This window comes from Phocoena sinus, chromosome 2, assembly GCF_008692025.1.
Source record: "Phocoena sinus isolate mPhoSin1 chromosome 2, mPhoSin1.pri, whole genome shotgun sequence".
NCBI classification, from domain to species: domain Eukaryota; kingdom Metazoa; phylum Chordata; class Mammalia; order Artiodactyla; family Phocoenidae; genus Phocoena; species Phocoena sinus.
The window spans coordinates 41,829,510-41,890,457 of record NC_045764.1 but is presented as its reverse complement, the minus strand read 5'-3'; the positions used below and the strand labels follow the sequence as shown (position 1 = coordinate 41,890,457).

The following is a 60,948-nucleotide window of genomic DNA, read 5'->3' as shown; positions in this document are numbered from 1 at the left end:
GGGTGACCGTGCTCCTGTCAGGAGATGGGGTCATTGCTGCCTCTTGGGCTGGGCGAGGGGAGGTGATGGGGCATCCCCTGGTCTCCACATGCGTCTGCACCTGGGCACAGTATCCTGTGGCACAGCTGGCCTGACCAGGAGGTGGTGAGGTCACTGGGGGCAAGGCCTGACTCTGGGGAGGGGCCTATTAACCCTGGGGGTCTGGGTGTCTCCCCTGCCCTGGGAGACTGGTGGGCATCGCTGAAGGGTTCCCTCCCCTAACATGCTGACTTTCTCCACAGCACATTCTGCTCTCAGCCCTGATGCACCTGTTTCCCAAAGGCCTGGGACATTATCTGTGGGGAGACATTACAACACCAATAGGGAAGCCCTGAGCCAAAGACCATGCTGTCAGTGCTGCCAACCCCAACCCCACCCCTTCAGGGACACCCTCCCACCCACCCAACCCCCCCATCCCAGCCCAGAACTTGCTGAAATAGGCGACCTCAAAGCTCTGCAAACATGTCCTTCTCCCTGAGGCTGAGGGAGTCCTGGCGTCCGTCCACGCCCCGCCTTGAAAGGTCCTCTCCCCTGCAAACCACTGCAAAGCAGGAAAGGCCTCAGCCAGACACACGGGGCGCTGGAGATGGATTTTCTTCTCTGAAGCTCAGAACAGCCCCCGAAGCCACCCAGAGCTGGTGGGGCCGACTTCCAGCTGCTCAGAGTACTGGCCTGGGGGCGGGCTGAGCTTCCCGCCGTGGCAGACAGGGTCAGGGCCACCGTGCAACAGTGAGGGCTGCAGCCATGGGGTGGGGAGAAACACACAGCGTCTGTGGAGGAACGAGAGAGAGAGAATGTGAATCATGCCGACAATGTTCTGTCCTAACCTGGAACCAGATGATCAAGAGGCCACAGGGAAGGGCTGGAGCTCAGGCCCCGAGTGGAAGGCCTGAGTGTGAGAATGGAGCTCTCTCATTTACCAGCAGCGCAGCCCCGAATGGTTCCGTAACCTTCCTGAGGCATGCTTTCCTCACCTAGAATATGGGAACTACTCATGGGTCCATTCAGCCCCTCCAGCCATGTGCACCTGAGCACCTGAAACCGGCAGGCACCGACCATTCCAGGCCTGGGGAAACAGGAAGGGCAGACACAGCTACTGCTGTCTCCATGGATCATCCTTCAGTGGGAGAAACTTCAGGCTTGTACGAGTAAATGTATACAGCCATCACACACTAACAAAAGAGCTATATGTTTGTTAAAAATAAGAAGTTAGTTAGAGATGAGAGAGCCATTTCACACTAGGAATGCTTGTCTTAAGTCCTGGGTGAGAGGCCTCTGTACTGGCAACCTATGAACAAGTGAAACTGAACTAAGCGCAAAGGAAAAAAAGGAGCCAATAAAACATGGAAGAAAGTAGTGTATAAAACAGTGATTAGAGGAGATGGAGACAAGATGGCAGAGCAGAAGGATGTGAGCTCACCTCTTCTTATAAAATCACTAAAATCACAACTGCTTAACAACCACTGATAAAAAAAATGCTGGAACCTACCAAAAAACATATCCTACATCCAAAGACAAAGAAGAAGCCACAAAGAGATGGTAGGAGAGGCACAACTGTGATAAAATCAAATACCACGCCCACCAGTGGGCAACCCACAAACTGGAAAATAATTATACCACAGAAGTTCTCCCACAGGAGTGAAGTTCTGAGTCCCACGTTGGGATCCCCAGCCTTGGGGTCTGGCAACGGGAAAAGCCCCCAGAGAATCTGGCTCTGAAGGTTAGCAGGGTTTGTTCACAGGAATTCCACAGGAATGGGAGAAACAGAAACTAAACTCTTGGAGAGTGTAGACAAGGTCTCATGCAAAGCAGGATACAGAAAAAAAAGCAGTAACCTCATAAGAGCCTGGGCCAAACCTACCTGCTGATACCAGAGGGTCTCCTGTGGAGGCGGGGGGCTGTGGCTCACTGTGGGGACAAAGACACTGGCAGTGATAGTTCTGAGGAGTGCTCATTGGCATGAGCCCTCCCAGAGGCCACCATTTCCTCACTAGGACCTGGCCCCACCCAACAGCCTGTGGGATCTAGTGCTGGGACGCCTCACACCAAACGGCCAACGAGGTGGGAACACAGCCTCACCTGTAAGTAGGTGGGCTGCTTAGAGTCTTCCTGAGCACATAGTTGTCCGCTAAACATACCGCTTGACTTGGCCCTGCTCACCAGAGGGACAAGACCCAGCTCCACCCACCAGTGGGCAGGATCCAGTCCCTCTCACCAGGAAGCCTTCACAGGCCTCTTAGACAGCCTCATCTACCAGGGGGCAGAGAGCAGAAGCAAGAAGAACTACAACCTATGAAACAGAAACTGCAGTCACAGAAAGCTAGACAAAATGAGATGGCAGAGGAGTATGTCCCAGATGAAAGAATAAGATTAAACCCCAGAAGAAAAAGTAAGTGAAGTGGAGACAGGCAGTCTACCCCCACAAAAATTCAGAGTAATGATAGTTAAGATGATCCAAGATCTCAGAAAAAGGAGGTACAGATCGAGAAGATACAAGAAATGTTTAACAAAAACCTAAAAGAACTAAAGAACAAACAGAGATGAACAATATAATAACTGAAATGAAAAATACATTGGAAGGAATCAATAGAATAACTGAGACAGAGGAACAGGTAAGTAAGCTGGAAGACAGAATGGTGGAAATCAATGCCACAGATGAGAATAAAGAAAAAAGAATGAAAAGAAATGAGGACAGTCTAAGAGACCTCTGGAACAACATGAAACGCACCAACATTTGCATTTTTAGCAGTCGCAGAGGGAGAAGAGGGAGAGAAAGTACCTGAGAAAATATTTAAAGAGATAATAGCTGAAAATTTGCCTAACATGGGAAAGAAACAGTCACCCAAGTCCAGGAAGCACAGAGAGTCCCAGGCAGGATAAATCCAAGGAGGAACACACCGAGAAAGATAGTAATCAAATTGACAAAAATTAAAGACAAAGAAAAAATATTAAAAACAAGGGGAAAATGACACATAACATACAAGGTACCTCCCATAAGGTTACCAGCTGATTGTTCGTCAGAAACTCTGCAGGCCAGAAGGGAGTAGCACCGTATATTTAAAGTGATGAAAGGGAAGAGCCTACAACCAAGAATACTCTACCCAGCAAGGCTCTCAGTCAGATTCGACAGAGAAATCAAAAGCTTTACAGACAAGCAGAAGCTAAGAGAATTCAGCACCACCAGACCAGCTTTGCAACAAATGCTAAAGGAACTTCTCTAGGTGGAAAAGAAAAGGCCACAACTAGAAATAAGAAAATTACAAATGGAAAAGGTCACCGATAAAGGCAAACATACAGTAAAGGCAGGAAGTCATCTACACACAAATATGATATCAAAGCCAGCAACTGTGAGAAGGGGAGAGCACAAATGCAGAATATTGGAAATGCATTTGAAATTAAAAGAACAGGAACTTAAAACAATCTTGTTTATATATAGACTGCTATTTCAAAACCTCACGATAACTGCAAACCAAAATCTACAATACACAAACAAGAAAAAGGAATCCAACACAACACTAACGTTAGTCATCAAATCACAAGAGAACAATAGAGGGAGATAAAAGAACTAGGAAAACAAATCCAAAACAATCAACAAAATGGCAATAAGAACACACATTGATAATTACCTTAAACGTAAATTGATTAAATGCTCCAACCAAAAGACAAAGACTGGCTGGATACAAAAACAATACCCATATATATGTTACCAAAGACCCACTTCAGATCTAGGGACACATACAAACTGAAAGTGAGGGGAGGAGAAAAGGCAAATATTAACAGCCATAAAAGAAGAAATCAACAGTAACAATAATAGTGTGGGACTTTAACACCCGACTTTCATCATTGGAGAGATCATCCAGACAGAAAATCAATACGGAAACACAGGCCTTAAATGACACATTAGACAAGATGGACTTAATTTATAGAGTGTTCTGTTCAAAAGCAACAGAATACACAGTCTTCTCAAGTGCACATGGAACATTCTCCAGGATTGATCACACGCTAGGCCACAAAGTGAGCCTTGGTAAATTTAAGATAATTGAAATCATATCAAGCATCTTTTCCAACCACAATGCTATGAGATTAGAAATTACAGGAAAAAAAACTGTAAAAAACACAAACATGTGGAGGCTGAAACAATATGCCACTAAACAACCAATGGATCACAGAAGAAATCCAAGGGGAAATCAAAACATACCTAGAGACAAATGACACCAAAACTACGACGATCCAAAACCAATGGGATGCAGTAAAAGCAGTTCTAAGAGGGAAGTTTATAGCAATACAATCTTACCTCAGGAAACAAGAAAAATCTCAAACAACCTAACCTTACACCTAAAGCAACTAGAGAAAGAAGAACAAACAAAACCTGAAGTTAGTATAAGGAAAGAAATCATAAAGATCAGAGAAGAAATAAATGAAATAGAGATGAAGAAAACAATAGAAAAGATCAATGAAACTAAAAGCTGGTTCTTTGAAAAGATAAACAAAATTGATAAACCTTTAGCCAGACTCATCAAGAAAAAAAGGAATAGGGCTCAAATCAATAAAATTAGAAATGCAAAAGGAGAAGTTACAACCAACACCACAGAAATACAAAGGATCATAAGAGACTACTACAAGCAACTATATGCCAGTAAAATGGGCGACCTAGAAGAAATGGACAAATTCTTAGAAAGGTACAATCTCCCAGACTGAACCAGGAAGAAATAGAAAATATGAACAGACCAATCACAAGTACTGAAATTGAAACTGTGATTTAAAAACTCCAAAGTCCAGGACCAGATGGCTTCATAAGCAAATTCTATCAAACATTTAGAGAAGAGTTAACACCTATCCTTCTGAAACTAATCCAAAAAACTGCAGAAAAAGGAACACTCCCAAACTCATTCTATGAGGCCACCATCACCCTGATACCAAAACCAAAGATACCACAAAAAAGAAAATTACAGGCCAATATTACTGATGAACATAGATGCAGAAATACTCAACAAAATACAAACAAACCAAATCCAACAATACATGAAAAGGATCATACACCACGATCAAGTGGGATTTACCCCAGGGATGCCCAGATTCTTCAATATCTGCTAATCAATCAGTGTGATACACCACATTAAAAAAACTGAAGAATAAAAATCATATGATCATCCCAATAGATTCAGAAAAGGCTTTGACAAAGTTCAACACCCATTTATGATTAAAAAAAAAAACTCTCCAGAAAGTGGGAATAGAGGGAACATACCTCAACATAATTAAGACCATATACAACAAACCCACAGCTAACATTCTCAACAGTGAACTGAACACATTTCCTCTAAGATCAGGAACAAGACAAGGATGTCCACCCTGGCCACTATGATTCAACACAGTTTTGGAAGTCCTAGCCACGGCAATCAGAGAAGAAAAAGAAATAAAAGGAATCCAAGTTGGAAAAGAACTGTCACTGTTTGCAGATGACATGATACTATACAGAGAAATTCCTAAAGATGCTACCAGAATACTACTAGAGCTCATCAATGAATCTGGTATAGTTGCAGGATAGAAAATCGATACGCAGAAAACTGTTGCATTTCTATACACTAACAACAAAAGATCCAGAAAGAGAAATTAAGGAATCAATCCCATTTACCATCACATCAAAAAGAATAAAACACCTAGGAATAAGCCTATCTAAGGAGACAAAAGACCTGTACTCTGAAAACTATAAGATGCTGATGAAAGAAATCAAAGCTGACACAAACACATGGAGAGATACACCATGTTCTTGCATTGGAAGAATCAATACCATCAAAATGAGTATACTACCCAAGGCAATCTACAGATTCAATGCAATCCCTATTAAATTACCAATGGCATTTTTCACAGAACTAGCACAAAATTTTTTTTTAATTTGTATGGAGACACAAAAGACCCCAAATAGCCAAAGCAATCCTGAGAAAGAAAAATGGAGCTGGAGGAATCAGGCTCCCTGACTTCAGACTATACTACAAAGCTACAGTCATCAAAACAGTATGGTACTGACACAAAAACAGAAATATAGCTCAATGGAATGGGATAGAAAGCCCAGAAATAAACCCATGCACCTATGGTCAATTAATCTATGATTAAGGAGGCAAGAATATACAATGGAGAAAAGACAGCCTCTTCAATAAGTGGTTCTGAGAAAACTGGACAGCTACATGTAAACGAATGAAGTTAGAACACTCCCTAACACCATACACAAAAAGAAACTCAAAATGGATTAAAGACCTAAATGTAAGTCCGGATACTATAAAACTCTTAGAGGAAAACATAGGCAGAGCACTCTTTGACATAAATCACAGCAGTATCTTTTTCAATCCATCTCTCAGAGTAATGGAAATTAAAACAAAAATAAACAAGTGGGACCTAATCAAATTTAAAAGCTTTCGCACAGCAAAGGAAACCATAAACGTAAAGACAACCCACAGAATGGGAGAAAATACTTGCAAAGGATGCAACGAAGAAGGACTTAATCTCCAAAATTTACGAACAGCTCATGCAGCTCAATATCAAAAAAACAAGCCAATCAAAAAATGGGCGGGGCTTCCCTGGTGGCACAGTGGTTGAAAGTCTGCCTGCCAATGCAGGGGACACAGGTTCGTGTCCTGCTCCGGGAAGATCCCACATGCCGCGGAACGGCTAGGCCTGTGAGCCATGGCTGCTGAGCCTGCGTGTCCGGAGCCTGTGCTCCGCAATGGGAGAGGCCACAACAGTGAGAGGCCTGTGTACCGCAAAACAAAAAAGGGCGGAAGACCTAAATAGACATTTCTCCAAAGAAGACATACAGGTGGTCAAAAAGCACATGGAAAGATGGTCAACATCACTAATTATTATATAAATCCAAATCAAAACTACAATATCACCTCACACCAGTCAAAATGGCCATCATCAAAGTCTACAAATAATAAATGCTGGAGAGGGTGTGGAGAAAAGGGAACCCTCCTACACTGTTGGTGGGAATGTAAATTGGTACAGCCGCTATGAAGAACAATATGAAGGTTCCTTAAGAAACTAAAAATAGAACTACCGTATGATCCAGTAATCCCACTCTTGGGCATATGGTTGGAGAAAAACACGGTTCAAAAGGATACATGCACCCCAATGTTCATTGCAACGCTGTTTACAATAGCCAGAACATGGAAGCAACCTAAATATCCATGGACAAATGAATGAGTTAAGATGTGGTACGTATATATAATGGAATATTACTCAGTCATTAAAAAGAATAAAATAATGCCATTTAAGCAACATGGATGGACCTGCAGATTATCATACTAAGTGAAGTAAGTCAGATAGAGAAAGACAAACATATGATATCGCTAATATGCAGAATCTAAAAAAATGATACAAATAAAACTTATTTACAAAACAGAGCCACAGACTTAGAGAACAAACTTATGGTTACTGGGAGCGGGGAAAGGGCTGGGGGAGGGATAGATTGGGAGTTTCGGGTTGACATGTACTCACGACTATATTTGAAATAGATAACCAACAAGGACCTACTGTACAGCACAGGGAACTCTGCTCAATATTCTGTAATAATCTAAATGGGAAATGCATTTGAAAAAGAATAGATCCAAGTGTATGTATAACTGAATCACTTTGCTGTACACCTGAAACTAATACAACATTGGTAATCAACTATACTCCAATATAAAATAAAAATTTTTTAAATAATAAAAAAAGAAAAAAAATTAGAGATTAGAAGGAGGACTTTCTTTTACTTTGGTGGAGGGTATGGGAAGGAGGTAATATTTAACCTAAGACCTGCAGGACAGACAGGAGTTTTCTAGAAAGGCAAAAAGCACTCCAGGCAGAAGGAATGGCATGTGCAAAGGCCTGGGGGAAGGAATCTGGTATTGATATTTTTGAGAACCTGAATGTAGGCCAGTGAGGTTGGAAATGGTGAGAGAGGGAGGGCAGACATGGTCAGAGAGCAGGGGGAGCAGACATGGTCACGGCCAGTCAGGTCACCAGGAACAACAGTACAGCTGTGGGCAGCAGCCAACACATTCATTCCTGCACTTGACAGATATTTACTGCACAGCCTATCAACCCAGACCCTGCAGGACAGATGCAGTGGTGAATGAGGTCAGACGGTCCCCATGGTCATGAAGCTCACACTCCAGTGCTGGGTCCTCAATCAGTGTGGCATCTGCTCTGAGCTTCGCATTTTCCTGTGGAAAATAAGGAGATACCTGCCTTCTCCCAGAGAAGGATGGAGCCATCTAATGCACACAAAAGGCTTAGCATAGAATGTCCTGGAAGCAACGAAGAAAACGCAGGTGGCCAGTGTGATCATTTCTAAAGACCAACCCACAGCGACAGCTTGGCATAACCTAGCCCAACTCCAAGCAGAGACGTGGCCGTGGACGTGTGTCCAGGAGGTGATGCCCTTGGCTGGGGTAGCAGCTCCTGAGTTGATCACCTAGTGGAGAAAGGATACAGCAGGCCCAGGAAGGACCTAGAGGGGTGGGGAGCGGGGAACACTCAGGACAGCGATGGGCAGACTGCCCACTCAGCCTCCACAGGCAGACACACCCCTGTGGGATTCTATTTTAAAAACAGGTTCTCTGGAGTACCAGGGGAGGGAGCTGGGGGTTCTTGCCAAGGGTGTTCCCCACTCCCCACCCATCCACAATGCCAGACAGCACACTTACTCTGGCCAGCTCTCTGAGTGCCATGGGCTCAGAGGCAGCCCTAGACCAAGGAGGCAGGTTTGTGCCAGGGGACACAGATGATGTGCCCCCGCCTCCACCCACACCGAGCTGCCCAAAGGGGTCTCACGGCGGCTCCAAAAAAGAAAAGAGAAGGAGCCCCCTGCACAGGTGGGCTGAGCTCTCCATAAACCTGCACATCCAGCCATCCAAGAGGCAGAGGGAGGCAACACAACTTCCACAAAGCATCAGTTAGCAGAGACCACATTCTCCGTCTTGCGTCTTTGGGTGTATTTCACCTGTACAATTGTTAGCGCTGCAGCTGTGAAAGAGCTACAAACACAGGGAGCTTACAGCTAGTTGTAAGTCTGTACGTATTTAAGTAACATTATAATGAAAAAAATTCAAGCCAGCACTGGGACCTGTGGACCTGTTTCCTTCACGTAGGATGCGCCCCTCATTCCCAAGGCTTCTGGAGGGCAGACTCAAGCTCTGCTGGAAGCTGGTCGAGCCCAGGGGGTCAGCAAGCTCCCAGATGCGTGGGCTGGGCAAGGCGACCACTGTGCTCTCAGTGGGGCTGGTGAAGGGCCCCCAAACCCCTCCAAGCTCCTCACAGGCCCCTAAACGTCCTGAGAAGCTCTAAGGCGGTGAACCCAAAGCTTGGGGGCCTGCCCGCCCTACCCACCCCCCACCAGAACACCAAGCAGACATGGGGTTCCCCTCGGGGCAGGCCCCAAGCCAAGCCTCAGAGCCCCCTGTGCTGGGGGTGAGGGACTGTGGGATCCTGACCTGGGGGGTGGCCCTTCTGGGCTGTCCCGAGTTGCTGAGGAAGAGGTGGCACCCTGAAGGCAGAGGAGCTGGGAAGCCGCACTGCCTGGATCACTCAGGCGCGTCCCATGGCCGTCCTGGTCTGCGCCACCCTGATTTCTGGCAGTTCCTTCTCTGAGGCCTGGTTTCCTCATCTGTGAAATGGGACCATGCATCAATGCAAAAATGGTGCCCGCCGCGTCAGTAAACAAAGGATGTTGCAGCCGCCCCCGACGGTGCACCCTGAGGAGACTCAGGATGGGAAAGCACAGGATACTGGACCCCTGACAGCTGAAGTGCATTGTAAAGGAATGACTTCAGTGAGCCCACTCTTGCACCTTCCCATACACAGAAAAGCGCTACATGCCTTAACTGGCGATGTCTGGTTTCTTTAACAGTATTCTTTTGATGTTCTGACTACCTGGTCTTCGTTGCAAGAACTCCTATATGTGCTGGTTCCCCCCATGACCTCTTGGGAGCAGTCCCTCAAAGCTATCTGAGAAGCTGCGTCCCAGGCTTAAGTCTTCAGTTTTGTCCGCCAAATAAAACATAATTCTCAACCTTTAGGTTGTGTGTTTTTTTTTTTTTTTCAGTCAACAGGACACTTGTCTAGCCCACCGCCCATGCACAGTGGCCCCGGCCAGCCCCGTGACTGCCCTCACTGCCCCGTGGCGTGCTGGTGGGGGCCTGCCATGCGGACCACAGCCACTAACGCCGTCCCCATTGCGGGCCTGGCATGGGGCGGCCCTGGTTAACACGGACAGAACGGGAGGCCGTGGGTGTGCAGGCGGATGGGTGGACGCGGGGTGTTGCAAAAGGCCTGCCCTCCTGCCCCGGGCACCCCCCGCCACCGGCCACACCAGCCCAGCCCTGAATCCTGTGCTCCGGGGTTGCCTCTCGGGCGCAATCTCTCTTAAGGCAGGGCAGGATGTGCTGAATCAGCCCTCCTCTGGTGGCAACTGAGTTCCCTGTAGGGCCCCCAGGGGACTGACGGGCTGAGCCCTTCCCAGAGAGGGGCTGGAGCCCGTGCCCCGGCACCCCAAGTGTCTGGGTTCCAACAATGCCCGTGAGGAGAAGACGGCTCCCGGCAACCTGGACCCTTGCCCCGATGTTCTGAAGCCCTCAGGCCAGAGGCAGGCTGGGGGAGGTGGGAGCTCAGCGGGAGAGAACAAGAGAAAAGAACGTTTACAGCTAGTCTACACTTGGCGGGTAACCCGGGGAGATGGGCGCCCACCCCGGCTCCAGGGGCCTCCTGCCACCGCTGGCCACTGTCACCTAGGGACAAGGATCGGATGTGACACGGGAGCTAAGGGCTGGCCCTGGAGGTCCTGCCGGCATTCAGCTTCCAGCACAGCACTCCACCCCCACTGCCGGGCAGCACCCGTGTGGCCCGCCCTCGGGCCAGGGTGCAGATGTGGGGTGCCCAGTGCCCAGGTCTCCAGAGACGCCTGCAGGCCTGAGGCAGCTCCAGGGCTCAGATGCCACTCCAACCCTCACCAGCTGTTTGTGTGATGCCAGCCACCTACGCTGAGACTCAGGTGCCAGGTCCATAACAGCAGCCCCAATGACAAATGCTTCTGAGAGGGTTAAATAAGCTCACGACTGGGGCACCTGGCGTGGATGCAGGCACCACCCAGAGCTCACAAGTGGTGTCCTAGATGGGGGAACAAAGCACTTGGGGACGAATGGGGGAAGTCACTCAGGGTGATGGGGAGGGGCTGCAGAACGCAGGGCTCTGGCTGGTGGTTCCTGAAGCTAAGTGAAGTCTTAAGAGATGGACGTGGGGTTCGGGGACCAGAGAGGCACTGCAGATAGGACCCCAGGCTGGTCCTATGCCCGCAGGAGGGACTGGGACAGTAGAGCAGGGAGGGGCACTCGGCGGACGCACTGGGTATAGACCCCATTCTCTGGCCCCGGCACTGGGTGGAGAGTGGGGGGCCCATGCCAGAGGGGCAGCAGGCGTGCTAATCTCTGCTCGTCACGACCTGCAGCCTTGTCGAGGGTGCGTGGGCCCAGCCCCTTAGCCACCACTGCTGTCACAGGCCCCTCCTATCCCCCCACCTGCCGTAGCCCCCCGGCTCAGGACCACCTGGTCTGCGGCCTTCCGAGTAGAGCTGCTCCTCCAGCGGGTCCTGGCAGCACTGTGGTGACTGCCCCAGCAGCAGAGCGAGGGAGCCTTCCTGCCACAAAGCCCCGCTTCCCAGGAGCTGAGGGAGGCCCGGACGGGCCCAGGCATCAGCTTCCTACCCCAGTGCCCACCACATCCTCATTCCTGAGACCACAGCACCCACGCCGTGGGCTGGGGAGCACGGAAGGAACAAGGCCCGCGTGGCACTCAGCCAGGCAATGGCAAGTGGGATCCCAACCGTGAGGGATGGACCCTTCCAGAAGGAGGGGCTGGCCCAGGGACATCCAGAGGTCCCTGCGCCCAAAGCATCCCGAAACCATTATCAGCACCGTCCCCTCCTCCTCGCAACCTCATATAAAAGCGGACTCTGAACCCAGCCCCTCACTCGGTCTCTCCTCCTCAACTACTGTGAGTAATAGTTTTCATTCCCGTTTTCCAGATGAGAAAGCTGAAGCTCAGAGAAGTTAAGCAACCAGGGTCAAGCAGCCAGCAAGAGGCAGAGCCGACCCTTCCACGGTCCCTGAAATGGGGGGAAGTCCTGGAAGAGTAAAGGGCTCCCTGGGTCCGGCTGACCTACCCCCCACCCTCTCCCGCTTGGGGAAGAACTGCCCTCCAGGGTCCCAGGGATGGGCAAACACCAGACAGGATCAGAGCCACCTGGCCTGGGCTGGGTGGCCCAAGATGGAAGGAGCCTTTGGGCCCCACAGGTGACCAGCCTAAGTTCCCAGAGTGTGGGAACAGGGACTCAACAAGGAAACGCCAGTGTTCTCTTTGAAGTCTATTCCCCAGGACCAAGATATTTTGCTGGTCAGATTTTTCTCCCAAAGAGGAAGAGAGCACATTAAAACAAAACAAAGCAGAGAAACCTTAAAAGAGAACAAAGCCTATTCTCATCCAGGCTGGCCTTTATGAGGCCAAACACCCTGTTTGGCACATCTGATGCCTTCGCTGGGTCCTGCCCTGCCTGCCTTGCCTGCCAGAGGACATACCTCTTTAAGGGCCTCGAAGGCACGGCTGGATTTGATTTAATAGCTGAAACATCAGATTCCATTCAGAAGCAATCCCAGCTAAGTATGATTGCTTTCGCCGTGCAGAGCTTTCAGCGTTCTTGTCAGCAGCCGCCAGGTCATTGAGGAAATTAATTTCTCCGCTCTGGCCAGCTCCTGACGGGGTTCCTGTGACCTGAACGGCACGGGGCTGGCTCCTCAGAGCTGCAGGAGCACAAGGCAGGTGTGGGCAGGGAGGGGCTGGGCCAGCCGGGCAGAGTGCCCAGTGCCCAGGTCTAGCACCTCGGTGGACAGGACAGCCCAGGGCCAGGTGGGAAGGCTCCCCCTGCGTGACCCTGGGATCTCCCACCGACCCCGCTTCTTAGAGCACCCAGGACCTATGCTTCCTGACTCCCATCCACTGGGGGTCCCCAGACCTCACCACCCCAAGGGCCAAGGACCCGAGGAGGGCTAAGAGTTGGGACCTGACCATGGATGACCTTCTCCAGTGCCCATGAGTCCACCACTCCATTCCAGCCCCTGCCCCTGCGTTCCTGCCAGGCTGGCTCAGGACACCCTAATCCAACCTCAGTGCCTGCTGTGGATCCTGCCCCAGCGGAGCTGCAGGAAAGGTCCCGCCCACCCCTCAGAAGAGGTCCTCCAGGACATGCTGGTCCTTCCTTCCGCCCTCTCCCTTCCCCTGACTGTCCTGAGTGTCCCAACCCGTCCTGGGACCTGGGCAAGTCCCTCTTCCTGTCTCCCTGTTCCTCTGTCACCCACAAAGAGTGTCTGAATGAGTCTCTTTGCCCCGGCATCCACTGTCACCTTCCCTTTGCAGGCAATGATTTCGTATAATGATGGCGCTAAGAACAGAGCAAGATAACTTGGGGTAACTGGGGCAGCACTGCAGCAAGCCCTGCTGGGGGCTATTCCCTCACGTAATCGTGACGCCCGCTCTGAGGAAGGCCTTCTCTCCATCTTGCGGAGGGATGGGAGACAAGAGGTTCCTTCGCACACCAGTGAGCACACAGCTGCCCCCAGGAGAGGCAGGACCCAATCCCAGGGCCGTCTGGTCCCAGAGCCCTGGAACCACCAGATGTCCACAGTGGCACCCGACCCCAGGGCGCCAGCTCCCACCTCCCTTTGAGCCCTCCATCCACTCCCCTCCTGTTGCCTCTCAAGGGCCCCCCATGGTGGGGCTCTCACCTTGGCTGCACACTGGACTCACCTGGAGCTGTAACGACTACTGAGGCCTGGGCCCCAGAGGCCCCGAATGGCCTAGGGAGAGGCCTGGGCTTAGCATTCGAGTAGGACAGAATTTGTGGCCTTTGCCCCAGCAGAGATCTGGCCTTTGCCCTTGGCTTCTGGGAGGTGATCTGGGTCACACCTGATAGGAGTGTCTGTTTAGGGTGGGGGCTTTGGGTCACGCCGGACCAGCTGACTTGAGAGTAACCACGGGGACATGAGCAATCGGTCATGCCCACGTGATGGGGCCCTGCTAAAAATTCTGGACACCGCAGCTTCTGTGAGCTCCCCTGGCGGGCAGCATTCCGTGCGTGCTGTCACTCACTGATGCTACAAGAGTAACAGTGTCCCAACTCCATGGGGAGTGGACAAGGGATGCTTTGCATTTGGACCCCCGTCCAGGACTCTGACCCATGCATCTCTGCCCTCTGATCTTAATCTGTATCCTTTGCCCATAATAAACCATAACCGTGCACATATGCCTTCAGCACATTCATGAGTCCTTCCAGTGAGTGCTGGATCTGAGACGGTTCTGGGGAACACTGACCTCGCAGCTGGTGTCACAGGGAGGGTGCCCTTGTGTGGAGACTGTGCCCTTAGACTTCACAGGTTGGCCTAGACTCCACATAGGATTGTCAAAAGGCCCCCCGGGGACTCTGACCTGCAGCCATGCCTGGGAACCACCGCCCCAGTCTAAGATTGTCACCCCCACTTGGCAGAGGGGTTATGTGTTTTGCTCAAGATCAACTGCAAGTAAGGGGCAGAGCCAGGCTCCGGCTCCAGAGTTGAAAAAGGGTCCCAGAGCCCCCCAGTCACCTGCTGTCCTGCCTCGCCCGGCCTTCTGCGGAAGATGCAGCCTTTACCTGGGGTGGGATCAGGCCTGGGGTGCGGGGGCTCACCTGGTTGGGCTCTACAGGTGCGCCTCATGCGGGCAGGTGTTTCCAGGTGCTGACGAAGGCCGTGGGGATGAGCGAGTAGGGCACGGTGGTGATGCAGTTCCACGTGTCCGAGGTGGGGTCATAGCAGTCCAGGGTCTTACACCGCTGGGTCCCGAAGTAGCCCCCCACCACGTAGAGCTTGTTGCCTGAGGCCAGGGCGTGGCAGGACATGCGCTTGGCAGTCATGTCCCCGATCCGCGTCCACTGGTTGGTCTCGCAGTCGAAGCGGTAGGCCGAGGCAGCTGTGAACTCCGTGTCGCCTCCCATGATGAATATCTGGCTGCCCAGGACGGCAGCAGCGGTGTACCGCCAAGGCTGGGGACACTCGGCCTTGATCGTCCACCGGTTCTCTGCAGGGTCGTAGCACTGGACTTTGGACACCATGTCCCGGTGGATGCTGGTCCCCCCGAAGACAAAGAGCTTCAGCTTGGCGCTCACGACCGCGGCATTGCTGACGCCATCCCTCAGCGGGGCCACCATCGTCCACTTGTTAGCCCCGGGGTCGTACTTCTCCACCTGCTTCAGGGAGACAGACGGCGAGGCCGGGAAGACGCCAGCCAGGGACGTGTGCCCTCCGACCACGTAGAGGCAGTTCTCCAGCTCGGCCGAGCCGTGGCCGAAGCGGGCGATGAGCATGGGCGCCGCCTTGGACCACTCCTCGTGGACGGTGTTGTATACCCACACGTCCTTAGAGACCCCGTTCTCGGAGCCCCGGCCCCCGGTCACATAGACCTTGCAGCCGATGGCCGAGGCGCTGAACTCCTTGCGGGGGCTGGGCAGGTCCGCCTTGGGGATGATCTCCTTGGCCTTGTGGTCCACCTGGTAGATCTTGTCACACATGAAGGTCTGGCCCCCGAGGATGAGCAGCGTGTGTCCGGCCCTGCGCGGCCGGGCACAGGGGCTGGTGACCACGCCGTCGTTCTGCAGGATGCGGGCCTTGCAGCGCAGCGCCTCGTCCACGATGAGCCGGGTGCGCTCGTCGGCCATGAGCAGGGCCTCACCCGACACGGCCTCCTTCAGGCAGTCAGACGGCAGCAGGGCCAGCCGCACGCCGCGCAGCAGCTCGGGCAGGTGGGCCTTGCGCCGCTCCAGGTCATGCCTGACCCACTGCAGGATGGCCTCAAAGACCACACGCTCGTCCTCCGCCTCCAGCTCGTCACTCGAGATGAGGTCCAGCAGGGTGTCCTTGGACAGGCTGTTGAAGTCCTCGCTCTGCCGCACGGCCTCGAAGTGCACCAGGCACATGCGCCACGAGAACTCGTAGAGCCGGCGGCACTGGTGGGCGTCCGACAGCAGCATCATGCCCAGGCAGTTGGACGGGAACAGGTTCTTCTCCAGGAACTCAGCAGCCGCATCACGCACGTCATGGAACTGCAGCATGTCACCCGCCTCGAGCAGCGACTCTGCGTTCTCCTCGTTGATGACGATGCGGGACGAGTAGGCGAAGTCCAGCAGCAGCTCCAGCACCTCGGGGTGCAGGTTGTCCTGGAAGTTGACGGTGTCGTCGCGGCTCTCCCGCAGGCCGTGGCTGAACATGGCCTCGAAGTAGCGGCTGGAGGCGGCCAGCACGGCGCGGTGGCAGGGGAAGGCGCGGTCGCCGGCCCAGAGCGTGACGTCCGTGAACATGCGGTGCTTGCGCAGCGTGTTGAGGTGCGCCAGCACGCAGTCGGGGTGCGAGGCCTTGTGGAACAGCGTGATGTTCATGGAGCCCGTGCTGCTCCGCGACTTGCGGGTCTCGTGGACGCTGACCGACATGCTGAGCCAACCTGCCGGTGGGGGACAAGGCCACAGGTGAGAGGGGCCAGGGCCTGGCACCCCCGCAGCTCCCCGCTCAGCCCCCAAGCATGGCCGGCCCACCCCCTCCACCCCTGCTCTCTGCTCAGCTCTGCCAAACCCGGCCCAAGCCCCACCCCTCAATCTGCCAGCCAAGGACGACTCAGATGGTAGAGGCTGGGGTTCAGACCAACCGCTTTCGCACCAGCTCTGGATACGAGCCTCCTTGGGTGACCTCGAGCTGCAGTTGCCTCCCGTGGTTGCTAGAACGTGCAATAGTGTCCCCAGCCTGGCTAAGAAGCCAGCAGGGCAGTGCTAAGGAGCATGTGCTCTGGACGCATTCCACCGTCCGGGGCTGCTACTGCGTGGCCCCATTCTTCAGCCGGGGAAGCCAAGGCTCAGAGATGCAAAGTGGCTGCCTCACGTGCTGCAGCCAGAATTCCCTCGTGGGCTGTCTGGTTCCAGCCCAATCTCTACCCCCTCATTGGCCCAAGGAGACTGGGATTCCTGCAGGGGGACTTTTTTTTTTTTTTTTTTGAATATTCATAGCAGCTTTATTTGTAATCACCCCAAACTGGAAACACCTCAGGTATCTATCAACAGATAAATGAATAAAAATGTTGCAACACACAATATGGAGGAATCTCAAAATAGAAGCCAGACAAAAAAAATACGTAGCGTATAATTCCGTTTGTATAAAATTCTAGGACGTGCAAATGAATCTATAGTGAAAGGAGGCAGATGAGCCGGTGGGTTGCCTGGAGTGTGGACGTGGGGAGGGGAAGGAGGGATCACAAAAGGCCAAGAGGAAATGTGGGGAGGGAATGGATGTGTTCACTATCTTTTTTTTTTTTTTTTTTTAAACATCTTTATTGGGGTATAATTGCTTTACAATGGTGTGTTAGTTTCTGCTTTACAACAAAGTGAATCAGCTATACATATACATATGTTCCCATATGTCTTCCTGCAGGGGGACTTTTGAAAGCCGTTCCCAAGGAGCCACAGACCCCAAGCAGAGCCTTACGCCCCCCTCTGCTCCCAGCACGCCCTGTCCTGAGCTGGGCTCCAAGCAGCCCTGGCCACGCCCCTCACACCCCTTGCCCTTGGAAAGTTCCCCAAGAACTGCTGTCACAGCCCAAGCGCTCAGCATAGACACATTTTGCAAATCCAGGGCTCTCCAGAGGCCTCCGGACCCAGCTGCGATAAGCAAGGTGTGGAGGTGAGGCCAGCTAGCCTGTGGCTCACCCTCTAGACACCTGCTCGATTCCGATGGTCCCAAGGGGAAGCAAGACAAAGTCCTGGGTGACAGCGGGACGCTAAAGCAATCCAGATTTGCCTCAACCAAAGCAGCAGGAAAACCTGTAGCCATCGGAGCCTCCCTGGTCCCGACAGGCGACTCCAGGCTCCCGGGCCACAGTGAACGCTCCACCTGCCCCCTCGTCTGGCGTCCTCTGCCGGGCCCGGGACTTGGGGCTCAGAGTGTGGGTCCCCAGAGCAGACAGACACAGGCTCATCGCCAGCTGGAACATGGGGATTCCAAAGCACTTGAATTAAAATCTGGCCGATGGCATGACCCAAGACCCCACTGTGGTACTATGGGAAAGAGGCTCAGCCAGACGGCAGGCAAAGATCCTAGGCCTCAAGAGAAAGTGGCCAAAAAGTAAAATGCATTCAGCGTCCTGACCCCAGGAGCCTGGGCTTCCTCCTTCCCGCTGGTAAGGAGGCCAGAAAAACCCCCTTCTTTTTCATTTTTATTTTCAGAAGTGTAAACTCCCCCCACTCCCCAGTCCAAGTCAATTTTGTACTTAAGTAATAATCCGGTAAAGGAAGGCTGCGATCTCATGCTTCACTGGATTGTAAATTATTGTCCAAGTGCACTGCTCTCTCCCCTGCTCACTCCTCTCCTGGCAAAGAGCCAGGGAAGCCACCGAGTGACGTGATCAGAGCTGCCCGGGCAAGGCCCCTGCTCCCGGGCTGGGGCAGGGAAGACACCGGGGCTGGGCCTGGCCTTGCTGCTCTGGCCCCCGAGCTCCAGGCGGACTGCGGGCCGATGACCCGTCAGTGTCCCTCAGTGCAAACCTGCCACCGCGGAGCACTGAGCTCCAGGTTAGAGGTTCGCCTGAGGGGGTCCGTGTGCAGCCCACAGGGGCGGGAGAGTGCTGGACCCGACATCCAGGCTGTACACGGGGGTCCCCACTCTACCACCTGCCCCAGGGCACCTCTCTCCTCTGCAACTTAGTTTTCTCTATTGTGAGACGAAGTCCCTGCTCTGCTCAGGCCTCTGAGAGCCCCTCACTTGTTGGCAATTGTTTACAGAGCTTGACCCCCGAGCCTGGCCTTGGGAGCCAGGCACTGCAGAGATGAGAGACTGCGCTGACCTGGCCGCAGAGGCTTCCTGGGAAGCGCCCCCCGCCCCAGGTCTGAATTGCCCAACCTGAATCCCAGCCTTGCAGCACAGCTCCCCAAATCTCACGTGACTGCTAAATCCTCGTTCCGGCTTCTGCCTCCTTGATCACCAGGCACTTTCCCAAATGTGGCCATCCACCTGGTGACTGTCCATCCGGCTCCCGTGTGTCTGGGCTGTTGGAGGGACATGGCCTTTGATCTCTGTGCCACCTGAGGGACTGGCTCCGAGGTCTCCAGTTCAGGGCCCTGATGCTGAGGCTTGACCTCGGTTCCTGCTGTTCCACAGGCCCCACCTGCTCTGGGCCCCTGAGCACCTCACTGCCCTCGCCCTGTGCCCCACCCCAGCCAGGAAACCAGGCTGCTTCTGAGCTCCACGTGGACGTAGCCTTGAATGCTGGGGCTTGCACACCCACGCATGGTGCCCAGCTCCTCCTGGACTCACTTTACAGACAGCCCCGGGCTGGAATGCCAGCTCTCTGCTGTGCAAACAGGACGTCACTAGTAGCTGCTCCTGGGGGGCAGTAGGCTCAGAGGCTGCCCACAGGGCCTGGCCCTGGGGCTAGCCAGAGAGCGGACGGCCCTGCTTTCCTCCCAGAGTCACACGTGGACACACACTCTCAGCCCGTCAGGCGAAGGCCCTCTTGGGTTTTCTGGCCCCGCGTGGCACGCTTCCCTCCCTTCCAGGCCCAGGTCCACGCTGAAGCAGCTGGCACTGAGGCTGTGGGAATGGGCTGGGCCCCCCTCCACTCTGGTGGGCTGCTAACAGGGCCACCCTAGGAGGGATCCAGGTGGAGATTCCCTTTGGAGGGCGTTAAGGGCAGGACGAAGCAGGACTCAAAGACAGAGAAGGTGCCAAAAAGCAGGGCAAACCCCAGCAGAGCAGCCACATTTGCCCTGAGAATGAGGTCAAGTGGTGACCTCTCCAAGGGCAACGCTAAGTGGGCAGCCCGGGGCCCCTGAGCTGACTCTGTCTCGCTCAGCACCAGGACGCCTGCCCGCTGACACCAACTCCCGCCCCGGCCGAGAGCCCGCGACGCACGGACACACCCAAGTGGGTTCCCACCCCCAGACGGCTGCTGGCCCAGGCTCCTCTGAGCAGAGCCGAGAGCAGCAGCACCTGCCAGGAGGGCCGCCTCCCCGTCTGTCCCGCCTCCTCCCAGGAGGCGCCCAGACCTGAGCCAGTCTTCCAGGGACAGCCCCGAAGCACCAGGATTCTGCGGGGGTTGGAGAGTCTCACTGGCCCCAGTTTACAGACAAGGAGGCTGAGGCCCAGACACAGGGAGGGGGTTGCAGAGACTGTGAATCGAGTCTCCACCCAGGCCCACGGGTGCCCAGGGCTGCCCTTCAGCTCCAGCCCAGCAGTGTGGGAGGATAGGCCTGAAAGCCAGGGGCCCTGGATGCTGTGTGCCCCACCTCAGGCTACTCACCTCCACCAGAAATATACCCGGAAGCCGAAGCGTTACCTCAGCCGTAACATGTCTAGCATTTCCCCCAAACCTGCTCCTCCCCGATCTGGGAAATGCCACCAACACGCTCCTTGGTGCTCACATCCCATCATCCCAACAACCAGGCTACCACATGTCCTGTGGCCGCGCCTCCTACACGAGCCCTGGGCCTGACCCTCCCCCCAACCCCTGTCTCTCCCCTGGACTAACAGAAATGCCCCTCACCAGCCTCTGCTTCTGCTCGTGCCCCCCCCCCAGGGTCTGAATTCATCCAGAGACCAGAACCTTTTAAACAGCATCACCTGGATCACACCACGCCCAGCTCAAAACTCTCCAGGGCCGTCCCAGCACCCTCAGTAAAATCCCAGGTCCCTACTGTGGCCTCCAGGTCTCCACTGGCTACCCCTGTGTCCTCACATCCTGCCACGTCCCAAAGAGCTGCCCCTCAGGCTGCGCCGGACTTGTCACTGGCCTCAGGACCTTTTCACGTGCTGTTCTTCTGCCTGGAATGTGCCCCTGCCCACCCCATTTTTCCTGAGTGGCTCACTCTCGTGCCTCCTGAGAGCGGCCACCTTGTTGAGGTCACCCCCTCCCACACCTCCCCTACTTCTGCCTTCGCAGCACCCGTCACAACTTAGCATCACGCGCTTATCTGCCTCCTGCATCTCTGGCCCCTGAAGGCAGGGACCGTGTGTGGTGCTGATGGGACCCGGCACAGAGTGACCACTTGACTGGACTAAATGACGAAGCTAAGACGCATATGGTGCATAAAGCTCACCTCCCTAACATCCACTGCGGTGCTCACCCAGCTGCCCTCCTCCAGGCCCAGAGAAGATGCAGGCTGAGACGGCTGTGAATGCTGCCGAGGTAGGTGTGACGATGGGCGGGCGTGGTGGACATGCAAGCCAGCACAGCCCCCTCCTGCTTGCCCCAACATCCAGCTGTTCTCAGGAACCACCCTCCTCCACTCCAGACTGTTTAGACACGGGATCCGAGGCAGGGCACCGGGCTGGCCAACGTGGTGCATCCCTGGGCTCTAGCATCCTCCCAGCCATTGTGACAGGCCCACACCCAGGATGGGCCCAGGAGACTGATGGGCCCCACACCCAGGATGGGCCCAGGAGACTCTGACGGGCCCCACACCCAGGATGGGCCCAGGAGACTCTGACGGGCCCCACACCCAGGATGGGCCCAGGAGACTCTGACGGGCCCCACACCCAGGATGGGCCCAGGAGCCTCTGATGGGCCCCACAGCCAGGATGGGCCCAGGAGACTCTAGTCAACGATGTTTACTCAGCTGCAGGGGGTGAGGCCAGCTCTGTTCCTGGGGCTGCTGACAGACTGAACTGAGGCTGCGAGCGGAAGTGCTGCCTGAGGTGGGAGCTGCACAGAGGAGGAGAGCTGGGCCCTCATGCCTGCTGACCCGAACCAGTCTGCCCCCTTCCTTTCTGTCACTTGCCACCAGGAGTCCCAACTAGTAAAAGGATCACTGGGACGTCAGTTCCTGAATCAGGGATCAGGACTGCTGGCCTTAGTAAGGGGTCTTAGCTATGCGAGTCCTGCCACCCTTTCCACCTCCAGGGGAGGCCACCCTAGACACCAAGAACGGGTTTCATGAGGTGATTTCCAGTGTTCAGTACCAGTTACACACCCAGCCCTATGCAGGGGCTGGGGGATCCAAAGGGAGTATATAAGACAAAAGGTTCCCAGGGGCAGGAAGGGTGAGCACCAGAAGTGTGTGTGCAGTCAGGTCTGTCCAGACTCTTGGAAGCCTGTCTCCATGGCCCCCTGCCTTTGGGGGCCCCCAAAAATCAGACACTCTCAAGCTGTACGTATCTCAGGACTATTTTGATGACCTAAGCGTCATCCCGGGTTTTGATGGATTTAAGGCACATAAATTAACTGACGAGCAATTTATTATCCTGCTAAGAGGTACTGATCCACCTCCGACAACAGCTCCGCTTCCCCGACTGTGATCCTTACCTACAGGAAAGAGGTTAAAACGCACCAGATAGAAGGGATGGGATCAAGACGGCAGAGGAACAGGCTGGGGAGCTCACCTGCTCCCACAAAAACATTAAAAATACACCTACAGGGCTTCCCTGGTGGCGCAGTGGTTGAGAGTCCGCCTGCCGATGCAGGGGACGCGGGTTCGTGCCCCGGTCCGGGAAGATCCCACATGCCACGGAGCGGCTGGGCCCGTGAGCCATAGCCGCTGAGCCTGCGCGTCCGGCGCCCTGTGCTCCGCAACGGGAGAGGCCACAACAGTGAGAGGGCCCGCGTACCGCAAAAACAGAAAAAAAATACACCTACAAGTGGAACGATGCACACAGAACACCTACTGAACGCCAGCAGAAGGCCTCAGACTTCAGAAAGGGCAAGAAAACCTCCATGTAACTGCATAGGACGAAAGGAAAAAGAAAAAGAAAGAAATCGGGATGGGGCTTGCGCCCCAAGGAGGGAGCTGTGAAGGAGGAAAGATTTCCGCACCTTGAGAAGTCTCCTCGCTGGCAGGGAGATGAGCCTGGACGGAGGCGGAGCTTCAGAGCCTCGGAGGGGAGTGCAGCAACTGGTCTGCGGAAGGCAAAACGGAGAGTCACCTGCAGAGAAGGTCGGCAACGGCCACCCTGCGCTCCCCAGCCTGAGACTCTCATCTTTCGGTGCAGGTGGGGCTGGGTGCTAAAGCTCAGGCTTCAGAGGTCAGACCAGGGAGAGGACCGGGGATGGCTGTATGGAGACAGCCCGAAGAGGCTGGGGTGTGGACACTGAGGGGGTACTTGGAAGAAGCCTGGGCCTGCCAGAGAGGCAAGGTGCCATTATGGGGAGGGGGCATGAGGAGAGGAGTTGGACCACCAAAAGAGCTTCTTTCCCTGTGAGCGCTCCCAGGCAACAGGACACCGCCTACCAGAGTTCCAGGGGTGGGTGTGAGTCGCTGCTATGAGACACACGAGTGGGTGCCAAGCGCTGAGCCCAGTCTCCCAGGAATACACGGAGAGCAGCTACTACTACGGGACCTGCGAACAGGCATCAAGCACTGCCCCCGCCATCCCGGGAGTGCACAAGGGCCACTGCACCTGCACACCCCATATCAAGGGGATAACAGCCAGCACACGCTGAAGAAAGAGACAACAAACATCCAAACTAAAGGAAGCCCCTCTCTTCTGGAAAACATGGTGGAGTAGAAGGACTTGAGCCTACCTCCTCTCATGAAAACACCAAAATCACAACTAACGGCTGAACAGCCATCAACATAAAAGACAGGGACCTACCAAAAAGAACGATATTTTAGATTCAAAGACAAAGAAGGAGCCACAACAAGATGGTAGGAGGGAGGCTTCCACGACATAATCAAATCGCATACCCACCACGTGGGTGACCCACAAATTGGAAAATAATTATATCACAGAGGCTCTCCCACAGGAGTGAGAGTCCTGAGCCCCATGTCAGGTTCCCCAGCCTGAGGGTCTGACATCAGGAGGAGGAACCCCCAGAGCATTTGGCTTTGCAAGCCAGTGGGGCTTGAGTGCAGGAACTCCACAGGACTGCGGCAAACAGGGACTCCACTCTTAGAGGGCGCACACAAGATTTCACGTACACTGGGACCCAGCCCAAAGCAGTAACTCCATAGAAGCCAAGGCTCGACCTACCTATGAGTCTTGGAGGGTGTCCTGGGGAGGCAGGGGGAGGCTGTGGCTGACTGACGAGGGAGCAAGGACACTGGTGGCAGAGGCCCCAGAGAATATTGATCAGCATTACCTCTCCTGGAGGTCACTATTTTGGCATCAAGACCTGGCCCTACCAAACAGCCTGCAGGCTCCAGTGCTAGAATGCCTCAGGCCAAACAAACAGCAGGATAGGAACAGCCCCACCCATCAGCAGACAGGCTGCCTAAAGCCGTACGGAGCTCACAGCCACCTCTAACCACACCACTTGACACGGCCCTGCCGACTACAGGGACAAGACCCAGCTGAACCCACCAGTGGGCAGGCACCAGTCCCTCCCACCAGGAAGCCTGCACAAACACCAGGACCAACTTCACCCACCAAGGGGCAGACACCAAAAGCAAGAGGAGCTATGATCCTGCAGCCAGCAGAAAGGAAACCACAAACACAGAAAGTCAGACAAAATGAGATGGTAGATAAATACGTTCCAGACGAAGGAACAAGACAAAAACCCACAAGAACAACTAAATGAAGTGGAGATAGGTAACCTACCCGAAAGAGAATTTAGAGTAATGATAGTAAGGATGATCCAAGATCTTGGAAAAAGAATGGAGGCACAGATTGAGACAATACAAGAGATGATTAACAAAAAGCTAGAAGACTTAAAGAACAAACAAACAGAGATGAACAATACAATAACTGGAATGAAAAATACACTAGAGGAATCACTAGCAGAATAATGAGGCAGAAGAGTGAATAGCTAACGAAAGACAGAGCGGTGGAAATCACAGCTGTGGAACAGAATAAGAAAAAAATGAAAAGGAATATGGTCAGTCTCAGAGACCTCTGGAACACTATTAAACACACAAACATTGCATTAAGGAGTCCCAGAAGGAAAAGAGAGAAAGGACGTGAGAAAATATTTGAAGAGATAATAGCTGAAAACTTCCCTAACGTGAGAAAGGAAACACTCAAATCCAGGAAGCACAGAGTCCCATACAAGATAAACCCAATGAGGAACATGATGAGACACATATTAATCAAACCGACAAAAATGAAAGACAAAGGAAGAATATTAAAAGCCACAAGGGAAAAGAAACAAGTAACATACAAGGTAATCCCCATAAGGTTTTCAGCTGATTTTTCAGCAGAAATTCTGCAAGCCTGAAGGGGGTGGCACTATATATTTAAACTGATGAAAGGGAAAAATCTACAACCAAGAATACTCTATCCAGCAAGGCTCTCATTCATATTTGATGGAGAAATCAAAAGCTTTACAGACAACCAAAAGCTAAGAGAGCTCAGCACCACCAAACCAGCTTCAAACAAATCCTAAAGAAACTTCTCTAAGTGGAAAATAAATGGCCAACAACTACAATAGAATCAAGAAATTGTGAATGGGAAAGCTCACCAGTAAAGGCAAACATAAAGTAAACTATCTACACACAAATATAACATCAAAGCCAGCAATCGTGAGAAGATAAGAATACAAATGCAGGATACTGGAAATGCACTGGAAATTAAGAGACCAGCAATTTAAACAATCTGGTATACATATAGACTGCTATACAAAACCTCATGGGAACCACAAACCAAAAATCTACAATAGAAACACACACAAAAAAGAAAAAGCAATCCAAATACAACACTAAAGATAGACATCAAATCATAAGAGAACAAAAGAGGAAGGGAAGAAAAAAGACCTTCAAAAACAAACCCAAAACAATTAACAAAATGGCAATAAGAACATACATATTGATAATTACCCTTAAATGTAAATGGATTAAATGCTTCCAACCAAAAGACATAGACTGGCGAATGGATACAAAAACAATATCCATATTTCTGCTGTCTACAAGAGGACACACTTCAGATCTAGGGACATGTACAAACAAAGTGAGGGGATGGAAAAAGGTATTCCATGCAAGTAGAAATCAAAAGAAAGCTGGAGTAGCAATACTCATATCAGACAAAATAGAGTTTAAAATAAAGACTGTTACAAGAGACAAGGAAGGTCACTACATAATGATCAAGGGATCAATCCAAGAAGAAGATATAACAATTGTAAATATATATGCACAACAACACAGGAGCACCTCAATATATAAGACAAATACTAACAGCCATAAAAAGAGAAACTGACAGTAACACAATAATAGTGGGAGACTTTAACACCCCACTTTCATCATTGGACAGATCATCCAGACAGAAAATCAATATGGAAACACAGGCCTTAATGACACATTAGACCAGATGGACTTAACTGATATTTATAGAACATTGCATCCAAAAGCAAACAGAATACACTTTTTCTCAAGTGCACATGGTACATTCTCCAGGAGAGATCACATCTTGGGTCACAAATCAAGCCTTGGTAAATTTAAGAAAATCGAAATCACATCAAGCATCTTTTCCGACCACAACACTATGAGATTAGAAGTCAATCACAGGAAAAAAGAAAACTGTAAAAAACACAAACACGTGGAGGTTAAACAATATCTTACTCATCAATCAATGGATCACTGAAGAAATCAAAGAGGAAATCAAAAATACCTAGAGACAAACGAAAATGAAAGCATGATGATCCAAAACCTATGGATGCGGCTAACAGTTCTAAGAGGGAAGTTTATAGCAATACAATCTTAACTCAGGAAACAAAAAAAATCTCAAATACACAACCTAAACTTACAGCCAAAGCAACTAGAGAAGATGAAACAAAACCCAAAGTTGGAAAAAAGAAATGACAAAGATCAGAGCAAAAATACACTTGATCTTAGCCAAAAGGCCAAGAAGCAATAGAGACCAGAAATAAATGAAATAGAGAAGAAAACAATAGAAAAGATCAATGAAAAAAAAAGCTGATTCCTTTAAAAGATAAACAAAACTGATAAACCTTTAGCCAGACTCTTTGAGAAAAAAAGGGAGAGGGCTCAAATCAATAAAATTAGAAATGAAAACGGAGACTTACAATGGACACCACAGAAATACAAAAAGATCATGAGACTACTACAAACAACCACATGCTACTAAAATGGACAACCTAGAAGAAATGGACAAATTCTTAGAAAGGTACAATCTTCAAAAAACTGAACCAGGAAGAAATTGAAAATTATGACCATACCACAAGTAATGAAATTGAAACAGTGATTTTAAAACTACCAACAAACAAAAGTCCAGGACCAGACGGCTTCACAGGTGAATTCTATCAAACATTTAGAGAAGAGCTAACACCCATACTTCCCAAACTCTTCCAAAAAATTGCAGAGGAACACTCCCAAACTCATTCTACAAGGACACCCATCACTCTGGTATCAAAACCAGACAGAGATACTACAAAAAAAGAAAATTACAGACAAAAATCACTGATGAAAAATAGATGCAAAAAATCCTCAACAAAATACTAGCAAACAGAATCCAACAACACAATTAAAAGGATCATACACCATGATCAAATGGATTTATCCCTGGGATGCAAGGATTCTTCGATATCCACAAATCAATCAGTACGATATACCACATTAACAAACTGAAGAATAAACACCATGTGATCATCTCAATAGATGCAGAAAAAGCTTCTGACAAAATTTAACACCCATTTATGATAAAAGTCTCCAGAAAGTGGGCACAGAGGAACTTACCTCAACATAATAAAGGCCATATATGGCAAAACCCACAGCTAACATCATTCTCAATAGTGAAAAGATGAAAGCATTCCCTCTAAGATCAGGAAATAGACAAGATGTCCACGCTCGCCACTTTTATTCAATGTAGTTTTGGAAGTTCCTAACCACAGCAATCAGAGAAGAAAAAGAAAAGGAATCCAAAGTGGAAAAGAAGAAATAAAACTTGTCACGTTTGCAGATGACATGATACTATACATAGAAAATCCTAAAGATGCTATGAGAACACTACTAGAGCTTATCAATGAATTCGTAAAGTTGCAGGATAGAAAGTTAATACAGGACTTCCCTGGTGGGCAGTGGGTGAGAATCCACCTGCCAATGCAGGGAACACGAGTTCGATCCCTGGTCCACGAAAATCCCACATGCCGTGGAGGAACTAAGTCTGTGGGCACAAACTACTGAGCCTGCACTCTACAGCCTGCTGAGCCACAACTACTGAGCCCTCGTGCCACAATGACTGAAGCCCACGTGCCTACAGCCCATGCTCCACAAGAAGAAGCCATCACAATGAGAAGCACGTGCGCTACAACGAAGAGTAGCCCTCACTCGCCGCAACTAGAGGAAAGCCCACATGCAGCAACCCAATAATAAATAAATAAATTTATTTAAAAAAAGAAAGAAAATTAATACATAGAAATCTGTTGCATTTCTATATGCTAATGACAAAAGATCCAAAAAGAGAAATTAAGGAAACAATCCCATTTACCATCACATCAAAAAGAATAAAACACCTAGGAATAAACCTACCTAAGGAGACAAGACGTGCCCATACTCTGAAAACAATAAGACACTAATGAAAGAAATCGAAGATGACACAAACACATGGAAAGATACACCATGTTCTTGCATTGGAAGAATCAATATTGTCAAAATGACTATACTACCCAAGGCAATCTATAGACTCAACGCAATCCCTATCAAATTACCAATGGCATTTTTCACAGAACTAGAACAAATTTTTTTTTAATTTCTATGGAGACACAAAAGACCCCCAATAGCCAAAGCAATCCTGAGAAAGAAAAATGGAACTGGAGGAATCAGGCTCCCTGACTTCAGACTATACTACAAAGCTACAGTCATCAAAACAGTATGATACTGGCACAAAAACAGAAATATAGCTCAATGGAACAGGATACAAAGCCCAGAAATAAACCCATGCACCTATGGTCAACTAATCTATGACTAAGGAGGCAAGAATATACAATGGAGAGAAGACAGCCTCTTCAATAAGCGATGCTGGGAACACCGGACAGCTACGTGTAAAAGAATGAAATTAGAACATTCTCTAATACCATACACAAAAATAAACTCAAAATGGATCAAAGACCTAAATGTAAGGCTGGACACTATAAAACTCTTAGAGGAAAACAAAGGCAGAACACTCTTTGACATAAATCACAGCAATACTTTTTGGATCCACCTCCTAATGAAAATAAATAAATAAATAAATGGGATCTAATTAAACGTAAAAGCTTCTGCACAGCAAAGGAAACCATAAACAAAATGAAAAGACAGGGGACAAGGGGAAGATGGTGGAGGAGTGAGACGCAGAGATCACCTTCCTCCCCACAGATACACCAGAAATACACCTACACGTGGAACAACTCCTACAGAACACCTACTGAACGCTGGCAGAAGACCTCAGACCTCCCAAAAGGCAAGAAACTTCCCACGTACCTGGGTAGGGCAAAGAAAAAAGAATAAACAGAGACAAAAGGATAGGGATGGGACCTGCACCAGTGGAAGGGAGCTGTGAAGGAGGAAAGGTTTCCACACACTAGGAAGCCCCTTAGCGGGCAGAGACTGCGGGTGGCGGAGCGGGAAGCTTCAGAGCTGCGGGGGAGAGCACAGCAACAGGGGTGCGGAGGGCATAGCAGAGAGATTCCGCACAGAGGATCAGTGCCGACCAGCACTAAACCAGCCCGAGAGGCTTGTCTGCTCACCCGCCGGGGCGGGTGGGGCTGGGAGTTGAGGCTCGGGCTTAGGTCGGAGCCCTGGGAGAGGACTGGGTTTGGCGGCGTGAACACAGCCTACAGAGGGTTAGTGCACCACGTTTAGCCGGGAGGGAGTCCGGGGAAAAGTCTGGACCTGCCGAAGAGGCAAGAGACTTTTTCTTCCCTCTTTGGTTCCTGGTGCGTGAGGAGAGGGGGTTAAGAGCTCTGCTTAAAGGAGGTCCGGCTAAAAGTGCGGACCCCAGAGACGGGCATGAGACGCTAAGTCAGCTGCTGCCGCCACCAAGAAGCCTGTGTGCGAGCACAGATCACTATCCACACCCGCCTTCCGGGAAGCCTGTGCAGCCCGCCCCTGCCAGGGTCCCGGGATCCAGGGACAACTTCCCCGGGAGAACGCACGGCGTGCCTCAGGCTGGTGCAGCGTCATGCTGGCCTCTGCCGCTGCAGGCTCGCCCACACTCCGTGCCCCTCCCTCCCCCGGCCTGAGTGAACCAGACTCCCCGAAGCAGCTGCTCCTTTAACCTCGTCCTATCTGACCGAAGAACAGACGCCCTCCGGCAACCTACACGCAGAAGCGGGGCCAAATCCAAAGCTGAACCCTGGGAGCTGTGCAAACAAAGAAGAGAAAGGGAAATCTCTCCCAGTAGCCTCAGAAGCAGCGGATTAAAGCTCCACATCAACTTGATGTACCCTGCATCTATGGAACACATGAATAGACAATGAATCATCCCAAATTGAGGAGGTGGACTTTGAGAGCAAGATTTATTATTTTTTCCCATTTTCCTCTTTTTGTGAGTGTGTATGTGTATGCTTATGTGTGAGATTTTGTCTGTATAGCTTTGCTTCCACCATTTGTCCTAGGGTTCTACCCGTCTGTTTTGTATTTCTTAATAATTATTTTTTATTTTAATAACTTTATTATATTTTATTTTATTTTACGTTATCTTCTTTCTTTTTTTCCTTCCTCCCTCCCTCCCTCCTTCCCTCCCTCCTTTCTTTCTTTCTTCTACTAATTCTTTCTTTCTACTTTTTCTCCCTTTTATTCAGAGCCGTGTGGATGAAAGGCTCTTGGTGCTGCAGCCAGGAGTCAGTGCTGTGCCTCTGAGGTGGGAGAGCCAACTTCAGGACACTGGTCCACAAGAGACCTCCCAGCTCCACGTAATATCAAACGGCGAAAATCTCCCAGAGATCTCCATCTCAAAACCAGTACCCAGCTTCACTCAACGACTAGCAAGTATAGTGCTGGACACCCTATGCCAAACAACTAGCAAGACAGGAACACAACCCCACCCATTAGCAGAGAGGCTGCCTAAAATAATAATAAGTCCACAGACACCGTAAAAGACAGCACCAGACGTGGACCTGCCACCAGAAAAACAAGATCCAGCCTCATCCACCAGAACACAGGCACTAGTCCCCTCCACCAAGAGCCTACACAACCCACTGAACCAACCTTAGCCACTGGGGACAGACACAAAAGCAACGGGAACTATGAACCTGCAGCCTGCAAAAAGAGACCCCAAACACAGTAAGATAAGCAAACTGGGAAGACAGAAAAAACACACAGCAGATGAAGGAGTAGATAAAAACCCACCAGACCTAACAAATGAAGAGGAAAGAGAAGTCTACCTGAAAAAGAATTCAGAATAAATGATAGTAGAGATGATCCAAATCTTGGAAACAGAATAGAGAAAATGCAAGAAACATTTAACAAGGACCTAGAAGAACTAAGATGAAACAACAATGATAACAACACAATAATGAAATTTAAAAATACTCTAAATGGGATCAATAGCAGAATAACTGAGGCAGAAGAACGGATAAGTGACCTGGAAGATAAATAGTGGAAATAACTACTAGAGAGCAGAATTAAAAAAAGAGAATGAAAAGAACTGAGGACAGTCTCAGAGACCTCTGGGACAACATTAAACACACCAACATTCGGAATTACTAGGGGTTCCAGAAGAAGAAGAGAAAAAGAAAGGGACTGAGAAAATATTTGAAGAGATTATAGTTGAAAACTTCCCTAAATATGGGAATGGAAAGAGTTAATCAAGTCCCAGGAAGCACAGAGAGTCCCACACAGGATAAATCCAGGAGAAATACACTAAGAAACATACTAATCAAACTGTCAAAAATTAAATACAGAAGAAAACATATTAAAAGCAGCAGGGAAAAACAACAAAAATAACATACAAGGGAATCCCCATAAGGTTAACAGCTGATCTCTCAGCAGAAACCCTACAAGCCAGAAGGGAGTGGCAAACATATTTTAAAGTGATGAAGGAGAAAAACCTGCAACCAAGATTACTCTACCCAGCAAGGATCTCATTCAGATTGATGGAGAAATTAAAACCTTTACAGACAAGCAAAAGCTGAGAGAGCTTCAGCACCACCAAAGCCCTTTACAACAAATGCTAAAAGGAACTTCTCTAGGCAAGAAACACAGAGAAGGAAAAGACCTACAATAATTGAACCCCAAACAATTAAGAAAATGGGAATAGGAACATACATATTGATAATAACCTTAAATGTAAATGGCCCAAAGGCTCCCACCAAAAGACACAGATTGGCTGAATGGGTACAAAATCCAGACCCATAATATGCTGTCTACAACAGACCCACTTCAAACCTAGAGACCACATACAGACTGAAAGTAAGAGTATGGGAAAAGATATTCCACGCAAATGGAAACCAAAAGAAAGCTGGAGTAGCAATTCTCATATCAGACAAAATAGACTTTAAAACAAAGACTTATTAGAAGAGACAAAGAAGGACACTACATAATGATCAAGGATCAATTCCAAGCAGAAGATATAACACTTGTATAATATTTATGCACCCAACATAGGAGCACCTCAATACATAAGGAAAATACTAACAGCCATAAAAGGGGAAATCGACATAACACATTCATAGTTGGGGACTTTTAACACCCGACTTTCACCAATGGACAGATCATCCAAAATGAAAATATAGTAAGGAAACACAAGCTTTAAATGATACATACACAAGATGGACTTATTGATATTTATAGGACATTCCATCCAAAAACAACAGAATACACATTTTTCTCAAGTGCTCATGGAACATTCTCCAGGATAGATGATATCTTGGGTCACAAATCAAGCCTTGGTAAATTTAAGAAAATTGAAATTATATCAAGTATCTTTTCCGAACACAACACTATGAGACTAGATATCAATTACAGGAAAGATCTGTAAGAAATACAAACACATGGAGGCTAAACAATACACTACTTAATAACGAAGTGATCACTGAAGAGATCAAAGAAGAACTCAAAAAATACCTAGAAACAGATGACAATGGAGACCACAACAACCCAAAACCTATGGGATGCAGCAAAAGCATTTCTAAGACGAAAGTTTATAGCAATACAATCCTACCTTAAGAAACAGGAAACATCTCGAATAAACAACCTAACCTATGCACCTAAAGCAATTAGAGAAAGAAAAACAAAAAAAAAACCCAAAGTTAGCAGAAGGAAAGAAATCATAAAGGTCACATCAGAAATAAATGAAAAAAAATGAAGGAAATGATAGCAAAGATCAATAAAACTAAAAGCTGGTTCTTTGAGAAGATAAACAAAGTTGATAAACCATTAGCCAGACTCATCAAGAAAAAAGAGGAAGAGGACTCAACTCAATAGAACTAGAAATGAAAAAGTAGAAGTTAACAAACTGACACTGTAGAAATACAAAAGATCATGAGAGATTACTACAAGCAACTCTATGCAATAAAATGGACAACCTGGACGAAATGGACCAAATTCTTTAGAAATGAAAACCTGCCACAGACTGAATCAGGAAGAAATAGAAAATATGAACAGACCAATCACAAGCACTGAAATTGAAACTGTGATTAAAAATCTTCCAACAAACAAAAGCCCAGGACCAGTATGGCTTCACAGGCCGAATTTCTATCAAACATTTAGAGAAGAGCTAACACCTATCCTTCTCAAACTCTTCAAAATATAGCAGAGGGAGGAACACTCCCAAACTCCTTCTACGTAGGCCACCATCACCTGATACCAAAACCAGACAAGGATTGTCACAAAGGAAGAAAACTACAGGCCAATATCCACTGATGGACATAGATGCAAAAATCCTTCAACAAAATACTAGCAAACAGAATCCAACAGCACATTAAAAGGATCATACACCATGATAAAGTGGGGTTTATTCCAGGAATGCAAGGATTCTTCAATATACGCAAATCAATCACGTGATACACCATATTAACAAATTGAAGGAGGAAAAAACCAATGATCATCTCAATAGATGCAGAGAAAGCTTTTGACAAAATTCAACACCCACTTTATGATAAAAACCCTCAGAAAGTAGGCATCCGAGGGAACTTTTCCTCAACATAATAAAGCCATATATGACAAGCCCACCAGCCAACATCATCCTCAATGGTGAAAAACTGAAAGCATTTCCACTAAGATCAGGAACAAGACAAGGTTGCCCACTCTCACTACTCTTATTCAACATAGTTTTGGAAGTTTAGCCACAGCAAGTCAGAGAAGAAAAGGAAATAAAAGGAATCCAAATCGGAAAAGAAGAAGTAAAGCTGTCACTGGTTTGCAGATGACATGATACTATACATAGAGAATCCTAAAGATGCTACCAGAAAACTACTAGAGTTAATCAATGAATCTTGGTAAAGTAGCCGGATACAAAATTAATGCACAGAAATCTCCTGGCATTCCTATATCACTAATGATGAAAAAATCTGAAAGTGAAATCAAGAAAACACTCCTCATTTACCCATTGCAACAAAAAGAATAAAATATCTAGGAATAAACCTACCTAAGGAGACAAAAGACCTGTATGCAGAAAATTATAAGACACTGATGAAAGAAATTAAAGATGATACAAATAGATGGAGAGAATATACCATGTTCTTGGATGGGAAGAATCAACATTGTGAAAATGACTCTACTACCCAAAGCAATCTACAGATTCAATGCAATCCCCTATCAAACTACCACTGGCATTTTTTCACAGAACTAGAACAAAAAATTTCACAATTTGTATGGAAACACAAAAGACCCCGAATAGCCAAAGCAATCTTGAGAACAAAAAATGGAGCTGGATGAATCAGGCTCCCTGACTTCAGACTATACTACAAAGCTACAGTAATCAAGGACAGTATGGTACTGGCACAAAAACAGAAAATAGATCAATGGAACAGGATAGAAAGCCCAGAGATAAACCCACGCACATATGGCCACCTTATCTTGATAAAGGAGGCAGGAATGTACAGTGGAGAAAGGGACAGCCTCTTCAATAAGTGGTGCTGGGAAAACTGGACAGCTACATGTAAAAGTATGAGATTAGATCACTCCCTAACACCATACACAAAAATTAAGCTCAAAATGGATTAAACAACTAAATGTAAGCCAGAAACTATCAAACTCTTAGTGGAAAACATAGCAGAACACTCTATGATATAAATCACAGCAAGATCCTTTTTGACCCACCTCCTAGAGAAATGGAAATAAAAACAAAAATAAACAAATGGGACCTAATGAAACTTCAAGTCTTTTGCACAGCAAAGGAAACCATAAACAAGGACCAAAAGACAACCCTCAGAATGGGAGAAAACATTTGCAAATGAAGCAACTGACAAAGGATTAATCTCCAAAATTTATAAGCAGCTCATGCAGCTCAATAACAAAAAAACAAACAACCCAATCCAAAAATGGGCAGAAGACCTAAATAGACATTTCTCCTAAGAAAATATACAGGCTGCCAACAAACACATGAAAGAATGCTCAACATCATTTCATTAGAGAAATGCAAATCAAAACTACAATCGAGATATCATCTCACACCAGTCAGAATGGCCATCATCAAAAAAATCTAGAAACAATAAATGCTGGAGAGGGTGTGGAGAAAAGGGAAACACTCTTGCACTGCTGGTGGGAATGTGAATTGGTACAAGCCACTATGGAGAACAGTATGGAGGTTTCTTAAAAAACTACAAATGGAACTACATATGACCCAGCAATCCCACTACTGGGCACATACCCTGAGGAAAACCATAATTCAAAAAGAATTCATGTACCAAAATGTTCATTGCAGCTCTATTTACAATAGCCCGGAGATGGAAACACCTAAGTGTCTGTCATCGGATGAATGGATAAAGAAGATGTGGCACATATATACAATGGAATATTACTCAGCCATAAAAGAACGAAATTGAGTTATTTGTAGTGAGGTGGATGGCCCTAGAGTCTGTCATACAGAGTGAATTAAGTCAGAAAGAGAAAAACAAACATCGTATGCTAAACACATATATATGGAATCTAAAAAACAAACAAAAAGATGGTCATGAAGGACCTAGGGCAAGGACCGGAATAAAGACGCAGACCTACTAGAGAATGGACTTGAGGATATGGGGAGGGGGAAGGGTAAGCTGTGACCAAAGCGAAGGAGAGAGGCATCGGACATATATACACTACCAGACGGAAGGTAGATAGCTAGTGGGAAGCAGCCGCATAGCACAGGGAGATCAGCTCGGTGCTTTATGACCACCTGGAGGGGTGTGGATAGGGAGGGTGGGAGGGAGGGAGACGCAAGAGGGAAGAGATATGGGAAGATATGTATATGTATAACGGATTCACTTTGTTATAAAGCAGAAACTAACACACCATTGCTAAAGCAATTATACTCCAATAAAGATGCAAAAAGAAATAATGAATAAAATAAAATAAAATTACAAGCAAAAAATAAAATAAAAACGAAAAAAACACACGAAAAGACAACCCACAGAATGGGAGAAAATACTTACAAATGATGCAACTGACAGGGATTAATCTCCAAAATATACAAACAGCATATGCTGTTCTGTATCCAAAAACAAACAGCCCAATAAAAAAGATGGGCAGAAGATCTAAATAGACGTTTCTCCAAAGAAGACATATGGATGGCCAAAAAGCACATGGAAAGATGCCAACATCGCTAATTATTAGAGAAATGCAAAATCAAAACTGCAAGTGATGTATTACATCACACCAGTCAGGATGGCCATCCTCAAAAAGTCTACAAACAATAAATGCTGGAGAGGGTGTGGAGAAAAGGGAACCCTCCTACATGTTAGTGGGAATGTAAATTGATACAGCCACTATGGAGAACAGTATGGAGGTTCCTTAAAAAACTAAGAATAGAACTACCAAATGATCCTGCAATCCCACTACTGGGCATATATAAGGAGAAAACCATAATTCAAAAAGATACATGCACCCCAATGTTCACTGCAGCACTATTTACAACAGCCAAGATACAGAAGCAAACTAACTGTCCATCAACAGAGGAACAGATTAATAAGATGTGGTACATACCTACAATGGAATATTACTCAGCCATAAAAAAGAAGGAAATAATGCCATTTGCAGCAACATGGATGGACCTAGTGATTATCATACTAAGTGAAGTCAGACAAAGACAAATATATGATATCACTTATTATGTAGAATCTAAAAAAAAATGATACAAATGAACTTATTTACAAAACAGAAACAGACTTACAGATATCGAAAACAAACTCATGGTTATCAAAAGGGAAACGTGGTGGGGGGGTAATGGTAAATTAGGAGCTTGGGATGAACATATACACACTACATATAAGGCAAATAACCAACGAGGACCTACTGTACAGCACAGGGAAGTCTACTCAATATTCTGTGATAAGCTATATGAGAAAAGAATCTGAAGAAGAATGAATATATGTATACGTCTAATTGAATCACTTTGCTATACACCTGAAACTAACACAACATTGTAAATCAACTATACTCCAATATAATATATATATAGTTTTAAAATTGCAAAAAGGGACTTCCCTGGTGGCACAGTGGTTAAGAATCTGCCTGCCAATGAAGGGGACATGGGTTCGAGCCCTGGTCCGGGAAGATCCCACATGCTGCAGAGCAACCAAGCCCATGCGCCACAAGTACTGAAGCCCACGCTCCTAGAGCCCGTGTTCCACAAGAGAAGCCACCGCAATGAGAAGCCCGCGCACTGCAACGAAGACCCAACACAGCCAAAAATAATTTATTTAAAAAACATAAGTAATAAAATAAAATTGCAAAAAAAAAAGCACCAAATAGCAAGGTGCCCAGCTCACTTTTCATCCTCCTTGGAAAGTCAGCCATAATACATAAGTAAACAAACTAGCCAAGAGGCAAGACCTTCAGAAGAAAACTTGCCAAGCTCTCTGAAGATTCCAGTGACTAGATCTAAAGACCTCCACTCTCAGAGAAAAAGGCACCAGAGGCAATCAAAGTTGCATTTTGGGGGTCACTCTCTGGGAGGCCCCAGCTCTGTCCTGCAGCGCTAACGCCCTCCCCCACTTCCACCCCCAGCCAGGAGTTAGCAACTTTCTAAATGAGTGTGTCAACTCCATCACTCTTCGCTGGTGGCCAGAGGGAGCCAGAAAATCCCAGGGCCCAGCTGAGGGGTTGCAGGTAATGTGTTTCTGACTCGCTCATCCACCAGTAGCTTCCCGAACAATTCCCACGTGCCAGGCAGGGAGACAGTGATGCACAGAGACAGAGTTCCTGCCCCCATGGACCTGCACTCTGTGGTTGGCGGTTTGGAAGCGGGCAGACAGACCAGCGATAAGCAACCAAACCAGTGAACAGGACACCTTCCCTTCCTGGGAGTTCTATGAAGAAAATAAAATGGCAATGGGCCACAGAGGGACAAGACGACGGTGGGCTCATTTAGGCCCCTGTGAAGAGGGGACACGTGGGATGAAACTTAAGTGATGAGCGGAGCCCAGATGTGATGGTGGGGAAAGGAGGGTTCAGGCAGAGAAGCAGCAGGTGCAAAGGCTGGGTGGAAACCATCGGCCCTTCAGGGAAGAGAAAGGCCAGGGACAGGCAGGGGCGCTATCACACAGGGCCACTGGCATGTGAACCCTGGGGCCAATCGTGTAAGTGAAGAATTCGCCTTGGACATTCCAGCTGCAGCAGGTGGACCCCCAGCCCGCAGAGGGGAGGGGCAGCAAGTATTTTAAATCTGTATCTCCCAGGGGGTTCTGCCCCAGCTGCACTGACACACCTGTGACAAGGCAGCCCGGGGAAACTCACAGCTCCTCAACGCCAGTGCACAGGAACAGGGCCCTGAAGACAGCTCAGCCCTTACTGGTGACCCTGAGAAAGTTAATTCACCTCTCTGGGCTATTTTCTCAATCATAAAGTGATGACGAAAACAGCCGCTATTTTATAGGTTTGTTTGAGACTTAAATGAGGACCGTCGATGACAAGCATTTGGACGGCCTGGCCCTCTCCTGCTTACTTGGTCAGCTGTTTTATTATTGTTGCTGTTGTCATTACCACCGTCACTGAATAAAGGACACAGCAGACATTACCCCAACCTCCACTTTGAATAAGGGGATTTTCATTGTCTACTCTAATCATTTTTAAGTTATTTGATTTTTTTTTAATGAGTATGTAATATTTTTATGGTCAGGAGAAACACTAAAGGTTTTCTTCAAGCCTGCTGGATCTGGGTTACTCCAGAACTGTGATAATGAAGGATTCCAACACTATCAGATATCAGGGCTATGCAGGGCGGCGTGCTGCAACAAGGTTCCCAGGAGCAGGGTTCCAAGAGGACGCCCCGTGATACTGCAGCTCAAATCCCCACCCTGCCCAAGTCTGGGGGACACACACACCTCGGGGAGCCCACGGGGTGCAGGGGCAGCCATCCGTCCAATCTTCAAGTGGAAAACAAACTAAGCACCGTATGAAGCAGACAAATCTAATTGTTAAGTGGAAGTAAAATCAGTATGACCACTGTAACTGAACCAGAGCCACAGATCATTCTAGATACAAGTGAATTATCAGACAATGGGTCCTTTTCCTAGATGCTTCCTACCTTCCAATGGCCCTTTCTTTTAAAAAGAAAACAAAAAACAACTTCATATATATTTATTCAGAAGTCGTATTACCTGAATTTTTATTGAAAATCCAACAGGTTAAAACTGTTTATATTTTTTTACTATGTATTTATTTATTTTGATCTTGTTTTTCAGCTTTTGATTTTGAAAGACTTCAAATCCGCAGTAAAGTCACGGGAATCGTGTAACGCACGCCTCCTGCTCTCCCGTGGTTAGCCTGCTGGATGCTACTCCACCCTATCCAGCCCCCAGCCTCACCCCATCCCTGCCTCACTGCAAGCCCGGGACCTCCTGCAGGCAAATGCGCTGGCCATGAGGGTGGTGGTTCTAGAATGGAGTGAGGCTCAGGGAAGGGGTGACAGTGTCTGCTTCATACCCTGCCTGGTAATAAATGGGGTTCTCTTCAGGCAGTGCCAGAATGTCCCACGAAGGGTGGAGCCCGCCCCTGAGCTCGCCCCCTCTGGACAGAAGCCCAAGCCTTCCACACCCTCTGACAAGGCACAGTGTGAGACAGCCCGGTTGCCACCTGCTGTCCTGAGGGCGTGAGCAACAGTGCAACTGTACCCTCTCAAAAGGGTCACGCACGCTCACACACACAGTCCCAGGTGGGCACTGAATCCTACACATGGCCCAACTTCCTGCACCCAAAGCCAGGAAGGGGAACGTGGCCCCAGCAGACCCCGAGGGGCAGGCAAATGCCCCGGTGCCTTCTCCATGTGCTCCAGCCTTTTTACTCAACGCACACGAATGTTAGGCACACTTGAGGAAGGGCAGCCACTTTAGCTCCTGTGAGTGATAGCCAGGTCTCAGGCTGCCAGCAGCCTCTGGTCAACGGGGAGCCAGAGCTGTTATTCCGAGTTGATAGATGCTATGGGGATGGATGCCAGCTCTGCCGGAGTGGGCGGGCCACTTCTGGTGGAAGGGTCTGGGTGGTGCACTGCCCTGGCCTTTCCCAGGCAACAGGCTCTGCCTTCCCAGAAAAGGCAGAGGACAGGGCTAAGGGCTCAAGGCCTGTGAAACTCTGCTGTAGGAAGAAGCAACACCTGCTGCAAAGAATCAACAGGGAATTCTGGTTGGGAAGGGAGCCCCACGGAGCACATGACTACCATGTATCCATACTGTGCTGGGCATCTTACATGGAAGATTTCATCCTCACAACCAAGCCTGACAAGGTTATGACTCTAATGTTTTAATCAAGATGGGCTAGGCTGTGCTGCAGCAACAAACACCCCCGAATCTCGGTGGCTTTGGGGACAGAGACATTTCGCGCTTATGCTACACGCGCCGTGGGTTAGTTGGTGGTTGAGGGGGCAGGGGAGGAGAGAGTACTCTTCTCATCACTGTCACTCCCAGGGAACCCAGATGACAGAGTAGTCGCCATGTCACCAGTCACCATGCCGATGGGAAAATAGAGAACGCTCTGGAAAGCGGCACTGCCAATTCGGTGCTTGGCCTTAGAAAGACGCACCATCACTTCTGTCCCCATCTCATTAGCTTAAACGAGTCACGTAGCTTCGTTCACCGGGACAGCACCAGAGGTGCAATCCTGCCATATGCCCTATTAGTTTTGTAATTTACAGATAAGAAAACAGCAGCTCAGAGATGAATGGTAATGACAACAGTACTACTACCAATAAGTCATAGTGACTGAGCACTTACTATGTACTAGGCACTGGTCCTGAGTGCTTTTTTCAGGCTGGGACACCGGGCAGGGATATGTGGGAATGACTCCCTGTAATGACTGCCCAGCCATAGGCCCAGCCCAGCAGATGCAGCCACGGATGGTTGGCGCCCCCTTTTCTGCCCAGGACCACCCCTTCTGAGTGTGAGCTCCATGAACCAAGTGAGATAGGCCAACAGGCACACCCAGGAGCTCAGTCATTTTTACTGAGAAGAGAACACAAAGGTGAGGGCAAGACACAAAAGACGACAAATCCCCAGGAATCACAGCCCCGACACAGACATCCTCATGGGGGCTGAGGGGGTCAGGAGGTGGTGGGCAGAAACACTGTCCTAAGAAGGCAAAAACTGGTTCTTGGAAGACAGAAAAAAATCTTACTTGTTTTAGGTACAAAGCACAGACATACATACAGACAGACTTATAGCGTATCTGGTATTAAAATTTATGGCGGGGAAGGGGGTTGAGTGCAATTAGGAATAAAAGGTCCAAAAAAGTTTGTGGGGGGAAGTGATAAGGTTGAGAGGCACTGCAAACACAATGACTATTTTCACTTTGGCTTATTATTTTCTGCTTTTATCCCAAAACAAACATTTTACATTGTTGCAACTACAGAACACACTTTCACATTGTTTTTACCATTCACAGAGTTTGCATGCTCCTATCCTTCATTCACCACTGAACACAGATTGATCAGGGGTCTCCTGCATGCAGACACTGGGAGGAACCGGCTGGTTTATCCCAGCGTCTCTGGGGTTGTCAGCTGTAATTTTTAATGTCTGTGAAGTATATAAGCACCATGACTTACTAATTCATTCATCCACAGTTTTGCATTTGTGTCCAACGAACAAATAACATCTTTGCTGTGGTGTATTATGAATCACCGTATTCTCTTGAGATAAAAATCTTTGGAGAAGAATTACAGATGTGTGACGTCATACTGTCATAGAAGCTCTGGTTACCATGCTTAACGAAACCACCGCTGCAACAAGAGGCTTCTTTCAGCTAAGGGAGGAGTGGCTCAGATGCCTCCAAATTCGGCAGGGAAGGGCCGAGAGAAGGTGCCACCTGGCTTCCATTGCCGCATCCTGCTGCCCCTCAGCTCAGTGGGGCTGCCTGGACTGTCTCTGGCCCCCGAGGCTGGGGGGTCTGCAAGCCCAGCTATTGCTGCAGAGGGGAGCGGGGCCAATGAAATGGACATCATCCCTGGTCTAACCACAGAGGGGACAAAGCACTTGGTGCTCAGGTTCGCCCATCTGTTGAAATCACTTGTTTCCTTTCATTTATCCAGAGCGAGACAGAGAGAAACAAGCAGGGGCAGAGAACAGCCCCCCATACAAAGCAAACACCCGCCTCCTGGTCCTGGGTTCCTCCCTCTTCAGCAGGACTGGCCGGGCCCTTGGCAAACAGAGGGAGGCTGGGGGCCTGGAGGGAGGCTGTCTCTCTTCCTGTCTGGTCCCCTGAAAGAGTCACAGAGCCCCACAGATGGAGTCATTAAAAGCACTGTGGCCTAGATATCACTTTCAGTGAGCCACCTGGAGTGACAGCCTGGGAGGAAAATGCACACGCAGAACTGGACAGAAGGAAAAAAAAAAAAAAAAAGTCAAGCACCAGCTACTTGTTCGTGGATTTCTTTCTCCCTGTGCTCTAGAAGCTTCGTTCTACTCCAGGCTGCCAGGGCTGCTGTCGAACCAGAATGGGAATGTGCCTCAATTGCTAAAGCCCAAGGACACAGCTCTGTTTCTCTTCTCCCATGGAGAGGGAGGAGGGCAGGGGAGTGTAGCTGGAGAGCACTTTGGTAAGATCTTTCAAAATGACAAAAGCCCTCTGCCCCAGCCTCTCCAGCCCAGGAATCCTGCCCTCCATCACACTTGCACACTCTTGGCTGCAAGCAAAAGGCTGGAAACAGGCTCAATGTTCACAGGCAAGAGGCCCAGTTAAAGAAATGGTGGGTGGTTCATTCATACAATGGAGTACTACAGAACTATATATATAAAAAAATAAGCAACTGGCTTTCTCTGCTAAAACGAGAAGTGCTATGAACAGGATGCCATCTCTTACATCTGTTAAAAACCGACTACCTAGTCATACACATAGACACGTAATACACACACACACGCACCTGCTGGGTTGCAGACTGTCTCTGGTAGGTTGGGTGAGAAATGGGTTGATAGGAGGGTGGGGAGGCTGTCCCCACCGCACACACCCCTGAACCTGCCGGACACTGTGCCAGATGCAGGGTCACTTTTTTGTTTTTTTTTTTTTGGGGGGGGGGGTCGTGCCACACAGCATGTGGGATCTTAGTTCCCTAGCCAGGGGTCGAACCTGTGCCCCGTGCAGTGCTGGGTCCTAACCACTGGACCGCCAGGGAAGTCCCGGAGTCACTTTTTTTCGAACCTGGCTGTGAACGAGCTTTTGCATCAGGCCCCGTACATGCCTTCTTTCATTTCATCCTTACGGCACCTCTTTGAGGCATCACGGTCCCTATTGTACAGGTGGGCAAACTGAGGCTCAGAGAAGGTAAGAAACGTGCACACATCCTCAGTATTCAAAGCTGTTTTGCTCCAAAGTCCCTGCTCAAAAGGCATAACATGGGCTGTTTAGAAAGAACCACCTTCCTGGCTGCAAACGCCGTGTGTGCCTGAACAGGAGGTGCTGTTTTTAATGAAAAACACTTGATTTCCCAAGTGCCTCGCTGCCACTTAGCAAACCTGAGTCTGCCTTCCTGGGCCTCAAGAAAGGAGGAAGGGTGTGGAAGTGGTGTGCCTTCCCCGTCTGCCAGGCCCCATGCCGCCCTGAAGAGCTCGCACTACGTCCAACAGCTCGTAACTTGAGGACACAGACCAGGCCTGCATTACAAGCTCTCTCTCAGGCGCCTGGCTTCCTCCCTGCCTGGGGAACAGGGACGTCGGTCTGGCACCTCTCTGCTTGCTGGCACTGCCACCTCTATACTGCGAGGCCTGGGCTGGGTATTCAAATGCTCAGTGCCTCGGTTTCCACATTTGTAAAATGGACGTGAAAATAATCACACCAACCTCGCAGGGTTGCCAAGGGACTAAAAGGGGAAAACAGATGAACAGAGCTGGGTGCAGGGCCCACACCCAGGCCCCAGCTTGCAAGGGCTTTGCCTAGCACACCTGTTCTCAAATGGTTTGGTCTCAGGATCTTTTTACAATTTAAAAATGATTGAGGACCCTAAGGGGCTTCTGTTACATGGTTTAACCTATTGATATTTATCACAGACAAAATTAAAACTGAGACAAAATTGAAATGTACACTAGTTACCTGAAGAACAATAATAAACTCATTATACGTTAGCGTAAATAACAGTTGTTTTTCATAAATCTAGTTTCCAAAAAAAAATTATTTTATTGACAATAGTGGCCAGACTCTCTAGCTGCTTCTGCATTCAAGTTGTTGTAAAATGTTGTGGTTTTTTTTTTTAATGGAAGTATAGCTGATTTACAGTATTGTGTTAGTTTCAGGTGTACAGCAAAGTGATTGTTATATATATATTTTTAGATTACTTTCCATCACAGGTTATTACAAGATCCTGAATACAGTTCCCAGTGCTATACAGTAAATCCTTAATGCATACCTATTTTATATATAGTAGTGTGTAAGTGTTAATCCCATACTCCTAAACATTGTAAAATGCTTTCATTGTGAAGACTAGAAGAAAATCCAGCCTCATACAGACAGGGAGTTGGAAAAGGGAACAGATTTTTAAGAGCCTTACAGATCATTTTGGATATTCCTCTTTGAAAAAACACTAAGACTTGTCAAGCACTAGTTTCTTAAAGATTAGCTGCAGTGTGGGACCTGAGCCCGTGTGGTGCCCTTGTGTACTCCATGACCTTCCCGTCTCCTGGTCTGTCTTGCACTCTGGCTCACTTACACACGCAAGATTTAGTAACTTCATTCAATGGTCATCTGGAAAACATTGGGTCACGGGGTTATGCACTGGGAGGGAATGGGTGAAAAAGGCAAATAATATCTGGGTGTTACTATGAAAACAGTTTTGACCCCCGTGGACCACGAAAATATCCCAGGGACCGTCCGGGACCACATTGTGAGAACAGTGGGTTAGCAAAATTTCCTCATCCACCACACATTAACCATGTTTTTTTTTTAAAGTACTCGAAAAAGAAACTGCCATGGAAAGTGAAGGGCAGTGAGAGTGGAATCACCTGCCCGGAGGGTCTCGGCCCCTCCCCAGCTTGCATGGACATGTGGGCACAGGAGCTGGCGCCCTCTGATCCCCGCTGGCCGGCCTCCCCTCGAAGAACCCAGCCTGCTCTGCGCCTCCCTCCATCACCAGATGCTTTCTTCTCGCCACAGGACCCCTCCTCATTTTCCCCCAAATAACAGACCTCGGTGGTTTGCAGAGGGCAGCGCCTGAGACGGCAAACTACAGGGGCCACGCATGGGCTGCTGCCCTTGGGCTTTGCAGTTGATTGATTTTTGGTCTCTTGAAATTACATATGTAACGTGTATTTATAGCCAAATACATGGGTGCCCAGAAACTGCAACTCATTCATACATACATTTTTAGCATATCATTCGGCCACCAAGTTCCATTAAATCTTCCTTCCTGGGTCCCTTGTGTGGCTAGTCCTGCGTCGGAAACAAGGTGAGGACTTCACAGTTGCGGAATGGGCTATGAACAGGCCCTGTCCCCAGTCTCTCCCACTCCAGGCAATCCGGTCTTCACTTTTGACCACCATTCTCTCCTGCTCAAAAGCTTCAAGGAGGCTTGGACATCCAAGCCTTGTGCAATCTGGTCCCCAGCCCCTCTCCCCCACCACTCGCTGGGGCACATGCTGGACTTTGCAGCTCTCCCATCCCCACTCCCTCTCTCCATAAGCCCTCTCTTTTCACACTCACACCCTCCCCTGGACTTGACATCTGTCTGGCATGTACAGGGCCTCGTACATAGTAGATACTGAAAAAATTAACCTGACAAGGAATTTCTGAGCACCTACCATGTGCTGGGTCCTGTGCTATGCACCAGGAACATGGCAGAGAGTAAAGAGAACATTTTTGTCTTGTCTCCTACAATTAACATTCTAATACCCGTTGGCCCTTTGCTGCGGAGCTGTGAGGGTTCTTCTCTAGTCCAGCATTATTTATTCCTTCAGGGCATTGGGTACTCTGCCTTTATTTTTATTTTCAACTCATCGAGGACACTATTCTGTGTCATCTTTGCTGCCTGGAATACATTAGATCGATAATATTGCTGAATGGGAAGTAGATTAACCACAAATACCCACTGGAATAAGAATCAAAAAGATCCACGTAAGAGGTCCTCAGTGTCTGCTGTGTTAACCTGCAATATGATTGGTATGTTTCATATTTAAGTATTTTAAATGCTGGATGGGAAAGAGCAACCCTCATCCCTGTCCTACACGGTGTTCTGCATATCACAGTAATCAAACTGGAGATGCTGGCCTCGAGCACCCTGAGGGGGTGGTCAGGCGCTAAGGTCCTGGTCTCAAATCCCAGCACTGCTGTTTCTACCTGTATGACTGGCCCAAGGTACTTATATTCTCCGAGCCTCAGTTTTACTCATCTGGAAAATGGGGCGGGTGGAATAAGTGTCAATGTGCTATCCTGAGAATTAAATGAGAAGGTCCATGTACAGAGCCCAGTACAGTGGGACACACAAAATTCACTCTATTCATGAGACCTGCTGTTATCAATACTGTTGCTGTTGTAGCCCCTGTTGGCACAAGCTCTTGGCAGGAAAATTCAAGGATGGCACCCTGATCTCCACCCTGGTCTTACTCCTGTGACCATGTTACCTACATAGCAAGGGATTTGCAGATATAATTAATGATGTTACTAACTAATCAGGTGGCCTTAAAATAGGGAGATGCTCTGAGTGGGCCTGACTTAATCACATGAGCTCTTTAAAGCAGAGTTTTCTTCAGCTGATTGCAGAAGTTGATGTCAGAGATCTGAAGCAGGAAAGGATCTGACACTCCACTGCTGCTTAGAGATGGGGTATCTGGCATGGAATGCAGCAGCCTGTAGGAGCCAAGATCAGCACCTAGCTGACAGCCAGGGAGGAGAGAGGGAGCTCAGTCCTACAACCACCAAGAACTTGATTCTCCCCACAACCTGAATGAGTCTGGAAGCAGATTCTCCCCCAGAGCCTCAGGATAAGAGTCCAGTCCAGCTGGTACTTGACCTTGGACTTGTGACAGCCTAGGCAGAGAACCCAGTTGAGCCAGTCCAGGTTTCTGACCTACAGAACTGTGAGCTAATAAATAGGTATTGTTTAAGCCACTGAGTTAGTGGTGACCCGTTAGGCCACAACAGAAGCTAACGTAAGCCCTGCTTGGCCTCTGGCCATAACGCATATAAATTAAAAACATACCAGGTGTTTGTCCAAAGGGTTCAGGGATGGCACTTCCTGCATCCTTAATGCTGCATGGGTGATGCTCTAGGGCGGGGTCTGTCTGATCCACCTCTACCTCTAGCACTTAGCAGTGTGGCTATCACACCGTAGGGTCTCAATAATTTCATTTAACAAAATTTCAGCTTCCTGAGCAGTCCGGAACAGAATGGCTTACAGCTCCCCAGATTGGCTTCATAATCTCATGACCAGCCAATCATAACGTGTTCAGGTGCACTAACCTGGACAAATCCCAGCAAAGTCCTCTTTTCTGCCTAGAGGAAAACTATATAGACACTGCAAGCAGTTCACAGGAAGCCACCCAGTACCCAGGGTAGGGATGTGTCCACGTGCAAATGAGTCTTGCTTTACACACCCACCGACACCACCATCGTCCCTGCCTTGGCCTGTGGCAGCCTCCCAGGGATCAGCTGGCCAGCCAAACCCTGACATTTTGCTTGTAATTGTACCTTCCTGTAAAAAGTCCTAGTTGGAGCAGTAAAAATAGCAGCTGCAACTTCCTGCAACACGGACAGACCAGTCGATCCTGGTGCCTGAAACAAAACCTGGCGACTCGACTTCACTCTGACTCCACAAACCCCTGCAGGCTGGGCTGGGGGTGGCAGTGGGGTGGGACCCAGTCTGCCCCTGCCCTCACGGACTGCCCTCGAGCCAGCTCCTGAGTGAGATGCTCCCCTCACTCCCTTCATGAAAAACCCAGCCCTCAGAACCATGGGATGCCTAACAAATGCAAAGATGTGCCTGCATCCAAGGTCTCAGCCTTCTCTCCTCCTGCCCACTGGCTGCAGAGGTACAAAGGCAGGATGCCTCCCGACCAAAGCCCTCTGGCCACCTGCTTGTTCGTTCACTGCTACCACCGCCCCCCCCCCCATGTCTGTCCACCTTCCTGTCTGTGGCCTAGTCCCCCCCAGCTCCCCACAGCTGTCCCAACCAGGTCAGGCTGGTGGGGATAACAGAAGCCTCCACCAGGGCTTAGGTCCCAGGCGGCAGCAGGGCAATCGCAGCCAAGTCTGGATGCTGCTCCCCAAGGTGTGGACCCGCTCGCTGTGTTAGAGCCCACTTGGGGAAGGACAGGACAGCCTAGCTATATATACCCCAGGCACCTGAATCCCAGCAGTGATGAATTCCTCCAGGGGCCCAGCCCGCTCCCTGGCTCCTGCATCATGGGGCCTGAGGCCGCCCAGGGACCACATGGGCCTGGTTTTCCTTGGCCCTGATCCCACCTTTCCTTTATCAATCCCCACAGCTTCCCCTCCTTCTGTCTCCAAATCAAGTACAAGGGCCCTTTTGTCAATCTTTTGCTTATTTTAAAGCCTCCTGTTACAAGAAAACAGACAAGGACCCCCAAAGTAACAAACATGGAAATGCACAAAGTTCTAGGAGCCCCAGCCTTTGGTCTCTACCAACAGATAAATGGGGGATCAAGTCTGTGGTGACCAATGCCCCTTTCTGAGCCTGGCCCTAGACCAGCTAGAGAACCAGCTAGAGAACTTTCTCTGCCCTCCTGGCTCATTTATTTGACTCGGCTGGGTGAGGTCCTCCCCATCTCAGGGATGCAAGGCAGACGTCCCACCTAAAGCCAGCCCAGTCCCTCCCCTGGACACACTGGCTGTTTAGAAACACTCACATCCATTCAAATGTTCCAGGCTCCAGACATCTGCCTTTCACTAGTAAAACCCATGATGTCTGCAGAGCTTTTCAGCATAAAATGAACTTTCAGGAATGTTTTCCCATGCCCAAAACGCAGCAGCCTGGCAGGGGGCAGGGCGGGGATTAAAAGGACCTCATTTCACAGATGAGTACACAGGGCAAAGGCTTCGCTGAGTCCCCAGCCGCGGTCAGACCTGCGAGAGGCAGCACTCGCTAAACCTTGATCCTCTGGGAAAAACAACGATGGATTACAATAAAAAGAGAAAGCCTGAATAAACTGGATCACTTTTTTTTTTTTTAAAGGAATAATGAGATCCTTTTCCCCCATCACAGTAGCTAAAAGGGAAAATGTGGATAATAATAAGCGTGGTGAGGACGTGGGGAAGTGGGCTCCCAGACACCATCAATGGGAGAGAAAACTGGCTTATTAGTCTTCGCAAACGGCACTTGGTTTTGACAATGAAAATTTAAAGACCAGAAAGACGTACGATCAAGGATGTGCGTGACTTCATGGATTGTATAGGGGGGAAGAAAAATCAGACACACCTAAAACGTCTTCTGTTAGGAGACTGTGAGCTGAAAGATGGTGGTCTGGCCGCACCATGGAATACTACACTGCTGTGAAAAGAGAAAGAGATTCACCACACAGTAAGTGATAGACACTGTGGAGTACTGAGTGTGATCCAAATTACATAAGCACAAAATCTGTATATGAAAAGGGGGATGAGAACAGTATGCCCCAAACTGCTGACAGATACCAAGGATGGGGCCACTTTCATACCATGCTCCATTTCTTCTTATATTGCTTGTTTATAAAGGGAACCTACTGATGTATGATTGAAATTAAAGACAATAAAACAACTTAAAAGGAACATGTTTTCCTTAGGCTCCCTACGCATCAGAAGATTCCAGGATGGAATGGCTGCAGCCTCTCTCTGGGTCTCATCTCAACCCCCTCCCCAGCCCACAATGCTCCCAGCCTGTGCACTTGCTGGGCACCCCCTTCCTCAGAACTTCCCACAGCTGCCTCTTGCCGTCTTGGAGGTCTCGGCTAAAATGTCACCAGCCCAGAGCCCCCTCGTCTAAGCAGATGCCCCACCTTGATCCTTTTCCTCACACCTCCCCGTCCACTTTCTGCAGCCCAACTGCAGCTCTATTTATTTTATCCATCTGTGGTCTGCCTCCCCCAGTTGAATGGGGGCCCCAGGATGGTGGGGACCTTGCCTTGTTCTCTGCTGCATCGCAGATCCTGGCAGAAAAACAGATGGCAAAAAACATTCGTTGGCCACGTTAGGAATTGAGACACAAACGACAGTCCATTTCCTCACGTGTCCAATGGCTCTGGCCACGCCACTCACAGCCTAGCGCTGACCCATAACCACCTGACTACTTGTCTGTCTCCCAGGCCAGAGGCCGAGCTTGCAAGTACAGACCCTCTTTGAACCTGACTTTCCCTTCCCAGTTTCTTGTCCAGGGTGAGCCATTCAGAAGGTGCTGAATAAATGTCTGTTGCCTGAATGGAGCTGTACGTCTCGCTCCCTCGGATTTCCAAAGCCGCAAATAATACAGGTGCTCACGGGTTAAGGGACTTGCTGCCCAGGGTCTCGCAAGCCCAGCTGGGATGCAGCAGAACTTGAACTCTGGATGCAGGATGCAATCGCCATGGCTTTCTAGAAAAAGAGCTCCTCCGTCTCTTGGCCCTCACTCCTGACCAGACAGATCTGACCTGGCCAACTGCAAATCTGGCAGGTAGCTCATCCTGGGGTATGAATGAGCCAAGCCTTTCTTATCTTAATTAGGAAATTAATTCCTTTCAGCCTAGATTGATCTGTGCTCAGCCTCTCCCTGGGGGCCCAACAGGAGCAGGCAGAAAATAAGCAAGTCTGAGTCTGAGTTTCCATCCTATCCCCACTACCTACTCTGACGGGAGGGCGGCTGACAGTCCAAGGTGACTTCCTGGCAGACAGAGGTGGGTGGGGAGCGACAAAGGGGTCCTCCCTTCGGCAGCCGCCGACACAGTTCTCCCACGGCCCTGCTCAGCCCCCGCCTACCGCCTCCTCGCAGGAGGAGCCATCAGACTGGTCTTGCAGGCGCCTCCTTGGCAAAGTGCTGCGTGCAGAAGGCAGGGAGCCTGGCGTCCTCCTCTGTCCCCCTGGGCTCCCTCAAGGTCCCTCTTGCCCCCTAGGAAGTCTTTGTCCGTCTCTCCTTTCAGAGGTGGCCCTAGGCTCTATGCCCAGGGGACACTCCTCAGGCGAGGTCTCACCCCATCTGTCCCGGGCTGGGTGGGGGGTGTCAATTTAAGTGCTCCCACACCTGCTGCCCTTCACACCTGGGCCCTAAACTCCAAGGCAGTGGACAGAGGCAGGGGAGTTACTGGGGAGTTACTGGGAAAGTCTGACTCAGTTTCCACTTACCAAGAAAGGAAAGGAAATGGGGCGCCTGCCTACTACACCACTTTCATTCTACAGGTGGAAAAATGAGGGCCCAGAGGGAAGGTGACCTGCCCAAAGGCCAACAGCACCCATCAGAGGCGGAGCTGGAGCTAGGACGCCAGATTCCTGCCTTCTAATTCAGCCCCTCTGCACTCTACCGGCCACCTCTCCCTCTTCCTGCCCAAGAGAGCTATGCAAGTAACTCAAGCCTTATAAAACTACTTAATACCAGAGGACACAAGACCTTTTGAGATTTTACAGCAAGACATTTAGTAGAAGCATTGTACTGAAGAACATCCACCCATTTTACAGAAGAGCAAATCGAGGCCCATGGAGGTAAGGGGACCTACAGGAAGTTGTACAGTCAGGTAGGGGCAGAGCAGGACTCCCAGACCCCCACTTAAGTGCTCTTTCTGCTGACACGGTCCAGGTGTGAGGGTTCCATCTGTGGGATAGCTGGTGAAGAGGTGCAGCTGGCCTTGGGCCTCAGTCACGCTGAAACAAGGTGGGGCCCAGAGAGCCTCATCTAAACTCTGTCCCAGAGGTGCAGGAGACCATCGTTGGGGGAGGGAATGGCTTGGGAGATTTTTATGTATTTGCAGAAAATACAGTGAAATTTCTCAACTAAGCTGATTTCTGAGACCACAGAGCTGGCACTTTTAAAAACAGGTTAGTGAGCCACACACGCCTACCATTTTTCATCCAAAAGGTCACTGACAGGGCTGGGAAGGAAAGGTTTAGCAGTAAGAAAGAACAGCGTCTACTGGCACCAGAGGGAGGGGGCAGGGTGGGTGCAGGTGGCTGGGACCCCAGGAGAGGGCTGACCACAGACACATAAGCAACATCTGAACCCGAGTCCAGTTCAAAGAGCCCATGCTCCTCCCCCCATCCCCCAACCTGGTGCTGAAGAGACTTAATAACAGGGAACCCTCCCATTCCTGAGCCCTCTCTCTGCCCTCCATCCCACAATCCCCCCTCCATGCTCCTAACAGCTAAGGGAACTGGAGTAAGTCTGGCAAGGTGAGTGCCTGAAGGTGACAGGTATCAGCTTTAGCTACATATTAGATTGGGGTGGGAGCAGTGCTGCTCAGGGGCCAGATGGTCTAGGAAAGGGGGTGGAACCTACAGGGGATGCTGGGCTGACTTCCATCACCTGGGGACAGACCCAGATTGCTAAGGGAAAAGGCCTGCTGGGATGCTGTGAGTAAAAGCTGTGGATGCATACACTCTCCCCACCCCCGCCCCTAGCTGTCCCAACTAAGTGTTTTCTGGCTGGGAAAATGCTTCAATAGCCCTGGTTGCCTAAGGCAATTCAATTATGAAATTTACCACATCAGATGAAAAGGAGCATCTCAACCAGCCAATTCATTTGTGTCTGGCCACTCTGTTTTCTTGTGCCCTCCGTTTTCAGGCCACACCCACACTGAGGGCTGGTACCGTGGCACTTAAGGGCTCAGGCAATGGGCTGGTGTTTGGGGCTGGTGGGGTGGGGTCTCCCATGATCCCCTGAGCAGATCGGCTGTATCCAGAAGCCACCCATCTTCCTGGGGGACTCCTGGGCCAGACCACCACAGTCCCAGGTGAACCTTTCCATCAACTCCCACCTGCATGCTCTCTGCCCTCAACCTGCACCTGCCTGGAGGCTGGCAATGAAGTGGCCTCTGGGAGAAGTGTGAGTGGGTGGGGGGAGGTGGTAGCCCACCACATGCCTTTCTCATCTTTACTTAATCAAGGCATCATCTCTCCAGGAAGCCTTCACCACCCGCGCACCTCCTGTGTCCCCTCAGCTCCCCTTGCTGCCTTTGTTACTGGGGTACTGTGCACACCTCGATGTGTCAGGGCCTCTAAGCCACACGCATGCCAGCACACCTGGTCCAGGAGCTCCCCGAAGGCAGGGTCCCAATCAAGCCCCTTCAAACCATCAATCAATTAATCGGTTAATCAATGAATGAACAAACCACCACTCCCTTTGACCACCCGCCCCCAACCGTGCATCACGGTAATAGATGGGAAGAACCAAGCCTGCTGTCGCTGCAGACCAGGAAGTCCAAGGCCCGGGTAATCGTCCTCTTTCTTCCTGCTCTCCTCTCCCACACTGAGCGCCCACAGGTTTAAGATGTTATTAAGGGGCATCAGGCTGCAGAAGCCGCCTCTGAGGTGGAGTGTGCCAGTCGCCCGTGGCTCCTCTCTCTGCACCACATACACAAACCCGGCTGCAGCCTAAGCCCCGGGAGGAAGGTCTCTACCATTTCTCTCTACCTTCCTTTGAGTAACCTGCATGGAGTCACCTCCTGACAAAGGGAATGGCTCAAGACGGAGATAGCTGCCGGGCACAGAAGACTGATTCCGTCATCCTCCAAAGGCACGGCTTGGGGACTCAAGGACCCCGTGTTAGAAGGACACCAAACCTGCCCCTGGTGGGGTGGACCTTGGGTCCTACTCCTCCCCAGTCCACAAATGCAAGTCTTCACCAACACCCCCTTAGTAATACTAACAGCACACCTGGGCTCAAAGAGCATCGGTCCCACCTGTGAATGGGCAGACTGAGGCCCAAGGTCCCAAAGGGCCTGAACCAAGTCAGAGTCACCAGAGTCTGGCCTGTGATCAGACTGTGGGGTTCCTGCCTCCTCTCCCCCTGGCACTTCCCTCCCTCAGTCACGCCGCCAGAACCAGAGTGAATGAAACCAAAAGGCCCAGACACCTGGCCTTCTCTGCCCTGACTCACCAGGGAGGGCCAAAGCTCAGGGAGCCTTCCCCCTGCCCAAAGCAACCCAGCAGGACCAAGAGTGGCTGCGTTAAACCTGCGGGGGACCTGGGTCGCCCCCACCCCACCCCCTTTGTTAAGATCTCTATAAAGATTTCTCTGCTCAAAGACAGTGGAAATGAACTTTGGGCTCTTTGAAGCACCAGCACAAAAATGTCTGGTGCCCCTGGGGGCACAGAGTCCCAACCAGAAAGCTTCTCAAGCAACCATGAGGGAGAAAAGGAGTAGGGGGCGTGCCCAAGTGCTGCGGGGTCCCGGAGCCAGGGCAAGATGGGGTGAACAGGACAGCCAGGGCCAGAGAAGGCTTGCTCTGGACCTGCTAGGGTGGCGGCCACCCTGGGGGGGCAGGTGGGCAGGGCTTAGGACGGGTGACCATTCCTCTGCTGCTCCACAGCTCTCTAAACAGAGACGAGGGGCCCTGTCAGGTGGGACGTAAACGGCCGGGGCACAGGAGACTCCGGGCCGGGCTCGCGTGGACGACCTTTCCCTTGGTTAAAACCCTCGCCCCTCGCTCTGCACGAGGCAGGCAGCCATCTGGCCCTCGGCGTCAAGTGCGCGGGGACTTCGCCCGGCCCGCGGCGCAAAGGCGGACTGCTCACATCCTCAAAGACAGGCAGCCTCCACTTTCCAGGATCGATAGTAATTTTTTAAAAAGAGAGTCTGCGGACTCAATGAATCAAGCACTCCCAGGGGAAAGAGTTGCAGCTCCCGCGCGCAACATCCATTTGCAAAACAATTCATTCTCTCGCTCAGAGCTTTCAGCAAATACCCTCGCCGGATCCCCCGGCACTCGCGAGGAGGGAGGAACGGGGTTGGGGAGGAGACGGCTCTCTACAGACCTCCACTCCCCACCATTGTCCCCGACTCCAGCCCTCCGAGACCCCGAGGTGGCCGAGGCGGTTCCAGACACTCGACCCCGTTGTGCTGCTCGCGGGGCACGCGGTCCAGCGAGGCTCACTCTGCCGGGGGCTCCCACGGCGGGGCGCGCGGGACCCGGCGCTCCCGATCCCGGCACGGGGTGAGGGGTGGTGACAAGTGCCAAAGCCGGCGGCCGGGCGCGCGGCTAGACCGGCCCGAGGACGGCGCCCCCAGCCCAGCCCGGGTACTCACCACTCGGGGCGTCGCCACCCGCCGCGCTCAGAGGCCCCTAGCCGCCCGCGCAAGGCTCCGCAGCCCTCGCCGCCGCTGCTCCCCTCCCCCAGTTCGCAAAAGCCGCTGAGCGCGTTGCTACTGAGGTACAGCCGGGGCGCCGCCAACAAACTAGTTTCTCCGGCCTTCCCGCCCCGCCTCCCGGCCTGAAGCCAATCAGAGGCGGCGCCTCTGTGACGGATGGGCATCCGAACCCGTAGTTAAGCGAGCAAGAGGAGAAAGGGGTGGGCGCTGGGCTTCCCCAGCACCGCGAGTTGGTGGGGGGGGTAGGGAGAGAAAAAGGACTTCGACCAGATTCTTAAAGGGGCAGGCCCCTGCCCGCCCCCGCGGCCGAAGTTTGCGAACAAAACCCGACTGTGTTCCAGAGCTTTCCGAAGGAGGGAGCTCTGTAGATTGCAAATGCGTCTTCTGTACCTGGTCTGCGGAGACACACCTTTCACCTAGTTGTGAAAGTTAAGGAAACCGTTTCTTTTTATTTTGAGTTCGTTTCAGTGTTTGGGATTTTCTTCAGCCACTGAACCCCATCTGTGCTTGGAATATGTATTTAGCTCTCCTACCAGTGTCATTTCTCACTAAGTTCCTTTGTAAGCCGACCTTCAAATATTCATTCATTCATTCATCCATTCATTAATTCACTCCACAAATATTTGCTGGATGCCTGAGCGATGGGCTAGTCTCAGAGTGGGGAAAATTATCTATAATTTCTCCTTCTTGCTTTCTGAGTTTGCATCTCATTCCACCACTTCAGGTTGCTGTATATCTAACTTCATCTGTAACGTGGCAGGTAAAAAGTCCTCATCGGATTATCTGAGGGATTAAAGGAGACAAACTCCTATGACAAAGTAAGTGTGCAACAAATGTCCTTTCTTTCCTCCCTCCCGCTGAAAATGGATAATTCAGGTAGGATACAAAAAGGATGCAAAAAGCCCTGGTAAAGTACAGAAAATGATAAGTGTTGTAAGAGCCAAGCATGGGGTGGGGAGAATTCCCAGGAAGCACAGTTCACACTGATGGGAGGTGCAAGGAAGTTTATTGGGGAGGTGATTCGACTGCCCAAAAGATTTGGATGAGGTGTAGGATTTTGACTGGTGGAAACTGGAAAGGAGAGCCCATGGGTAGGAAGCTGTTTAGATTGGACAGAAGAGATTCCAGGCTTAAAAGTCTGTAAGATGACAGGGAAGACACTAGGCATTTTGGGGAGAAACAGCATGGTACAGAGGAAAGGGTTTGAATCCCAGCTCTACCCCTCAAGAGCTGTTTAGGACTGGAGGCAGAGTGCTCAGGCTCTCTGGGTGTTGGATTCTTACTGGTGAAAGGAAGATTCTAGAACCTATTTTGCAGGGTTATTGTAAAGATTAGATAAGAGCACACATGTAATGGGCCTGGTACCTAATAAGTGCTCAATATAGATTTGTGTCTCCATTTGGCCTAGATCTGGAGATGGGTAAGACACGAAGTTTCTGTTAGTCAAGAGCAGTCTTGGCCAGAGGTAAGAAGCTAGCCAAGTGTGCTGCTAAGGTGCCTTCCAAGGGGAAAAGGAGGCATCAAAATAATTGGTCCATTAAAGAAATGACATAGATCACATTTGTAATTTTAGCCTCCTGCCAATTTTCTAGAGCTTGAGTATTTATATAATTGTTAGTTGGATGTAGCTCCACATACCAAATTGATTCTTAGCAAGTTCATAACCATTGCTTATTATTCCATTGAGACTCTCTGTGAAATTATAAATGCCAACCATCTAAAATCTGGTCCACATTATCATTTTTTCCCCTCCTCAACTCCAAGCTTAAATTAGGTACTGGAATAAATTAAAATTAAATGTAGGCAAGGGAACAAAATCAGACCAAGAACACTTGTTGAGTCATTGAATTTAGATATGATTTGAAAGGAATGGAGAGGACGGAGCTTGCGTTGCCATCTGTCTCAGTTCTCGCTGTAGACCCTGGAGCACAACCACCATCATAGCCCCTACCAGCCAATGCTGTAATGACCCATGTACCTGTTAACCCTCCCCACCACACAGGGAGTCCTGGGAGGGCACAGGCCATGACAAGCTGTGTAGGCAACTTGGTTCCTCACACAAGTTGTGCACACAGTTTTGAAAACCTATGAATAAATCTCAGCTCAGTTAGAATCAGATTTTGCAAAATTATGACAGAGAACCTAAAATAACTGTGAATTTTAAAAAGACAGAAGTTTGTTTCTTGCTCATGAAAAATAAATCTAAAGTTAAGTAATCTATGACTAGTTGGCAGCTCCACAGTTTTAAAGAGCATGGGCTCCTGTACTTCCATTCTGCCATCCTTAATGCTTGGTTTCCTTTTGCTGATGCCTCATGATTCAAGATGGCTGCTGGAGCTCCAACTATAACATCTATCTTTCATACAGCAGGAAGGAATAAGAGTAGAAGAGCAGATGTGTGCCTCCCAACCATGTTAGCTGCATTGAAGCAAGCTGCAAAAGTCCCACATGATACTTCCATTTATATCTTATGTAGACGTTTATATGAGTACATTGCCTCTCCAAACAGAGTCAGGTTTCTTTTATCAAGAAAGAAGGGAAGAAATTCCTGGTGTCAACGAACAGTCTTGGCCCACACCTTTTTCTCCCCTCCTGGCATTGCCATCTGTCCCGTATTTCAGTAGTTCAGAATCTAAGGTCTTAGAAATTCTGAGGTGATGTTCAGAATTCAATACATATTTCTTAATAGATGATTGAATTCTTGGTTCTTCTACCTCTCTGGATGTTCCTTTCCAGTCTCCTCTGTTGATTTCTCCTCACTTCCCAGATTTCCAAATATTGGAGTGCCTGGGAAGTGAGTGCAGATAAAAAAAAACCTCTTCCCTCTGTACACTCAGATCTAGGTGATTTCATCCAGGCCCATGCCTTATGCTCAGATAAACATAAGACAGCTCCCATATCTGTACTCCCACCAAAATTCTCCAGGAACTTCAGGCCCAGAGGTGCATCTGCTTACTCGACACCTCGGCTTGGATGTCTAGGGACACCTCCTCACCTTAGCACGCCTCCATTGAGCTCCCGCTGCACTACTTTGCAAAAGACATCCTGCTCCTTCAGTGGGCTTCCCTATCTCAGGAAAGGACAACTCAGTCTTTTGCTCAAATAAAAAATCTTGGCACCATTCTGTTTTACCCTACCTCCAATCCATGTCCAGTCCGAGCACTTCATACCACTGTATTGCCACCACCAAGCTGGTCCAAACCACCATCATCTCTCCTCCCCTGGGCCATCTCAGCAGCCTCCTGAAGCATTTCCCATCTCTGCTGCCTAGAGTCCAGTCTCAAAAGCAGCCAGAGGGGACTTTTTATAATATAATCTGACTGTGTCCATTGTCCCTGCAAAATCCTCCAATGGCTCCCATCTCACACAGAATGAAGGCCAAATTCTTCACATTGGCCAACAGGCTTGACCCCATCTGGCCTGGACCACCCCTCACACTTTATCTTCCACTGCCCTGCCCCTCACTCACTCTGCTCCAGGCCCACTGACCCCCTATTTTTCTTTATAAATTTATTTATTTTCTTTATTTACTTTTGGCTGTGTTGGGTCTTTGTTGCTGCATGCGGGCTTCCCTGGTGGCACAGTGGTTAAGAATCTGCCTGCCAATGCAGGAGACACAGGTTCGAGCCCTGGCCCAGGAAGATCCCACATACCATAGAGCAACTAAGCCCGTGTGCCACAACTACTGAGCCTGCGCACCTAGAGCCCGCGCTCCGCAACAAGAGAAGCCCCCTTCAAACAAGCCAAACCCACTCCCACTGCGGAGGCCTTTGCTGACTCTAGCCAGGAAGCTCTTCCCCGGATGTCCACGTGGTTCTCTCCTGGCTTCCTCAAGTTTCTGCTCAGATGCTACCTTCCCTAAGCCCTCGCTGACCACCTGCTTCAAAGTAACCACGTTCCCCATGGTGGCAACCCCTAGCCCTCTCTATCTCCAAAGCACTTACTTCCACCTGAAGTTACGTATATATTATATACAGAGTGAGAGAGAGCTTGACAGAGAAGCAGCCTTGACATCTGGGAGCTGGCCCTGCCCGCACAGCTAGGCTTTGCTCTTCGCCCGTTGAATGGAAACAATTTAGTAGGATGTCACCATCAGACAAGGTCCCTCTGTGACCACGATGTGTCAAGACAAAAACAAGATCACTCCGTTATCATGTCTGAACACAGCAAAACATGAGAATTGTCCAAGCCACAAAATACCCAAATCTGTGTCTCCTGGGTAATAGGAGTGACTGCTGTTTCTTCGTTAAATACAGCTTTGACCTCCATCTGGTCTCCCTCCTTTTACATGAGATTTACTAAGATACCCTATCATAGACTCATCATTGCTTTCTGGCAGCACCCAATCCAGGTCAAAGCCCCACTTTCTTAGGCCCTGTCCCACACCACCCAGCCAAATTCCAAATCCTGTTCTACCTTCTTCCTAACACCCTTGTGCTGAGGTGCCCTCGGTTCCCCTATGGTGTGTGGGCTCCTTTGTTGCAACAAGTAATAAACCCAACTTGTTCATCTATAGGTATTCCTGGTTGACAGTACAAATACACAAATATTGGCAGTACAAACACACACACACACACACACACACACACACACATACTTTATTTGGTGTGGGAGGATCTGATTGGCTGCCTGCTCTCCCAGGATGTAAGTTCCACGAGAACAAGGGTTTGTATTCCCTGCTCCATTTCCAGACGTAGAACAGTGCCTGGCTCATAGGAGACTCTCCATACATATGTATTCAATCAATTCAGAATGAATTGCAGGTAGTTTTAGGGGCAGTATTAGCCACCATGAAGTCAGTAGTTTCTGATCTCAGTGTTGGATAAATTCAATCAAATCTTCCATTTTTGGTCAAGCTCCCCCAAAATGGCGGGTCAGGTGGGGCCCGCCCAGGGCAAGGCTGTGGCAGGAGATGGCTTTGTCAGCTTTGATTCCCAAGGGAGAGGCTGGGAGGCGATGACTGCCCTTCTGAGGGAGCAGCTGGGATCAAGGTCACTGGTGAGTTATCACTTCAGCGATGGGTGCACAAAGGAGAAGGGCAGGGCTGTGGCAGGCAGGGACAGAAGCTGTGGGAGGCGGACGGTGTCCTGCCCTCACCTGGTGGCAGTGTGGGCACTGCATGAGGAAGAAGCTTTCCGGACTTGCTGTTCCT

General features: G+C 49.5%; 1 protein-coding gene across 2 annotated transcripts; it reads right to left on the bottom strand.

Annotated features, from left to right (window-relative positions):
* Positions 1 to 466: 466 nt before the first annotated feature.
* KLHL25 (kelch like family member 25) lies at positions 467 to 55,865 on the bottom strand. 2 transcript variants are annotated; one of them, XM_032624796.1, is made up of 4 exons: positions 55,734 to 55,865; positions 22,939 to 23,022; positions 14,786 to 16,590; positions 467 to 809 (listed from the first exon to the last, which is right to left on the bottom strand). In XM_032624796.1, exon 3 carries the CDS (start codon positions 16,577 to 16,579, stop codon positions 14,810 to 14,812), a length of 1,770 nt encoding a protein of 589 aa, XP_032480687.1. In that variant the 5' UTR covers positions 16,580 to 16,590; positions 22,939 to 23,022; positions 55,734 to 55,865; the 3' UTR covers positions 467 to 809; positions 14,786 to 14,809. The 2 variants fall into 2 exon arrangements, with proteins under 2 accessions (XP_032480687.1, XP_032480688.1); XM_032624797.1 differs by lacking the exon at positions 22,939 to 23,022 and having other exon boundaries at positions 55,734 to 55,847.
* Between the last annotated feature and the right edge of the window lie 5,083 nt (positions 55,866 to 60,948).

Excerpts from the sequence above, each read along its gene's own strand:
- KLHL25 (XM_032624796.1), bottom strand. The coding sequence starts at position 16,579 with ATGTCGGTCAGCGTCCACGAGACCCGCAAGTCGCGGAGCAGCACGGGC.